Raw genomic sequence first — 70,160 nt, 5'->3', positions numbered from 1 at the left:
GCACAATGTGCCAGTATTCCTTTGGAAGAACTGAAATGAGATGATTCAGGTTATACTGAATATGTACACCATGTGTATGCACGTTACACACTTTTTAATAAGAGTGTTACTCTGTGATACTGTTGATTGTTCCTGTGGGAAAAAGCGGATCCTGAAATTTGTTTGTTTTGCAAATGCTCCTGAATTCTTCTGCTGTTTTATGACCCACATTGGGTTGAAACTATTTTGGTGTCTGAGACACTGTTTGAGTTATGTGTTCAAACTATAGTTTTGATATCTAGTATCACTGCCTGATACATTGCATCAACTTGATGTTATGAATCAACAACATCCCATAGTGGATCCAATGGATCTATTTTTACTGTAAATCCTATTATGATTATACTTCAATATGACTATTATGTAACCATTATTTGGCTTATGTGTTAAGGAATATTATTGATAGCATTCTAACTGTCGATAATTATTCAGTTGTAATGTTCAAAATGGATGTTTTCTGCATCTTCTAATTAATACCTTTTATAAAGGAATTGTGTTTTGTCAACTTAAGTCTTTGTTAAAAGAATCTAATTTCTTCATTGAGAAGAATGCCTTTGAACATATGAAAAATAAATGGAAAACTTCAAATGAAGTTTTGCAAAAGTAAACAACTTTGGTGTTTTTTCTATCTCTTTCTGTCAGCAGTAGTACTTTCCACAACACACTACATTAGGACTTCACACATTTACCCTCTCACACCTGAGGGTTTCTCAGTGCTTCACTCAACACTGCAGCCTCACTGTAGTTCCTTGCTCAAGGGAACAGCGGCAGTAGTGTTTTGAAGGAGGGCAGAAAGGTCTGATTCCTGTAGCAGACAGTGTGTGTCCAGCATCTATGTGTCTGGTCCAAGTGTCCTCTAGCAAGGCACTGAACTGCTGCCAGCTCACTCAGTTTAGTCGCTCTGTGTATGACAGCAGCTAAAAGATTAAAATGTAAATGTAAATCCTTCTGGTTAACACTTAAATTTTGCCAGTTTGTCAGAGAATTATAACTGCCCACTTCTCTAACATCTAGGCTTCCACTGCCCCAAGTCATCACGTTATCAATTTGAAAAACTAGTATAAATATATTAGGATTTTTGACCTAATCATACCTTAAAGTCAGCAATGCAACTTTAAGGTATGATTGACGCGGCGATGATGCGACTCACTAGAGAAATGAAGGAGGAAAGGAGGCAAAGGCCACTTAACTTCACATAGGTCTTTGGGAGAACGCTTTTATCCAAAACACCTTGAGTGGACACATTTTTAGTGTGAGTGGACCCAGTGGGAACTGAACCACTAACCCTGGCAATGTTAGTGTCACACTCTACCCGTCTCTACTCAAAATACTGCTATTGCCTGTTATTGCCTATGTTGTATGTTCTAACTGATAACTTTTGTGAATATAAAAACCTAGGTAGTAAATAATTACGTTCTTACAATCAAGCGGAAGGTTAATCAACATAAATGTGTGTTTTCACGTGTATTGATGTTTTCAGTGTACTTAGTGGACATTTGTCTTTTTTTAGTGTGATTCATCTTGATGGACTTAGCTGCTCATACTCTAAGCCTGATAAGCTGTAATGGTCAGAAACATAATTAATGCCATTCGAGAAATATTTTGACGTAACTGCAGGTGCATGTAGATTAGTTTCTTTGCTGTATTTGCTGCTGCAATGACCCAATTTCCCCAAAGGGATCATTAAAGTTTCATCTTATCTTATCTTATCTTATCTTATCATGTTTGTGCATAAGTGTAAAGGAAGTCCAAAACACCGGAGTATGAAAACACCGAGCACAAACATCGCGTCACCATGCCCCATTTCTGTTGTTGTGGCACTGACAGGCTGTCTAGTGCCTGAATTGTATCACGAGTGTTACAAAAAAGTCTTTCACAACTATTTGTCTTTGCAAAAGTTGTGGAGACTCTGTTATGCCTGGGAGTTTCTCAGGGTCTAGTTGGCTAGGCCAGATGGTCTGGCTGAGGGTGCCCCCCTTCCACCCCCTCCACCCCCCCCTACACACCCACCCCCCTTCAACAAGAGATCAAACACCGTAGCTAATGTGATGTGTAACAAGACACACTTCTATTGTTCCCGTCTAGGGGCCGATGAATAGGCCCAGAGTGTGGGAAACGGGAGATACCACACTCACAGAGAGATGGCTGACGGGAAGCCGCTCCGCTCTGCCACAGGTCCGACTTTCTGCCCAAGACTTTATGGCAGGAATTCAGCTCGCTCAGTCTGTCGGTGGGTGGGTGACTCGTCTTCACACACACTTGTAGACAAAGGCCCCCAGCAGCCACCCAAACTTTTTGAAGGGGGCCACAAATTCACACACACCACAATGCAACAGAGAGGATAGATAATAAAAACAGATATGGAAGTTACTTGGCAGTAACTGCATTTTCAGTGGAAGGAAATAACATGAATAAAGAGGGAGATATGTTTACCAAGGTATGATCTATGACACAATTTGATAAATCATAAACATATACTACAAATGAAAAGCGAGGAAAAAAACATGACAAATTTTGAATATGAAATATCTGATGGGGCATGTGTCTTCCTTCAAGTTTAATGTGGCTCCATCTCAGTCAAAACCTTACTGGAAGTGTAAAGCATCAAATCTGACTTCCAAAAATATCAGCAAGCCACTTAACAGTAACAAAACTCCCCAGATGGGCGTATCAAACGTTAAATCAAAAGAGTTAACGCAGACCAAAGCCAGGCAGTCTTGGCTCTTGTGCCAGTGTGTGAGGCCAGTTGACTTGATTTTTCCCAGATGGACCGGGACACAGAGTTTCTGTTTGTCCTGCAACAAAGGATCAATTAACATTCCCAGCGGAGCATTGAGGAGCGGCATGGCTTTTGTAGCTCATTTACCCTGATGTTGGGGACTGGTGGGAAAGCGGGGAGACGGGGCTACTCACACTGCGCCCACAAGGCCGGCTTCACATCTGGGACCGCAGAGGCACGCTGCCAGCCCGGCCATAATGCCATTAACTTGACACTAACTTGACACAGTTCATTTACAGAAAAGGGCCTGTAGACCCTCGAGGGAGGAGAGCCAAGAGCTGGAGTTAAAATGTTGGCTACACTATCGCAGTAGCCTACACAGTGTGTGACTAAAAACAACTATAATACAAATAAAATATGTGCATTCATATAGTTATACGTTTAACCCTATGTTAAAATCTTCAGGAAATATAAACATAAATGGAAAGTTTTGGACCTTAGCAAGATATTCATCACTTGTAAAAAGTGAGACTGATAACAAAATATTAAAACTTATAATACAAAATTATAAAAACGTACAAAATTGTAATACTTTTTAATCATCAAAGGTAAACTAAGTCCTGGGTTGACAAAATGATCATTTTACAGACTAATTCCTCTCTAGTTAGACATACTGCATGATGGACATCAGGTCATATTTTTCTCCAAAATGTTTTGTTTTGGAAGTGAACTCTTCAAATGTAGGACTACTGACATATTTTGACTGATCTGATAGGACTCAGTAGAATTAGGCTACACTATCTAAGTGTTACAGGTGTCAATCATGTTCGCCATGACAACAGCTTCCTCTAATTTTTTCCCCAGTCTCAAACACAACATGGTAGACACTGGCACTTCTGATGAAGCCAATTTGAGAGTACATTAATGGATAAGTAATATAAGCAATAATAAATAGGCCTAGCAATATCTATTATCCAGGCCCAATTAAACCCTGTCAGTTCCTATTATGTAGGCTGCATCATCAGGAAAATGCAGTTCTATGCTTCGGTTATTCCAACTATATTTATTTTTTGCAATTTTCTGACGTGTTAGTTTCTTTTTTCTGTTATTTATTTATTTATAGTAAGCCTGTGCATGTGCTGTGCTGTTATTGCAGAATATAGTCAGCACACTTGGACAGATCCCCTGTTTGTGAAGCAGTGAATTCATGTTGGTTTGACAAACCGCGTCCGCCCTACATTCCCATTAATAACCCAACAGTGTCAGCAGTGTCTCCAGCGGGCTGAGTTTTCCCACACTCAGTGTCCAGTCAGTGGGAAAGCCTGGATTATCGCCAGCCAGAGCGATGGCACAATGGCATAATGGCATAATAACCCGCCTGTCAGTCAGCGTGGAGAGCTGTGTGCCGGGAGCGGGACAGGAATGTGGAGGATGCTCGGCAGCAGCCGGAGCTGATCCCTCCCGAGACGCCACACTTCTCCAGTCTTCAAAGAAAACACACTTCTTCAGGCGGCGGTGTGTTTCTGGGCAGCTTCCCGCTGGCTCACCCGTGCTGCAAAAACTGTTTGGAGATCTGTTTCAAAATATGTTTCAACAGATTCCCCAAAATGTATTTATGCATGCACATTTTTGCCACTCGGATTATATTTCGAATGAATGTCATCTACTTGTGCAAACACATTTTTGTCCATTTGTTTTGTTCTGTATGCACGCATACTTAGGCTCCAGCTTAAAGCACAATACATTTATTTACATGGTGATATTACACGCTCATGTCCTTGATTGGTTTGAATCATTCTGAGAAACAACGAACTAAAGTAAGACTAAGTAAATTTCTTTTTTTTTTAAGTGAATGTGAGACAACAAGGATCGCAGGATGCATGCGTAAACACTTGTAACCATTTGTCGCCTCCGCACGGGTCTTTGATGTGATGTGCGCCTGCAGGAACATGCGCCACTTGTCGGCTTTCACACCTGAGTCACGAGTCACCAGCAGCCTTTGATAGGAGTGTTTTCCCTCACATTATAACAGTGTTTTCCCTCAGATTACTCCTGTCGGAAATACTATGAAGCCTACAGGCGTTAGGGGGACAGCGGACACCGATCACACTGTTCATGAAGCAACAGGTGGAAAGTGAAATGATGTTTGGCCTGTTGAACTTCTCATTAAGGCTCATTAAGCTGCATACATTTAAACTGCTTCTACCCTTCATCATTGTTTGAATCTGGTGTGGTTGACCTTGTACCTACTTCTGCCCTCCATCTTATTAAGAAAGAAAGAAATCTCTCCTTACATTTGGTTCTCATTCTAAACTTTATTATGAGCATATATGACCAAAATGCTCTGCAACTGCAAAGAGTCAATTAATCTTCTTTAAACTGCAGCCCTATTTATCCAAATGCTTCTGTGTTCTACACTGTTTTTGGGAGAAAAGTACGTTTCTTTGAAGAGAAAATGAAAGGCTTCCTGTTAAGCTATATTGTTTTATTGCTGTGTAGCATTTGGCCCCTTGAAACCTTTTATATCTCTCCTTAATTGCTGATGCCCCTGCTTTGAAGATTCTCACCTCTTGTGTGTGTCATTTGGTTAGACTTAGACATCTAGACCAGTCTAATTTTTTAGCTCAAATTGATTATCAGTCTATATGACAGAATCTGTGATGACCTCTGGGTAATGTGTTAATTACCTGTTGCTTATCTTGGGAAACATTCCATGCACAGACTACTTGCCCTCTGAGTTATTGATGTGTCTCCCATTGTTGTGCTGGGTGTCCCACTGCTCTCAGAGTGTGGGAACCCCAGCCTCGCCTCAGCCACATGGCTTTGTTATGCTAATCTGTCACTATAAAATGGGGAGCAGCTCCTCCAGCGGGATCAGAGCTCACACTGTCGTCCAGAAGGAGCAGGTCACTTCACCTCCACAGACATGGCTCCCTGCTCCACCAGCTACTCCTCCATGCACCACATCAGGATCCCTGAGAGAGACAACATCAAAGTGAGTATCAGCTGGGATTCAAGCGTTTTGCATCAGCTGCTACAAATATCTGATTTTGCTTGTATATTGATGATTTGAATCACAAACTTACCCGGCTGCCTCCTCTTCCACCAGTTAAGAAAACCCCTTGTGGAGAAAATGCGCAGAGATCGCATCAACAGCTGCATCGAGCAGCTCAAGCTCATCCTGGAGAAGGAGTTCCACAAGCAGGAGCCCAACGCCAAGCTGGAGAAAGCCGACATCCTGGAGATGACGGTGAGCTTCCTGAGGCAGCAGCTGCGGCCCGGCCTCTCTCAGAGGGACTACAGCCACGGCTACTCCCAGTGCTGGAGGGAGTCGGTGCAGTTCCTCTCCGTCGACTCCGTCTCTCCTCTGCAGGGCCTCCAGCAGCAGGAGCAGCAGAGAGCCGGCAGCTCCTCCCCAGGCTCCTCCGCCCTCAGGCCCACCGTGCTGCAGGACAGCAGCAGTAAAGGCCCGGTCTGGAGGCCTTGGTAGAGACTCTGACACACAGAAACTCCAAAACCCTGAGGGGACGACACTCTCCCTCACTACGTAGGAAATATGCATTTCCAACCTGCTCATTCTTGGTGGGTTTCCTTATTGTCTCATCACATTGATGGACAAGTAGCAATACTGAAAGCGAAGGCTCTCACTTTTTTTTTGAAGATGGTCCTGCCTCGACTTTGAATCACATCCGATATTTTGCTTCTCCTTTGCGTTTAAGAACTGGAACTTGATTTGGAGTGATGATCTTTTTGTGAAATCTTGGAGCTATTGTGAAATGATTGTTTACTCCAGTGGAGTTCATGTTTGGATTGCTTGATGTAACAGTATCTACTGTATTTTACTGACAGCTGCTTTTGAGAATATTTCTCTTCTGTTTCTGTTTTGAATTATCTATATGCCACATGTTTAAATTTATGGCTGATTGCTCATGTGTGTTTGTGTGTGTGTGTGTGTGGTCTGTGTTTGTGTGGTTGTGTGTGGTGTGTGTTTGTGTGGTTGTGTGTGTGTGTATGTGTGTGTGGGGTGGGGTGGGGGGCATGAGTGTGAGTGTGCATGTTCACATTTTTGAAATGGAATGTTGCTATTTCTGTGTTGCTATCACATTTACGCTCTTAAAACTTGTTTGTAACGTTTGTATGACAATTAATAATAAAAAGCTACAATCATTAAAACATCCTGCTGACTGCTTTCCCTTCATGATCCAGGAGAGAATAATATAGTGTTATAGAGCACTCCTAAAGCCTGTCTTTATAATGAATTGATGTTGCAAATAAAGAAAAAGTTCACAGGTTTAAGATGTACTCAACCATGAAATAGATACACTTACACTTTTTAGCTGATTTTCTTCATAAAACCCTGTTTTAGTTGTTTTTAGTTCATTTCTCATTGCATGTCATGTTATCAGTTTGGACAAGGTCATGTTTACACCTGTGAATTCCAACACAGACATTTTAACCTGTGATTCAAACCTTGCTTATTACGGAACTTGCTACCATTTATTCAAATTATTATTATTACCACTGAGGTCACTCTGTAAAAAAGGGAGAATATACGCATATGTGCACACACGTGGCCAACTGAGCATGCATTTGTTTCTTTGTGACCTCAGTGGTAATAATAATAATTTGAAAGGAAGACATTTGATAAGAATGGTTTGAGTGACAAGAGAAAAATGTCTGTGTTGGAATTCAAAGGTGTAAATATGAATATATTGTATATTAACCAAAAGTCTCGCTCAGATGACAGGCACTTCCTGGACCAAGCATCACACACACACACACACACACACACACACACACACACACACACACACACACACACACACATATTCCTTACATGCAGTTTACCATGTAAGTGTTTTAAGCTCATTCATGATTCTTTGTATTGCATAAGCATTATATGCATGAGTCACACAACATTTAGTGAAAAGTCAGAATATGTTTTTTATTGTAACTAATGAGGCCAAAGCAAAGATATCAAGATATCACTTCATATTTTGGGATTGAGAGAAACAAGATGATGTTCACCTGAATAGTACAATTATGGAATAATGAGTTATAAGCATGTATTTCTCATAGTTCTGCAGTACATGGTCATAGAGCACAGCACAAAGCTCTTATTCAAAATACATGGCATTCAGTTTTAGCAAGGCTGTGTATATAATGCACAGCGTACACAAATGACTGTCACACAGATGAACCACTGACGTTTGGTATTTGTCAAATACTTCCTTCCTTTATAAAAGGCAAATCAGTCACAACAGACATGATCAATAAACAACTCTAGTTTCCAATACAATTTGAAAGAAATGTATAAATTCACTAGACGACTTTGAACAGCTTCACATAATGAATACGTTTGATTACAAACATAGTGTAATATAATGGAACAAAACACAGATAATAATCCTCAATGTTAGGATTGAAGATTGCAGTATAATGTCACTCTAAAGAGCTTTTGTTGCACACTTGTGGTGAAAGATCTCCTTGTGATTAAGAGGATAGAATACCTAATACATATCTTCTCATCAATATGACGAAACAATAAAAACACTCAATTACTGAGCAGGTTGGAAATGCATATTTCCTACGTAGTGAGGGAGAGTGTCGTCCCCTCAGGGTTTTGGAGTTTCTGTGTGTCAGAGTCTCTACCAAGGCCTCCAGACCGGGCCTTTACTGCTGCTGTCCTGCAGCACGGTGGGCCTGAGGGCGGAGGAGCCTGGGGAGGAGCTGCCGGCTCTCTGCTGCTCCTGCTGCTGGAGGCCCTGCAGAGGAGAGACGGAGTCGACGGAGAGGAACTGCACCGACTCCCTCCAGCACTGGGAGTAGCCGTGGCCGTAGTCCCTCTGAGAGAGGCCGGGCCGCAGCTGCTGCCTCAGGAAGCTCACCGTCATCTCCAGGATGTCGGCTTTCTCCAGCTTGGCGTTGGGCTCCTGCTTGTGGAACTCCTTCTCCAGGATGAGCTTGAGCTGCTCGATGCAGCTGTTGATGCGATCTCTGCGCATTTTCTCCACAAGGGGTTTTCTTAACTGGGGGAAGAGGAGGCAGCCGGGTAAGTTTGTGATTCAAATCATCAATATACAAGCAAAATCAGAAATTTGTAGCAGCTGATGCAAAACGCTTGAATCCCAGCTGATACTCACTTTGATGTTGTCTCTCTCAGGGATCCTGATGTGGTGCATGGAGGAGTAGCTGGTGGAGCAGGGAGCCATGTCTGTGGAGGTGAAGTGACCTGCTCCTTCTGGACGACAGTGTGAGCTCTGATCCCGCTGGAGGAGCTGCTCCCCATTTTATAGTGACAGATTAGCATAACAAAGCCATGTGGCTGAGGCGAGGCTGGGGTTCCCACACTCTGAGAGCAGTGCACAACAATGGGAGACACATCAATAACTCAGAGGTGAACTGGCCACAGGCTGACCGGCGCAGATAAAACCCGTTTCAAGATATAGATCAGACTGAGAATAATATCCTGTCAATCTCTGATCAGTGGCTGTTCCTTATCTCTCCCACTCCAATTAAACCAAGGATTCAGAGAGCGGCTCCTGATGTGGATCAAATTAATATTTTAATAGAGGATTTCATTCTGCAGTGGCGTCCGGGGAAAAGCCATTAATTGTAAGAAGTGTGTTCTTAGAGATTTGATTCCCAAAGCACACTCATGAAAGATTATAGTGAAGTTATGCAAAAATACTATCATTTAGGACCAGGACATTACTTTGACTCACATTATAATAATTTGGATAATTAAACATTTTGCATGTTTTTCCTCTTCAGATTCTCTGCTCAAAATTTCCATTTTTTCATTTTTATCTTTGCTAGTACAAACTTACATTTGCCTTTATGTTTAGTTGCCTTCTAATATCACAATCACAAATTAAAGGTTTCATTTGAAATTAGATGATCACCCTTTGAAAAATGCCACACAGATTGTGATTACTGACATGACAATAACATTCATTATGGAATATCATTGAAGTTATTAGCAATAACTTCCACTCCACTGCACCTGCAGGAGCTCACGTGACTTTAACAGCCTCTAGAGGGCGCTTTGTTGAAGCCAGAGCAAGAAAAAAGTACCTTCTATAAACTATACACTTCTGCCTGTCCAGCTGAAAAGTGTAATGGGGTAAACATGATTCTGCAATCCACATTTTTTTTTTATTTGTTAGAAATTGAAGATCTTTGGGCATCTTGAGTGTCCTGAGGTCGTCTTTTGGAGTGAATTTTGACCATTTTGTTTTGAGCTGGAATCTTATTCTTTCCTACCACGTTACCTTAGTTTAAAACACATGAGTTGTCTTTGGGATTCCCCCCCAAAAATAACCTTATTCCCCTCCACAAGATCCCCTCCAGAGGGAAGTTGAGCAGAGCTGGTTAAGGCCTGTGGATTCAGCCGCATGTTTCAACATATTGAGTGATGAATATAAAGTTTCCAAAGTGAAATGGACATAGAGTATTGTGAAATGAAACTCCTGAAATCTTCCCCACTGGCCCTCATTGTGTTCCTTTGGGTGCCTGCAGTAAAACTCCCGCTTGTTCACCCATGGCACACTTCTATTGTTGACTGCAGGGTTTAAGCTGTGAGTGGACAGAGAGACTGTGGGAAAGCCAAGCTCGGACTCTACTCACACATCTACTGGTCAATAGGCTGACCTCCTGCCACAAAAGGCCCTTTCATCCCTGCTCTCAAACAACAGCCAACCGCAACCCTGTGTGACTGTGTGTGTGTGACTGTGTGTGTGTGAGTGTGAGTGTGCGTGTGTGTGTGAGAGTGTGTGAGTGTGTGTGTGCTTGCAGACAAAGGCAAAGCCAATTGTGCATTTATTTGATATGTGATGAGATATTACATCATGCTGCAATTATGAAACTTTTTTTTTTGGTGACCTCAGCAGTCGCCATCTGCCACTCAGTTGTGGAATCTCACTCCGACATTTCTGCACCAGAAAAATTCTTTACAAGATGTTTACTCTAATGTTAAAATCTTAAAATCATATTTTTCTAAAACAACTTGTTCAAAGAATTTTCTTGATTATTATCTTGATAATCTTGATCCTAGAGTGATCTCTTTTTTTTTTAGATACTGTCACAAAAAATTCTTGAAATGAGTGAAACTTCATCAGAAATTACCTCACCCCATTGGCAGATTTCTTCAATTGTTTTAGGATTCTAAAACATTATTGATTCTGGAATCAATATTAGTGTTACAGTCCCTGGCGCACATCACATCACTGTGATAGAAAATAAGCGCTCCTACAGCCACAGCACTCACAACTGTGGCTGAGTGCTGCCTCCTTGTTTTGTGTTTTGTCCTGTTTCTGTGTTTAGAATACATTTCAGGTGCTAATATTTATTTGAAGCGATATAAAATTTTGTTTTACATTGAATATTTTGGTTTATGCATGGATACAAGGAATATGTGCCTGAAGGCTGAAATGATAATCTGAGTTTTGTAAATGTGAAATACTGATGATTTTGACAACGCTGTTGATGGAATATGATTATGTAGCTTTCATTATTTGATGAATATGCTTAATAATGTAAAAAGGACTCATGCCTGTTCATTTGCTTGTCTGTTATATAACACACACACCAGTTTAGATCTGGATTGAATTTATGTAAGAGCAAAAAACTGGAAGCCAAAATATAACAAATAAGTAATAAAAAACATAGAGTCAAATATCTCCAAAGAGTATTGCTCTCTGACCCAGAGAGTCTGCCCTCTGACCCACATCACAGGAAGTGCCTTTAACAATTACCGTACATCGATATACATCAGCAACCTCAACCACGTTAATTATTTAAAGGAAAACCCAAATGGATCTACACTGAGCTGCATAGCCTCTGTTTTAACACATTCAGTCACCAGCGACCTGCCATGAAATTTAAGATGTGTAATTATTTGAAAACAAATTATCAGAGGATGACTGGAGGAGAAAGTTAACTTTTATTTTTCCATATTTATAGTGCAGCAGGCAGCCTAGTGGTTAGAAAGACTTTCCTTTGGTCTGTAGCCCTGACCTCTGACCTCTGACCTGCCTGGAGGAGGTCAGGTGAAAAGAGAACTTCCCTAGTGAGATCAATTTAATATCACATTATTTATATATTTGTTGTCAGAATTGTTTACAAACAATTCAAATGTGAACAAATAATTTACAGCATCAACATACAGTATATTTCATGTTTAGCTGCCATATAATATCAATCCATATAAGAGATCAGTCAGTTAGTCAGTCAGACAGACAGACAGACAGAAAGTCAGACAGACAGACAGAAAGACAGACAGACAGTCAGTCAGTCAGTCAGTCAGTCAGTCAGACAGACAGACAGACTGTCAGACAGTCACCAGATAGATATAAAAGTGTAAATCAAGCCAAAGTTGCTGCTCCTTTCATTTTACCTGCTACATTACAGCATTTCTTATGAGTTTTATCTATGTTTCATCAAATCAAATGTTTCTACACAACAGTGCTTCATTGTTTGCTCATGGTGTACATCTGAATACAGTTCTGGAAATGGGCAGTTGTGTTCATTTTCGGCCTGAGGACAATAATATAAATCTTGGGCAGGAAGTACCCACCGAGGAAGACCAGGACGCTGGACAGTATGGCGAGCACGTGGGCGGCCTGGGTTAACGGGCCTCTGCTGATGAGGTAGAGCGTGAAGAAGCTCATCCAGGAGATCATGTAGACCATGAGGCTGAACGTGACACACTTGGCCTCGTTGTAGTTGGCCGGAAGGTCTTTCCCCATGTAGCTGAAAGAGAAGCAGAGGGCGCTGAGCAGGGAGACATAAGCGAGCTCCAGCCAGGCGCCGAGGGAGAGGGTGTTACTGCACTCCAGCACAATGCTGTCCGAGTAGAAGCCAAGATCCTGGGACGGCTGGGGGGGGTTGAGGGCCACCCGGAGCACAGAAACGAGCAAGATGGTGGCAGACACCAGGAGAATAGTAAACTCCGGCCCGTGGTTCTTGGCCCACGTGTCGTAAGCCTGTGGCAGCTTGGACGACAGCTTAAAGATGCAGACGACCTGGAAAGCGCGCACCGATATACAGGCCAGGCACACACTGAAGCTGAAGATAAATAGGGGCTGCTTGAGGAGGCAGGCCGGCCGGGACGGTGGGCCAAAATGGCACAAAGAGCTAGCGGCGGCGGCGGTCAGGGCTGCCAGCATCAGGAGGCAGGTGCGGCCGCCGGCAGACTTGGCCACGGGCGTGTTCAGGTGGAGCAGGAGGATCAGCGCAGAGCCAGAGGTCATGAGGAGACACAGGGCCAGGAGGAAGAGCAGGGCCACAGAGAGGGGGGCGTCCCAGGCCAGCAGCAGGACGGTCCGGTTCAGACACTGCTCGCTGAGGGGGGGCGCCCACTCCTCACGCAGGCATGGCTGGCATGTGGTTGATCCTGAGGAGGAGGAAAGTAAAAAATAAAAGCTGGCTTGTGATTCGGTCCCATGTGACAGTGTTTGAATTTAACATTTTTGAGTTCCCCCCAAAATATATTTTATGGTCCTCGAGGAGAGAAGACAAACAACAGCATTGGTTAGAATTGGTATAATACATGAATCTGATATTTTTAGACACAATGAGGAGGGAGACCCATGAGCTTCATGATGTAGTCTCCTACCTCAGGATATTATATGAGCACTCGGCACCACCTGCTGGTCAACTTCACACACCACAGATGAAAACACTGCTGTGGATGGATCATGTGGCTCAAACCTGGTTATCACTTCTCTCTTCTAACTTTTAAAATAACAAAATTTGCAGTGACAATCAATTGTTAACTTGGTTAAGTTGTTAAATCCAATACAAATAAAGTTACTGCTATTACTACTAGTAATAATAAGTATCTATCAAGTATTACTACTAGTAAGAATAGCTACAGATGAATTGCCACAGAGATATATTCACTTCCAAAAAGGTGGCGCTGAAAATAAGAAACCAAGAGTGTTGTTGGACCAAAAAATTTTGAATTCATACTACCAATGATTACTTTATTGAATTTAGTCTCTATAATCTTTGCCTGTCATGGAGCAAATATCTAGGCAACAGAAATTAAAATACAATCTCAGTTTAAAGTCTCACCTCACCTAAGACTCACTTGCCCAACTGTCTTTTCACTTATTTTATATTTTTTTTAATGTTTTTTCAATCAGGACTCTGTTTTTATGTGTGTGTCTTAATTTTACCACTTTTGTTGAGGAACGTGGCAGCAGGACAGGCCAGGCAGTCGAAGCAGCACTTGTGCTGTCCCGTCTGCAGCTTCCTGTGTCCTGCAGGACAGTCTGGAGAGCAGATGGACAGAGGCGCCTGGAGGAACCGACGACCGGCAAGGTTACTCTCAAAATGAGATTAGTTACAGATTACGGATTAATGATTATCTGCGTAGGACTGTAATCAGCAACCTAATCCACTGGAATATTCAAACTCAGTTATGAATTCTGATTGTTTTCAATTAGTTTTGGCTCCAAAATTCATTAAATAGGTAGTTAAACAATTTATTCCCAAAGGAGGGATCTATTATCAGAATCAACTATTAATTGTAGATGTACAAAATTTTGTTAGCATCTATAATTTCAGAAGCCTTTTTGCATCAAGCAGGCTGCTGAATAATCCAACAAGTAGGCTAATCACCTTTTTCTTCAAAAGTATCTGTAATTCAATAATGGCATTTCTATGAGTTCTAGTTTCCATTTTAATGACACCAGTGCATATAATCTGTTACTCCTCAAACATGGTAACCCATACATGAGATACTGTATGTATGTATGAAGGATTAAATTACTTGGAATGAACTTGGAATGAATTACTTTAATGAACTTGGAACTGAAAGAAGGCTAAAGCTGATAATCAAATTAATGGTAAGTTAATTTGAACTGAGTGAGATCTCTAAAAATGCAGACTGTCTCTTAGTATGACATAATAGTGTAAACACTGAAATAATTCCTGGCTCTTACTGATCCTGAAGTTTCAGTGTCTGGCCACTCGATCTGAGCAGCGTCCACTATGAGCTGGGTGGGATCAGGAGTGAAGGAGCCCACGACTCTGAGAGACCAGTCTGTCCCCCTCCACACCCAGGTCACGATGTCATATCCTGTGGGCGGGTCTCCGTTCTTGTCGAAGTAGACGGACGTGTTCTCCAGAGTGAATCTCACCTGCCGGAGCCATGGCAGGAGCTGAAGGAGGGAGAAAAAGTAATTTCTGTATGTTTAACAGAGAACGGTTTGGCTAAAATATTTAGTCCTCTCTTAAAGGGGCATTAAGTAATTTAGAACATTTATCGACTTTTATCAGTGACCAGTAGGACTTGCAACAACATCAATAGGACTTTTCTCCTATAAGTTTTGTGATTTGTTAATTTGTTTTGTGAACTGCCGTTGTGTTTTGCACTTCAGGGCCACCGTATATTTAGCTGAAATGTCTTGAGGAATGTCTTGAAATGCCAAAACAGAGTATGGCCCAGAAAGTGAGTTTTGAAAGACAAACATTTCAGCACCTGGCAAAGTAATCATTGAGTGATTGATATACTGTAGATCAATAACCCTATCAACCCCCACAGGTAGATGGTCATTTTGTGCTATGGGACAGCAAAAATCTTACTTATTGCTTCTTTAAACAGAAAACAAACAAAAGTGGTATATAGTCAATTTGAATTCCATTTTTTTGAGGTAATAAATAGGTCTTTTAACTAACAATATTTTACATGTGCTCACCTGCCAGGGATGAACCGTCTTCTTGTGGCATTCTCCAGAATCACAGCCGAGCGCCTGGTGCAGGCCATGAGCCACAGCGTACACCGCCTTATACACATTGAAAGAAGAGGTGATATCATATTTCTCCAGAGAAAAGTTCTCCAGAGAAAAGCTGTACAGGTCTGTGCTCTGCAGACAGGCCGCACCCAGGTTCATGGCACCATCTGAGGATCCCTGGGTGTCACTCTGTTGCTTTGACACGTCAGCCGACTTTCTCTCAAACTCCTCAAAGCCGGATATGGCAGTATTTTTGATGGACACGCCCAGGACGGTGCCAATGGTGTGGATCCCAGGTATCCCGGATATCAGAGTGGCCACTGACCAATCCTCTGTCCCGATCCACACCTTACCTGTCACGTTCCTCTCAACGACAAAGGGGAAGAAGCCGCTGAGTTTGGACTTGCTGGAGAAAACGACAATGGTGTTGACTTTGGTCGTCAGTATGTTCTCCACCATGCTCCTCATGTACTGGTCTGTGTCGGCGGTGCGTTTGGGGATGACCCCCTGGTAGGCGATGCAGATGTCGTGCTGCGCCGCCTGCTGGGACAGGCTCTGCATCCCCTGCAGGCCGTAGGCGTTGTCGCTGCCCAAGAGAGCGATCCAGGTCCACTTGAAGCGAACCAGCAGCTGGATCATGGCTGCCACCTGGTTCTTGTCGCTGGGGATAGTGCGGAAGAAGGCCGGGTAGAGGATCTTGTTGCTCAGCATCTCGTTTGATGCCTCATAAGAGATCTAAAGGTTTTACCAGAGAGAAACGTGATGAATGACTCTGGGTTGTGTTAAATAACTCAAAAATATGTCTCAGAAAGCTTTGCCAGGAGAGAGAAAAGAAGCTAGAAAAGTTAGGAAATGAAAAATGGCAGGAAAAGGATAATGAAAAAATGGAGGAAGAAGAGCAATGAGACATTCTGTCAGCACAGAGAAATCTGAATTCCTTACAAATCATTTTGCACAAATCCATATAGAAATTTGAGATAGAAAGCTTTGAGTCAATTGCTATGTCAAGAAGCTGAATTGAACAGATACTACTACTACTACTACTAATAATAATAATAATATTTTATATATAGTGGCACCTTTCAAAACCAAGTTACAAAGTGCTTTACAACAAGAAAAATAGAGTTTAAAAAGTCAATAAAACATCATATGAGATCAAGGAAAACAGAAAAGAACACCATCTAAAAGACGGATTACAATGAAATGGAAAACAATAAATAAAAAGAAATAAAATAAGTTGAAATAGAATAAAATAAGTTAAAATAAATGCTAAGAGAAGGCCTTTACATAAAGTATGTTTTAAGAAGTGACATATACACTATATATACTATTATCTTCATGCTCATATGCAATGTGTTAGATTTCAAATGTTGTATTCCTTTTCAAAGTCAGAAATAAATCGTCTTCTTTCCCTCTGGTCAGTTAGAAACTTACCTGTGGCACCAGGTAGGCCCCTAGTAAAGCAGCAGGAGTGAATGATTTGCTGCTGCTGTCCGGCCCGATGACAGCCACGGCCCTTTGCTCCAGGTTGGAGTCTGGGTTCGGGTCTGTGTCTCCCTCTGTCTGGTGCTGCTGGCCCAGCAGGTCCAGGGTGGCCAGGACGCTGGCCGGGACCGAGCAGATGTCGTAGACCTGGTAGCCCAGCTTCACTCCTGGTAACAGAGGCTGGCGTCCGGTGGCGTTACTGTTGATTTCTTCCACAGCAAATCTCAAGGCTTGCATCAAGAAATAGCCATGTTTGTTTTTTCTGCCTCTGGATACGATAACATGAAAAAAGATTTAAGAAATATCAACTTTTACTCTAAAAAGGTGACAATAATTGGGTTGATTTTCAAGCCAGGTGTGGTGAGATGCAGTGGTGGAAAGAGTTCCTACTCAAGTAGAAGTATTACTTTTCTGATATTTTACTTAGGTAGAAGTAAAAGTACTGGTGTAAACATCTACTTAAGTAAAAGTAAAAAGTAGCTCATTTAAAATGTACTCAGAGTAAAAGTTACTGAGTAACTTTTTAGAAAAGAGAACTTTTTTAGATGTGATCTTTCCCATGCAATTCTAAAAAGATGAGAGGACAGAGTTCAAACTGGGTTCTTTTGATTGGAAAATTTGGAAGTTACAAAATAAAGTGCACAAAGCCAGATTACTCTTCTCTTCTTTGCTGACTGGCTGTTCACTGTGAATGGCTTCACAATTTGTCAGTTTACTCGTCGAGTTTCTGATGCTTATGGAGAGCAACAGAATTTATACTCTGTAATGGATGTGATTTAAATGTAGTGAAGTACAGCACTTAAACAACATAAAAATGTACTTCAGTAAAAGCAAAATGACTGACTTTCCAGTGCAGCCTACTCACTTATTGCAGGTTCCCAAGGCAGGCAGACCGGAGCCAGGTGCATCAGTGTAGTGGAGAGGAAAGAGTCCAGCGATGGAGAAGTCTCCCTGTAGCTGTAAACCCTTTCCCTCAGAGACGGAGTCCAGTTTCCCATCAGACAACAGCAGCATCAGCCCGACCAGGGACAGAAACCCAGCAGCACCACACATGTTCATACGTCCTCACCTCCACCTCAGACAGCTGGTGTGGAGCAATGAACAAGATCGGTTAAGGGGTGTACTGAAGGTGGGGAGAGATGGAGGGAGGGGAGAGAGGGCTGGGAAGGAAAGGAGGGTGGGGAAGGAAAGGAAGGTGGGGAAGGAAAGGAAGGTGGGGAAGGAAAGGAGATGCATCCAGTTTTGCATCTTTCCCGGGAGTCTTTGAGCGAAGCATATTTGCATGTAGGAATTTGCTTTTTTGACCGTAGAGTTTCCCTCCCATTAAAATGAATTGCATAAATGTAATAAGCCATGAAAAGGGAGACCGGTGTTTTTTCATTAATCTTTGACAAGTGACAGACAACTGTAAACCAGCTAGGGCGAAGCTAGGCGGTCTGTGGCTCGGTTGTGCAGATCTATTATTCATAAAGCTGTTGGTTCAGTTTATTTAGGGAGTTGACAGGTGTTTTTTAGGAAGTGCTTTAAAACAACTTGTCACCCTTTTCAGGGTTTAATAAAATCAAATCTATATATACTGGAAATACATTTTCCACCTAAAATTCATCAGTTAATGTCTCAAAAACACAGATGAGTGTGTCAACAAACAATAAGTATTTTGTGAGCAAAGGACTTCAGATGACTGAAAACTTTAATAGTTGCCCATAATGAACTTTACTTTGGCAGCAGTCATTATGAGTAGGTGTCAAATTTTCAGATGGTGATATCCTATTTTTGTACTGTTTTGTTAACAAACAGCATTCATTTCTTAAGATTAAAATTAATTAGTCAAAACATATAAATGGGTGCATTTTTCAAAACCACTGATACCATGTCATAACTTTACGTGAGTGTTCCACTATGTCTTTCCTTATTAAGATTGTATTTTGACAGATAAATTATGTTTAATTACATTAGCTTGGGTCTAGATGTAAATCTTATATGGTGCATAAGGTCAAATGTAGGCATACTTTTATGCAGAAACCTCATGGTTCTGGATGGCAGTAGAGAAGAGTAATAAGCACTTTCACTCAAGTGCTGTGTTTGTGTTAAGTATGTATTTATGTAATTATTATAGTTATGTATTTCTACATGAGTATTGCATTTGCTGCCAAATATCGTACTGTTTCCCCTTCATTTATCTTACACCTACAGTTACTAGTCAACCTTAAGAAAATGGTTTTGTTGGTAAAATATGGTCAGTTCATAAAAAATTTGCTTTTTTTCTTTTCTTTTACTTTTGCCATTCATCTTGAAGAGGAAGCAATCAATGTGAGAATAAGTGGATCCCTGAATACTTAAGGCTTCTAGCTTTCTAGCACTGAAATGGGAAGACATTTGATTGAATATGAAATTCTGTTGTTACTAAAGTATTTAATATAAAACACTTCAGTATTTTTACTTACGATGCATTTTGAATTGAGGACATTCACTGGAATACTATTTGATGAAGTTATGTACTACTATTACTTCAGCAGAGAAGTTTTGTACATCTTCCTCCACTGTTGTTTGGTGAACTGTAGGCTAATGGGGATGAGCACCATTTCCTAATTTCACAAAAAGGTGAAAGCTAAGTAAACAGAGGATGTGGTGGTAAAATCAGGTTTCCCACCCAATACAGGTGTGGCTGGATTTGCCTTTTGGTTGATATTTGAGGCTCATTTCGTACCGTCTGTGTAAACACACCTGCTGTACTGACACGCAATTTGCCTGATCGTCACCTGTGTGCAGGACTAAGAGACTCAAACCCTTTGTTTTGACAGCAATAATGTGCATTTTGTCAACCACAGTATTATGGAGGCAAATGGCCATGTAAAGTATTGCTTGGTGGAATATTTCCATGTCAGAACAAACACTAAGATTTCAGTGAAAATATTTGCATTAAGCAGGGTTTCTCAATATCACAGGGCAAAGATGCCGAAGCTTTTCTGATCATCTCTGGTCAAATGTAAGGAACATAGACAGCTGATTTAATTACTGCTTACTTGACCTTACAGAAAATATTCACAAAGCAACAGTGTAGGAATAAACATAGCCTACATCTTTCTTAAAAAGATCATTTTTGTTTATTTTTCATGAGTAACAGTGTAATGGTGTAAAACAATCAGTCAGTGAATCTGCAAGGATCTCCTTCCTGAATGCAACAGGGAGGAAAATCATGAAAAAATCTTTGTTACTTACTTTGTTTCTTAGATGAATCAATACTGTAGATATTATGAAAATAAAAGATGAACAATAAGGAAAACTTCAAGGACAACTTCCACATGCAGTTTCCATTGAAGAAACGCATGCTGTGTACCATCAGTGTTGACTGAGCACCATAATAACAATATGAGGTTTCAAAACCATTTTTGGATTCAGCATATCATCCCAATTACAGAAAAGAAAAATACCAACTCCTGGGTATTTTTATGGTCCACATGCAGAGCAACATCAGATACACTGACTGCACAAACACTGCTTACATACAGTGATACATACCGACATACAGTACAAATACACACAAAACACAGAGTGACATGTGAGTGTATTATATATAAATGAAAGACCATGTTTGCTAGAAATCCTTATTGTCCCCTTAACTTTATGGTTGTTACATTTTTAAACTGTATTACAATATGCTTTCAATTCAGTTTTAAAGACATTAAAAGATGGTTTGCTTGCTGACCATTTTGTTTTATGAATCAGGTATCTTCCAAATAAAATAAGGAGATTATAAAACAGATTTTATTGTCCATGTTGATTCATTATGAAAATAGAATAGAATGTCCTTTTTGTAAATTGTCCCCACTCCAAAATTCACTAACATAATGACATTTCCAAAATAAATGTTCAATTGTTTCAGGGCAAGAATTACAAAATACACATTTGTCATCAAAGTCAACTTTGAATCTTTTTAAACTGGAGGGGTTATGACCGTTCTGATGAAAAAAAGGTTGCCTGGCTCTGCCTACGTCATCATTGTGCGACGCACATGCTGAGGTGAAAGTGCAAGCTGCCATCTTCGAAGAGATCTTTCTGATTAGTTAGGCAAGCAAACAAAAATTGTGAGTTTCATGATAACTCTTTTGCAGTTTTGTCCGATCTACCAGCATACCGAATAGATATTTGAACATTTATCATAGAGAGTCGGTTTCTTTACACCCGGTTAGCGTGCTAGCTCAGAGCTGGACCGGTCTGCTGATGGCTGCCTAGCTTGGCTAGCTAGCTCTGGCTGTAAACAAACACTATTGACAGTGTCGGCTGTTGCTGGCAAACAACCTAAAAAGTCTACAGCTTTGTTACTCCATCAACAGATCTTCTCTGTAACCCAGTCCGTGGAAGAGCTCGGTGGACCGGGCGGTTTGAGACAGTTTCACGCTCTGCACGCTGCATGCCTAACCGGGCTAGCTAGCGACACAACTTCAGTTTTGATGACATTGCGAGTTTCTCCAAACTAGCTCAAAGCTCAGTTGGTTAGTCTCCAGTCGGTTTGGGGTTAGTCGGGTCACAGGCACACCGTCCACGGCCATGTCGTCCTTCTCCGAGTCGGCTCTGGAGAAGAAGCTGTCGGAGCTCAGTAACTCCCAGCAGAGCGTCCAGACTCTCTCTCTCTGGATCATCCACCACAGAAAACACTCCGCTCTCATCGTCAAAGTCTGGCACAGAGAGCTGAAGAAAGGTGAGAAGAGCTTTTCATCATGTTGACTTGTGGTCTGAGACTGTTCTGCTTGTTATAAAGTCACCACCGTCCTTAGTAGTGTTATGTTGTGCTGCTGCACATTATCAAACCTCATTACTGGTGTTATGTGACGTTCAGATTTATGGGTGATGCTTCTGGAAACTATAGTGAAGAAAATGTTATCAATTACTGTTTATTACTACAACTATTAAAGGAAAACATTATCTTAAAACACTTTTAACAGCTACTTTCAGCAGTACACATCAGGTTTTTGTCTCAGTGCCTCAGAATCAAAGAGCATGGGCTTCTTTCTAGACTCACCATTTTATACTGAAGTTCAACAATCACACAGGGAGAAATGCATCATAGAAGAGGCAGAGAGACCAATTTCTCCACCCACAGTAGCCTCAATAGACCAGAATGCAATGCAGCCACAAGACATGTTGACTTGTACAAGGAGCGAGACTCTTCTCTTTTTCTCCTCTCGAAAACCTCTCTTTCTGTTGTCGCTATATTGCTCTCTGCACCTGCTGTTATAGCTGAATGCAACAAGTTCAGGCTCATGGGGGTTGTTGAAAGGTATTCTGGGAAATGTAGGGAATCACTAACTGCAGTAGAAGGCAGGTTGAAGGAACTGGGTACGCCAAGAAAGTAAATTACAACACTCCATCACAAAATAAGTCCTGGAACGCACTGAACATCACAAATTGATGATATCCCGAGAGTGTAGGAGCATCTTAGGGTGAATTTTTCCTTTCAAGTCTTGAAATGCGGTGTCTTAAATAGATATGAAACTAACTGCTGTTATATTCTTGATGTGTCCTTCAGCCAAAAGCAACAGGAAGCTGACGTTCCTCTATCTGGCCAACGATGTTATCCAGAACAGCAAGAAGAAAGGACCGGAGTTCACCAAAGACTTTGAGTCTGTCCTAGTTGATGCCTGTTCTCATGTTGCCAGGTAGGTGGGAATGTGATGCTGCCGCTGTATGCTTTCAGACAGCTGGAAATGTTGGTCAGTGTGTATGAGTGTGTGTGTTTGTGAATGGGGGGTGGGGTGGGAACACATGTGCATAAGTGCCACCCTTACTACTAGAGTCTATGTGAGAAATAGCGGCATTTACTGTATCTCCAGATTGTTCAGTCCTTTATAGAAACCTGCATTCCTCCTTTTTATTTCATGCTGATTACAAAGCAAATTACTTATGGGGATAATCATGTTTTAAAGGAATAGTTCACCCCAAAATAAAAAATTCGGTCATTTTCTACTCACTCCCATGTCAGTCGAAACTCCACTGAAGTTCGTTAGCGCCCGTAGTTCCTTCTCAGCCTTCTCCCAAACCATTGAAGTTTCCATCAATTTACACACAGTGCAATTGTTTGTCCACAAAACACTTGGATTATGCTGTTTGGAAAAAGTTTTGAATATTTTATGCTTTTTTTGGAACTGTAAAAAGATATCTGTTCCTTATTCCTCTCCTCCCTCTCCCTCTCCCTCTCCCTCTCCTCTCCCTCCCTCTCCTCTCCCTCTCCTGTCCTCTCCTCTCCTCTCCACCCCTCTCCCTCTCCTCTACCTCTCCTCTCCTCTCTTCTCCACTCCTCTCCCTCTCCTCTCCTCTCCTCTCCCTCTCCCTCTCCCTCTCCCTCTCCTCTCCCTCTCCTCTCCTCTCCTCTCCTCTCCTCTCCTCTCCTCTCCCTCTCCACTCCTCTCCTCTCCTCTCCACCCCTCTCCCTCTCCTCTCCTCTCCCTCTCCCTCTCCCTCTCCTCTCCTCTCCTCTCCTCTCCTCTCCTCTCCCTCTCCTCTGCTCTCCTCTCCTCTCCTCTCCTTTCCTCTCCTCTCCTCTCCCTCTCCCTCTCCCTCCTCTCCTCTACTCTACTGTGTCCCAGGGAAGCAGATGAGAGCTGTAAGAAGCACATGGAGAGGCTGCTGAACATCTGGAAGGAGAGGAGCCTCTACAGAAACGACTTCATTCAGCAGCTCAAACTGGCCATTGAAGACTCCAACAGCCCCAAGCCTGCAGGTTGGTTTACAGCCGGAGAGCCTGCTGTTTGTTAGACCTAGACCTGCTACAAATACGTGTATCATAAAGCCATGAACTGTCTTAAACTCACTCTTTTGGTTGTGTGCTAGCCACCAACATCAAAGACTCTGGTGAATTACCTGCCATATTATTTTTCATTAGAACTGGCCGTACAGCTTGATAGTAACTAGGTGGATTGTTAACGGACAGAAAATTTAGTCAGTATTATTTTTATCTGAATGGAGAAAGGACCAAAACTTGTCTTCTGTGCCTTTGGCCCTTGTGCTCCCTGATGTTTGCTTGTAATTCTGGTGATGTAGAAATTTAAGCTTATTCACCTGTTGAACTCATTTTAAGTTGCCCCGAGGAAGAGTGCCAGTTAAATGCTTAAATGTAATGTAAACTGTTATGTAAATGTATTTCTGATCCATATTACACATTATAGTGGAAAAACCCAAGAGATTGTAATAGTGGTAGTTGCCGTGTTGTAGGCAACTTTGACTGGTGGTCACTTGATTTGAAACTTTATTTTTTTTCTGTATTTTATAGCTGGTGAGTGGTGACTTAATTGGCATCCTACTATAACGTAACTTGTCTTATGATTCTGAACTCAAATAAATTTGGGGAAATTTTAGGAAAATGTATATTTTTTCAGAATAACAACCTAAAAGTTTTGTGGAATTTCCCTTTAATACTCTGGCCAAAACAAAGTCAAATAATTCAAGTCAAAATTATTGGTATTGTGAACTAGTCTTTTGTGCTGTTGACCTATCTATAGTTTAATATGGATGACCTGTCATTTACTGATGTTATACATGTTTTTCTGTTCTGTGGTGTCTAAACTTGACTCTGCAGAAGAGAAGAGACCTGTGAAACGAACCTATCAGAAGGTCCAGGAAGAGGAAGAGGATGAAGATGACGACTACAGAAGCCACTCCTCGCCTCGCAACTCAGACGCCTCCGCAACTCTGCTGGTAGGAGGCTGACATTTGGTTTGAACGGCTTAAAATGTTGAAAAATGATCTCTCGCAATCAGTAAAACTGCACTAGGCAACTTTGCACATCGGGGGTTACAAATGGCAGCGGGAGGTAACTGTTTGAACTTCAATACCTAGAAATCACGTAACGTGACGTCAGTAAACGCACGGCTGGTCTGTGATCGCTTCATACCAAGGGATACCACAGGGACAAGAGAGGCAAAAGATCTACTGGTGAGTCCAACTTCCTCTGGACAGAGCGCTGCTCACTGCTGTGTAGGAGACAGTTTGTGTTTCAGTCTTCAGTTTCGATTCGTCCCTTCATGTGGACGGAGAACGCTCTGTTCTATTGCAGGCCAGCTTTTTGATTTAGGCTGACGAGACAGGTGTATTTTTTTTTTCACATAAAAATCTTGCCTAGTGCAGCTTTAATGTTAAAATATTGCTTGCTTTTCTTGCATCTGACTCTTTTCCAACTCTCCATTCTTTCCCCACTTCCTCCTCCCCCCTTCTCTCTTCACACACTTTTCCCTCCCCAATTCATTTTCTCCCACCTCCCATCCCTATTTCCCAATCTCTTGTTGCTCCCTCTATCCCCTCACCCACCCATCGACACACACACACACACACACGCACACACACACCCTCTCCAGACAGAGGAGCTGGTGAAGGCCCTGCAGGACCTGGAGAACGCTGCGTCGGGCGATGCAGCCGTCCGTCAGAAGATCGCCTCGCTGCCGCAGGAGGTTCAGGACGTTTCCCTGCTGGAGAAGATCACCGGTAAGACCTGACAGTCTTTTTGGACTATTTTGCTGGGTTATTGTTTTTTTATGTGGAATTGCTGGAATATTTTGAAATTCCTCACATGGCTCTCTTGCAACCATTAAGCCAACATCATTCTAGATTTTTATTGAAATGGGTCGTGGCAGCAGCAAATGTAATAGGGTTCAACAGGGGGGGAAAAAATAGAGTATAAGAATAAGTATATGTATAAGTATAAGAATATGCACAAATGGAATCTAAAATAAAACTGTAAAGAATAATAAAAACAGTAAAACAATAAAGAAATAAAATAGAATGTAAATAATTGTAGTTACATATATTACAGTTATATGTATGTAAGATGGTAACAATTTAAACACATTAAGATTTAGGATTACTAAATTAGAAATATGTGCGGTATAAAAATGAGTATGCATAAACATAACAATATATAAATAAAGATAGGAAAAGTATCATTATATACACATTATGAAATAGTGGGAACCATTATGAATATTGAAAATCATTATTTGCAGAACATAAGAATGAGAGGTATGTGAAACCGGAGGAAGCGAGTATGTGAATGTACAGCAGTATATACAGTATGTATTCACATTAACAAGTCTACAAGTTCCCTGCCTTTTACAGCAGTGAATTGAATTGAATGAACTGATATTCCCCCTCTGCCCCATTCAGACAAGGAGGCGGCAGACAAGCTGTCGAAGACGGTGGACGAGGCCTGTCTGCTGCTGGCGGAGTATAATGGCCGCCTGGCCGCGGAGCTGGAGGACAGGAGGCAGCTGGCGCGCATGCTGACCGAATACATCAGCAGCCAGAAGGAGGCGCTCAGCGAGAGGGAGAAGAAACTAGAGGCAAGACACTTCATACACAAACATAACACAGTCAACAGTGTGAGGACTGGGACAAAGATCACTGTCTCAATGCTCTTGGCTGTGTGTCTGAATATGTTTGTTTGTGTTTAGTTTGTTGCTCACTAATTCATAAACAGTGTGAAATATCCTGAAGGTTGTATGCTAATATCCCAAACTCAGGCTACGTTTACACTGCAGCTGAAAGTGTCCCAGTTCAGATTTTTTCCCTCTCATGGGACACAAATCTGCTGTTTTCTAGTCAGTGTGAACAACAAAAACCTTTTTTTCAATTCCACTCTGGAACACATGGATTTGTGGTACAAAATAGTATCCTTTAGATTTGAACACTCAATTCAGAATTTGTCAGCGTTGCCAAGACAAAAAGTAAATCTTACATCATTTACCGAAGACAGTTGTCATAACTTTGGTGTTGGCATGGAGGACGTTTCATTCATTTCAGTCAAAACTCCAAGGTACTTACTGTAACCAAATATGTTTGAAAACATGCGGGAGAAGCGTAGGGACGAAAATGGATGTGACATCTTTTGTTAGTGCGTGTCATTTCATATTGGTATGGGTAATGGGTTTTACATCCTAGAATAGATATGAACAGTCATCTAAAAAAAATCTGATATGAGCAGCAACTTGCAATTGAGCTTGAAGGCCTGCACTGAACGAAGCCCATGTGGCTCATATTCGACTAATTTGTGGGATTAATTTATTTATTGGTTTATTTTTTTCAGGGACAATGCACATCAATAAACAGTCAAACTGTAAATGAGCCAGAGTTAGCCAGAAAGGCTAGTTTTCATCTGCTGTCCTTGGCCAGATGTTTAAAAGGCAGCCTAAAGTTTCAAATAAGATAGAATTAAAATGCATAATTGTTGGCTGCTCAGGGCAAAGAGACTAAAAGTTAGAAAGGGTTTTAAATTATTGGTTTAAATCTTGTCTAACACCAGTTTCTATTGCATTTGGCCCCTCTGTAAACAACTGTGGCAATAACGATTTAATAGCCAACTAGAAGGGCACTCAGAGAGCGCAGAACTCCGCCAAGGTTCATGCTATTATTGCTTGTTCGTGAATCGGATCCGGATCCGCTCCAAAATTTAATGGGTTCTTCCTTGGCCCATGCTACACCCTCCCACAAAGTTTCATGAAAATCGGGCCAGTAGTTTTTCCGTAATCCTGCTAACAAACAAACAGACAAACAAACAAACAAACGGCACTGAAAACATAACCTCCTTGGCGGAGGTAATAAACTAACTAGTCTAATCCCAGTGCTTTGTCTTCTTAACTGTCTTCTTAACTGTGCTTCACAGGAGTACAAGCAGAAGCTGGCGAGAGTGACCCAGGTGAGGAAAGAGCTCAAGTCCCACATCCAGAGTCTGCCGGACCTCTCCCTGCTGCCCAACGTGACGGGAGGCCTGGCCCCCCTCCCCTCGGCCGGCGACCTCTTCTCCACCGACTGAGAGCCAAACTCTCCCCGCGTTTACTCCCCGAAACCCGCTGCGGTGTCCCCGACCGGGGGAGCACACGCTGTCGGACCCTCCCTAACCCCCCCCACAGACTAGCCAGCCACCTTTGCTAACTCCAAACCTGCAGGGCGAGAGAGAGGGAGGAAGGGACGATGGAGGTTTTGGTGAAATCAAAATGCTCTGCGGGGGAAAAAAAACAAGAGACTCTTTCATCCCGCTCTCGTTCGATTGTCAAAGATTCTACTCCACCAGCTTGGAACAAGTTTGCTTCCTGTTTGTTTTTATTCTCAATTTTTTATGCTGGGGATGTCAATGATTTGGGAGGGAGGGAGGGAGGGGGGGCGGTGGGGCAAAGATGCTAAGCTAATACAGACATAAATGTTGGTTGTCAGGGAGTGTCAATCGAAGCATGTCTTTCTGTATGGTCTATTTTGGTGCTGATCGAGGATGGTCGGCTGCTGGCTCTCACACTGCTAATAGGATTGTGAAGAGTGTGTACCATTCATTACTTTTATTTCATTGGTTTTCAGTTGGTGGCTTTTTATTGACACATAGTCAACTAGATGGTCTTGATGTGTGTGTATTTAGAGAAGATATGGGAGAAGAAGGGGGCGGGGGGGTTAATGTGCATTTTTTTTTTTTTTTTTTGGACGTTTCATGAATGTTCATAGTCAACAACTGTTACTCAACACACTCATTTCGGCAACAATTCCCAGGAGTCTGTGATTAAACATGTTTTGTGGTAAAATCCTGACAACAGGCCATGCACAGTTGATGGAACAGTTTTCAACAGCCAATAATTTCCTCTCATTTAGCGTCACAGCTCCCATCTGCAGCCATTTTACAGCATCCGTTTTGTGTCCCTCTTAGCAAGCATTCAATTTGATTCATTTCCAGACAAACAATGTTGCAATCCATATCTTTTAAGCAGTTGGTTTCCATGCTGACTTTGGATATTGAAGGTCAAATTTACATTCATGAAGTTAGCGTGTTCTAGTAATTTTCTCTATAAATCTCTATAAATCTCTATAAAAGCACAGATCCCGAAAATCACAAAAAAAAAATGCGATTTTCACATTTGCTTTTCAAAACATGGCCTGGTCTTTACTTTTTAAATGTGTAAAACCTCCGCTTCATATCTTCAGTTGTAGTTTGTTCTCAAGAGTATATTCTGAGAAGGCAGTAAGGTGAGAAAAACTGAAGAAATCATCAAAGCTGTTTGAGTTTTAGTCCGTGTGTGTCCAGTGTTGAATTGTTTTACTAAAAAACACAGCTTCAGCTCTGCAGTCCCTTTCTCAGGTGTCCATTCACAGAGTAACTGTCATAGTTTTTTATAAATAGCCGACAATCCACATTACAGTTCCTTTAGTTTGGATCGTAGGGTCAGCAGGAGTAAGATTCCCAAAGCAATTTGTAGGCAAAATGGTTTGTGATGTAGTTTTTCTGTCAAGGCCACAAGAGAATATTGTTTGGAGAATTCATATTTGATTTTCAAGTGTCTGTGTACAGAAACAAAAGTCATTTATTGAAATATTCTATGATACAAGGCTTGAGAGATGTATAGCGAGACAAACTACTTATGCTGCGAAAGCTTTTGGAACCGACCGTGGATCCATCTGCTGGTGAGAACAAATGTCTGCCGATGTTACAGAACAGACAGAGGTAAAGGTTAGTCATAACTCATCTGCTGTAGACCTGCGACACCACAGGCCCGGGGGAAAACACTGCTGCAAATCCTTTCAAAAAAAACTTTCTGTGATTTGATTGATCTTGCCTAAAAAATCCTCATAGAATAGTCAAAAATAGTGCGGAGCTTGGCTGCTTCAGTACAGTGTTCTTAAACTATAGGTGGGAACCCAAAACGAGTCTTGGTGGGTTCTCATATGATCTGATAAAATATGATAAAAGATCTAGTAGGTTATAATGAGCCTGGCTGTCAGGGCTAAGCTAAATGTATTCACTTTATAATTTAGTCTGAGTTTAAGAACGTTTAAGAGTAGAGAAATTTCTACGTTTCCCCTTTAAACTCCACTTTACCTTTCATTTTGACTTAGGGCTGGGCGATATGGTTGAAATCAATATCATGATAATCATAAGGATGTCCATATATATCACAATATTGCTCACGTATGCAAGATCACGTTAAATACATCAAATTAATGTTCATCCCATTGAACTGAATGGTAATGTTAGGTGTGATGGGTCAAACAAAACTGACAATATTCCTTAAAATGTTTCATACCTCATTTTGTCCGAGTTTTTAAATCAAATTTGCTTGTTATTTAGACAGCAGAATTATGTCATATTCATAGTCATATTATTCCACTTAAAGACGATAAACGATAATATTGAATTATCGCCCAGCCCTGCTTTGACTCACAAGTGTCACTCAAAAATGAATGAAATGGGAAACAAGGTTTTAAAACAACCAGAACGGGGAAAGCAGCTGTCCAGCTCCAGGCCAGATGTTAAAATTATTATTATTATGAGGAAGGATTTCAGCGACGTTTTGACCCAGGCTTGCTTTACTGTAGATGTTAGTTAGATCTTTTCTTACCTACTTACTGTGTGGCATGTGTTTCTCTCTGCAGAATCATACTGTACTACCAGGGCTCTACCAGTAGTGGTAGTTTTTTTTTTTTTTTTTCTGTAATGAAAGTGATTCGGTGGATGCCAATAAAATGGAACCATTTGAACAAATACCTGCATCTTTCATTGAGTCATTGTAAAGCGCAGTCTGTAAGATAACTATACAGACAGAATACACATACAGCAGTTATATAGACTATTAGATGTGTTGCTTGTTGGAGAAAGTAATTAGTATTTTTCTGTGAAACTAGGACTTTTATTCAGTTGTTAAACAGCGTTCACACAAAAATAACTTCTTTTACTACACAAACACAAAATATAAAAACAAAAATAACTCATTTTGTACTTATGCTGCATGATCAAATACTGGAATTGAACACAGTGACACTACCAAGACTAAATCTCCCGGTTCATTAATGTCACTGATTAAATTTAAGGCAGGTAATCAGTAATCAATGTGCAAGATTATGTTTTGAAAGTAGTCTTCCCATCTCCGATATGAGTATTACCCATTGTAGTCCAATGGAACAAAGATGAATGTTAGTTAGTGCTGTGATGCTTTTGGGAGTCCTGGCTCCAGTAACGCACGTCACTCCTTCACCACGACGGTGATGAAGCCCTTGATGTTCCTCAGTTTGTCGCTGTCAAAGTTCACCAGGAGCACAGTGGAGCCGCTGCTGGTCGGAGTGAACTCGACAGCGGCCTCGGCTTCCTGTTTGGGACCCACATCTCCAATCCTGGAAGAAGAAGAATATGAAACAGAGATGAGTTTGAACTGTTATGTTAACTCTTGTGCATCGTTCGATTTTTATTCATATGTATGTATGCTGCTTTGAAGAAAACATTTCAGTTAGTACACATGCGTTGGTAATCATAAATGCCATAATACTCCTTAAGATTTTCTTTACTGTGATTATGTGTACTTTGGTGCTTTGGTGGTATGGATGTGCCTCATAGCTGCATCAACATCATGCACATAATTACAGTACAGAAACACCATCCTGTGCATTAAGCCAGTGGTTCTTAAACTGGGGGTTGGGACCCCCTAGGGGGGTGCAAGATCATTTTAGAGAGTTGTGGGATGTTTTACTGAATAGGATAGGAAAAAACATATTTCGACTATACAAATTTATGTTTAATTTTTCTGATTTTTCTCAGATTTTTGAAATACTGAATAGTTTTCAGCCTCAAGGCCTCCTCTGATAATCATATAAAACAACCTGAAAAGGGAGAATCATCTTTGGTTGAACTGTTCACCACGAGTAGGGAGTGAGTGAGTAGGCATTGTTTCATTTTAGGGGGTTACGAGCCAAAAAGTTTAGGAAAACGTATAGGAAAGAGAGGAGAAAGAGTTGCCACAAACTTAATGAGAGTCATAGAGAAGCGCTAAGAAGCCATAATCCACTCTAAATCAACTCCTATATCCTGCATCTACAGCTGGGCTGAGCTGACGTACTGCAGTGTGACAGGCTTGCCCTGCGTGAGGCCGACTCCCTCGCAGGTGAAGCTGCAGTCCTGCAGCGGCTCTGGCAGCGGGTTCAGCAGGCTCAGCTCTGCCTTCACTGGCTGGTTCACTGTGGCTTCTCCCACCAGCTGCACAGAGGTCATTTGGTATTTAGATAATCAGGTTTCATCATGTTTGACATAATATGAAGAAAAAATGAAGAAAATTACAACCAGACTCATATATTGATTTGAGATATGGACTAATTATAATGGGTTACAATCAAACCTGGGTCAAGTAATATTCACAATACAATGAGTGCCACAAGGTTTACACAATGACAGTAAAGCGGTATTTCCTAATTTCCTAATTTCCTTAATTTAGCACACCTTTCTGTGATTGGTAATCTACCTGACCCTATATGAATTGTCTTGATGTGGTAAACCCCACCCATCTGGTTCTCCAAACAGGTTAACACAAATTATTTGCAATTCCAGTTTGATCCAGATCTGGTTAACAAAGAGAAGGGCAGACAGACTGACTGACAGACAGGTAGTGAGTTATACTGTATCCATTTATACTGTAAGATTTTTCAATCTATTCCTCCTGTAGGTGGCGCAACAATGCAGCTGTTTAACCCAGACCCGGTTAAAAGTTTTCAAAAGTTTTCAATCTTATTTAATGAAAAAAAGTCTAATTTGCTTCAAGGTTATGAGGTTGTTATTCAAATTCTGCCACGGCAGCAACAATCCAGAAGTGTAATTTCTTTACCTCTTCATAGTTACAATATGAACCTATTGTATAATATAACCCAAAGGCTCTGCTGCTACAAACTGATTCATTCTGGCTTCTCCCAAAAATCTAACAATAGAGAGCTTTCATCACATCACATTTATCATCACATTTATTGCTCATGGACAGGTTTCATCCATCCATCCATCCATCCAATCCATCCATCCATCCATCCATCCGTACCTTGATCTCTATATCTGGCTCATCCAGTACAATGATCTTCTCGGCCTTGTGGAAGTCTACGGTCTGCTTGTCGATGGTGACGGCTGACAGCTGGATCAGCCTATCAGAGGAGATCACTGATCCATAGTTGTTATACTTCACTCTGAGGGAGAGGCGCCTCTCTGAAGAACAACACAAAACATACTGTTTTATTATCAATTCATTAATTTTCAATGGAATTTCAGCTTTATTAGAGAGTGTACAGTGGAGCGGGACAGGAAAGTTGGGAGAGGGACTGAGAGAATATGATTTTTGTCAAAAACCATGTTGAACCCACCAACGTTGTGAGGAAGTGGTAGGCTATAAGCTTACATCTTTCTTAGAGATGCTGCTGCTTCCTTATAAACTTTAATCTTTGCTCAGGCACAGATGATGAAGATTGTGTTCATTGGCTGACAATGGAAAGACGATTTTATGACATTATGTCCCCAGGAAATGAACTCCCATTACTTCTACTTCCTGGAAAACAGAGTATCTTTAATGGTGACCTCATGCTGCACCAGTAGGCATTCCAACCAATGACATCATCACAGATTTCTAAACAGTCCCGCCCCTCTGCCCCTTCCCATCAAATAAAACTGCCTTTCTCTCCCTGGCTGATATTCCATTGGTTTACACTTTTGAATGATCCCTCACTGCGTTTTGTCCCGGCCCAACATCCTGTTTCAACAGGAAATACATGAAAATCCAGGAAGTAAAGATGCCATTTCATGGGGTCTTTAGATCAGCTGCTCACATAGTGTGAAACCAGCACAGGTTATTGTTTGCAGTCGGAGTGAAGCTGCTGAACCAACCTTCCCCAGAAGGCACCTCCACTTTTTTGGAAGTGAACCCGCAGTTCTCTCCTTGTCTCCCGTTGTAGCCGACGGCTCTGGCGAACAGCATGAAGGTGCAGGTCTTGGTCTCCACGCAGTTGTTGGTGAGGAGAGCGTACACCTCGAAGTCTGAGCCCACGATCATCTCATCGGCCAGCTTGATCTGAAATGAGAATCTGAGCTTTCAGTCTCTTATTCACAGAATATTCAGTAATCAAAAAGATAAAAAAAAAAAAAAAAAAACATTAAATAAACTCCCAAAAGCTGAATGATGATTCTATTGATGATGACACCATGATCATAGGAATAACACACCTGAATTCTGCTGTAAATTGGATTTTTCACAGTCACAAAAAATGAAAAATGACTTTTTCACCTTGTTAGCTGGTTTTCCATGTCATAATATAGACCCATTTAACAATAAATGCCAAAAAAATTCAAAATTTGTATTTTGTTGTAATGTTAATGCTAGAAAACAGTGTATAACGGTGACCTCATGCTGTACCAGTAGGCGTAATTAAAAATTTCAACCGATAAAACCATCACAGATTTTTTAACAATACCCCCCCACTCACCTCTCCCATCAAATACAACTGCCTCTCTCTCCTTAACTGATATCCCATTGGTTTACACTTTTGAATGAAATTGATTCTCTAAAAATGCTGTTTCATTGTGACTTTAGCTTAAAACTTAAAGCAACATAAACACAGTATTTTCCCACTTTAGGATTAATAAAGTTTCTATGTAACTGTCTATCTAAGAATGGTATAAAACCTTGAGGCGGAGACCCGGCTCCTCTCCCTTCTGCTGTAGTTTGTTGTGGTGCTGGGCCTTCTCAAACACCTGCCTCTCCTCCTTTGAACCTGAAACCATCGGGACATAAGATAAGTTCAATTTTTGTTCCTAAACTGGGACAAACAGCAAACTGTAATCCTTTAGATTTGAATGTACCAATGTGTAGTATATGCATCTTTTGTGATTACATCTTTTCAATGGAAATAACTGAGATAATCTGTGAGTTTCTCCCACTTTATAAGATCTGGACTGTAATGTTTTTGGACATAGCTGATCTTGAGCGGTCCACTGCTACAGTCAATAATGCTCACATAAACACTAAACAATAGGACCAATGTTATCAATTATTTCAAACTCTGGGTGATTATTAATTCCTGGTATTCTCGCTTAATGACTATGTTTTGATTACCTATTTTTATTTTGTATTTATTGCTTGCTGTATTCATGCTGTATATTGTTCATTTATTCATTTATTGTTTTCAAACATTCACCTTGTTTTTCTTTTTTTAAATTACATGCTCCATTATCCTGCTCTTCTTTATAAAAATGCAATAAATAATTGTTCAAAGACAATAAAAAAAATCTGTGAGTTTGTGTCTGTATCCATGCATGTGTGCATGTGTGAGTGTGAGTATGTGTGTGTGTGTGTGTGTGTGTGTGTGTGTGTGTACAGTACAGTACTCTGTCTACACATGCGGCTCTGCAGTACCTTCAGGATACTTGTACTGGTGTGTGATGTCGTGTCTTTCATCCAGGCCCACAGCTTTGGTGCTGATGCAGCTTCCAACAGACTTGGTGGAGCCACTGAACTTGACAAACTCTCCAGTTGACAGACGCACCAATTCCACAACATCAGCGTTAACCTGACTCCACACAACATGAGGAAAATCAACATGAAGCAGAAGTGTTGTAACAACCTCATCACACTGAACCAAGAGTAACTACAGAGTAAAATCTGTGTAATATTGAGGTATCAAGCCTGGCTTTACTTGGTCATACAGTTACCATAGTGTTATCTAGTACTTTCATACTAGGTACTGGGTAACAACACTGTAACAGCCTCATCTTTCTTCTGAACTAGAATATGGAAGTTGCATTTAAGAGAGATGGAAAGGACCGATAAGCTAATGTTTCCAAAGTGCTACATAGTAATTATTCAGTAATGATTGCACAACTTACTACATTAATGTAGTACTGTTATAATGCTAATACTCTCGGGTAATATTGCTAATTATACAGACTGGCATTTAACCAAGAAATTACACATTATAATTACAAATAGTTACTCATTATTACTAGAAATTATCAGTTACTTTCTGATAATTTTATGTACTTACACACTTATTACCCTGTGATTTGTGTAAAGTGCCACCAATGAAACCTCTAACTTGGGCCCTCGAGTCCAGAGACATGGATAAATATGAACTATTTTAGCGTTTTTTCTTTAAAATGTTACATGGAGCTCAAGAAAAAACTCACCTCAGCAAAAACAAAGGGAGCGTCATACTTCTTAGTCAGCTCTCCTTCCCTGATGGCTTTCAGTGGGACCGGCCCACAGCAGAAAACACCTGCAGCATCACACATGGATCAGACAGAGAGAGAGAGAGAGAGAGAGAGAGAGAGAGAGAGAGAGAGAGAGAGAGAGAGAGAGAGAGAGAGAGAGAGAGAGAGAGACTGGGTTCAGTTCTTTTTTGGTGAATGGTGGTGTACAGCTTTTCTTCATTGGCATTCTGCCCTGTTTGAGACAATGCTGGTGATTCACTTACACTTGAATGAACACATTCAACTAAAGTGCCAGGGAAATGGACAGGCTCAAGCCATTTTAGGACCCTAACTTTGCTTTTGAAGTCACAATATATTCAAAATATACAGCCTGCAGACCTCCATTCAGGACCTGCTCTGTTGGAACAAAATCCAACTCCCACTTGTTTCTGCTTTAAATGGTTTTGGAGAAACTTCCACCCTGCTGTTCCCGCCAGCGGGACCATCATTACAAACACGGTACTGTAAGCAGCCAAGCTTTGTTCAAACCCACAAAACTTTATTTTTTAATTCTAGTCAAGATCCCATGGTTTCCCTATGATACCAAATATGGCATGCTGAATTACAGGGAAATATGTGTAAATTGATGCACAAGACTTCTAAATTTTTTTCATTTGCTGTAATAGTGCAGCCATATAAAATGTCATCTTGTATTTGAATATTTCACTCAATACTACTGAACTACTTACTTTGAAGCTACTTAAGGTGAAATTTAATGGGAAAGTCTAAGGTGCAAGTGGAAGTTCACCTTCACTCTTCTCCTGCGGGGTTGGGTCGCTGGCTTGCCATCCATCAAACCCCGACCCCAGATCAGGACGAGTCATCCAGTTGTCCACCCAAACATGGAAGTTCCTGGCACAAATGGTGTATATGGGATAATGCAGAGGTTCAACATGAGCATTTTACTTCAAAATATGAAAAAATATAGAAAAAAATGTACATCATATCACACTGATTAGCTGTATTCTATGTATGTGTGTATGTGTGTGTGTGGCTGAAAGGGTATTTTATTTACGTGGAGTGTATTTTATATATGTGTACTGTATGTCCTTATCTGTTTATTGTCACTATTTTTGTCTTTTAATGTGAAGCGCATTGAGCTTACCTGTGTATGAAATGTGCTACAGTACAAATAAAATTGACTTGACAGATGCATGAGACGTGAGAGTGAGAGAGGATATGTTGTTGCTGTGGAGAGAGAGAGAGAGAGTGTGTGTACATGCGTGTGTGTGTGTGTGTGTGTGTGTGAGAGAGAGAGAGAGAGAGAGAGAGAGAGACTCACCATATCGAATCCCCCCCAGAGATTCTTTCCCCGTCTTCATCATAATGTTTCTCTATCAGCAGGTTGGCGTTGGTGTCATGAGCCGACCCAAAATTAGTAACCACTCGACACGGGACACCCAGAGCACGAGACACTGGGCGGGAGAGAGGGGAGGGTCACACTTCATCACACCGGGGATTCAAACACACACTTGAGATAGCTGGTGTCGTGAAAGATAAACAATAAAGATATCAAATAAAAAGTGTCAGACAGGGGCAGCTTCAAAGTCTGAGAGATTAGATTCTAATTTTAGGGTCTTGATACAGAGGTAGGGTCGATAGTAGTGGAGGCTGTAAGTGGGATGAACTAGAAAACATTGGAATCAGAAAACAGTTTCTCACACTTTAGTTTTTTTGTTTGCACCATATATACACTACCAGTCAAAAGTTTGGACACACCTGATTGAATGTACTATATTTTTCATTATCTTAAAGCCATTGATCTAAAGGCTTATGTTTAAATGCTTGAAATTTGTTTTTTAGACAAATATAAATAGTGAAGTTGATCCTATGTATGAATTTCTTTCCAAAGCCTTTGCCTTTCCATCAAGGCAAAGGGCGGCTACTTTAAAGAATTTTAGTTATTTTAGTTATTAAAGTTATTTTAGTTAAAATGTAAGTTTTGATTTGTTTAACACTTTTTTGGTCACTGCATAATTCCATTTGTGTTATTTCATAGTTTTGATGTCTTTAATATTATTCTAAAATGTGGTAAATGTGGAAAATAGTAAAAAAAAAGAAAAATGTGTTGTGTCCAAACTCGTCAAAAGTCAAACTAGACACTTATTACCCTGTAATTTGTGTAAAGTGCCACCCATGGGCGTAGGAAGCAGAGTGATGCCTCTTCACTTGATCTGCTGGAGCAGAGCAGTCAGCAGGGCCCAATAAACTGTCATTATGAAGCAATTCCAGGTAATCAAGAAGCAAGATGTCCAAACAGCACTACTGGTCAGATGCTGATAACATGGGCGTAGGCAGCCCATCAACTAGTCAAAAGTATCCTATAAATATTTGTATCTTTATCTGTTTTTAATTGTTAGGCTATTTCATTCTTTATTTTTATGTATTATTAACATCATTTTATCTTTTATTTTATTTCATTCTATTAATTTTCAATGTGAAGCGCATTGCACTGCATTTGTTTGCATAAAATGTGCAATATAAATAAAGCTTGATTGATTGAACAATACTGTTTTTTGCTTTTACATTGACTGGAGATGCATGATGGCCTCCAATGGTTTATTTTGTCTTTTCAATCTTAACACACACTGTATGAAAAGCTTTACACACACTGTATAAACTGCTTTTAACTGCTTTTAGCATTACAGTAATTGAATGAATGAATGAATGAATGAATGACAAAGAGAATGCAACATGTGAATGACATATCTCAATAAAACACAATCACTCGCACACACCAACCTGTGTATTCAGCAGCCCAGCTCAAAGAAAGACCCAGAATGAATGAACGAGTGAATGAATGAATGAATGAATGAACGAATGCATGGATGAATGAATAGAAGTGCACAAACACACAAACAAATGAATGACTGACTGAGTGAACGGACAATCAATCAATCAAACCAACCAGTGAGCTGCATACTGCGCACCCACCTGTGCATTCAACAGCAGCGAACACCCAGCACTGTCCGTACCGCACCGGGCCGCTCTCTTTCCACTGCCGCAGGACGTCTCCACTGCCGATCCACCGACTCGGATGAACCCCGCCCGAAAAATCAGACCACGACCCCACCAACACCCCGCTGTCATCATTACTGTTGATCTGTGGCCAGAGACAGGGGCAGAAAAGGGAGAAAGAGAGAGTAAAGAGAAAGGGAAATCAATATAATAACATGGTAGATAGTTCATTCCCATCTGTCCCATCAACACACCTGTTATTGTTTCTGCAGTTTTTATTGCATCCATCCAAAATGGAATCTGCAGGCTCTTAAAATGTTCATTTTTCATGTTTTTATCAAGTTACATTTATTTCTAGAGTGCTTTTAACAAATGGGTTTGTGGCAATGTGGCAAAAATAAAGGATGCAAATACAGATAAAAGCAAGGATAATTATAATTCTAATAGCCTACTAATACTAATACTAATAAGGATAAAAGAAGAGATAGAATAAGTACACTGCAAGCTCCAAGAAAAGGCTCCAGACCCTGTGTGTTTGCGTGTGTAAACAAAGAAGTATGAATGGAGTTTAAAGTTAAAGTAGTTAAAGTTAAAGTAATAATCTGCAACATTTTTATATAAATGAATGTTTGTTTTGCTACTCTCTATTGCCGTTTGGTACAACACAATAGTGATTCAAGCAGAGTAACATGTTTGTGATTTCTCCTTTGCGTGAGCACTTCCCATATATATATATGTTCTATCTATTTTTGAAGTACATACCTTTCAGACAGCCTATATATAGTGCACATTCCTGTTATGATGATCAAAGTTGACTGGGAATGGCCCTGGAAATATCATAGTGACAGCTACAGTATCATGACACCCAGTATCACTACACTCAGTTTCCTGTATGAAATAGCCCTGGAAATCTAATTTATCGTATATAGTGGCAGCTATCTTGACTTGAGTTTTCTTTCTTACGGCAGTCTTTGCCATCTGCTTGGAATCAGTCAATCAATAAAAACTGAAACCTCTTTCTTCAACTGCAACTTCACTTGTTCCTATCACAAAAGTTGCCGGGGGAATTGAAGGGAAAGTTACGAGGGAAGGAAAGAGAACGATAAAACATTCAGAATAAAGAGGAGCAGACATGAAGAGAAGGAGCACCATGGTAATCTCCGTCGGCACGGCTAAAATGGCCTTTCACAGGCTGGTTAAATGGCTAATGAGATTTCACAGTCTCCCTCCCTCCCTCCATTCATCCTTTCTCCCATCACAGGCCGGACGCAGACCTACCATGGCGCTCAGCACCCGGGTCACATAGATGGGGTTTCTCCTGGCAGAGCAGTCCTGGTCAGCGTCAGACACAAATTTAGGATTATCGTCCAGGATCTTGAGGCAGATATCCAGAACTCCAGGCTCAAACTGTAGACGGACACACAAACAGAGGAGAGGGAGATATTTGAGGAGATTTGTGGAGGATTTGTGTCAGTTTTATTTCAATTCAGTCCATGACAATGTGATTGAGTGAAATTTAAGGGTTGAAATCTTTTTTAGAGGTGTTTTTTGTTTCAGTGAGGTAAAAACATTCAAAACCTCTAGGAACAGAATAATTCAATCATCAATTGTGTACAGCTTACTGAATGTGGTATTGAATAGATGTAAATGAATGAGATTTTTACCTGGCCAAAGTTCCAAGGAGACCCTTTGATTCGTTTATGCGTGCCTCTGTAGACCAGCCCATGTTGAGCTAAAACATATTCCTGCCTCTTCCCCTCACTCCGCATATAAACAGCATCTCCTGTGAGACAGTACAGACAAAGCACCGATTAATTTAGACCAACGTGACATATTATATTTTAACATCTCACATCCGATGTTTTGATGTTGGCATGTTGAACGTTCTGGTGCAAAGGATGGCACCTGTGGATATTTTGTCATTTGTTATTTTTGTGTGCTCATTTATTTTGGTTTAGTTCGTTTAATTTAAATGATTTTAATTGAGTTTAGTTTAGGTTTAGTTCCACAAATGATAAAAACACTAGAAAAAAAATAAAGGAGAAAAGAAATACAAGCTGCAGATGAAGCAAACCCCCCCCCCCAAAAAAAAAAACCCTGAGGGGATTCAAACTATAAGATGAATAGATAAATAGAAACTTTTTAATGTACTCACTGGGGCACCAAGCATTAAAAAGCAGGATGAACTCCCCTAAGCTGGTCTTGTTCCCCTCCTGGTCCAGAGTCAGAGAGTAGACTCCTATGGGGGCATTGGGGCAGGAACTGATAGACACAGACACTGTGTTTCCAGAGGGACCATTAGTGGCGGATGCGCTCCACTCAGTGTCCACTGTGGAGTCGCTCAGACCAAAGGAAACCTTGGTATCTGATTCTTTCCTGGGTAACGGACCTGGAGGGAGACAGACAGACAGGAACACAAAATATTAAAAAAATATAAATACATACAGAGACACACAAATCCACATACACACTCGGGTGATGCACTCCAAAATCTCTCTCTTTCTCTCTCTGTCTTTCTGTCTCTCTGTCTCTCTCTCTCTCTCTCTCACACACACACACACACACACACACACACACACACACACACATTTGAATCTACTCTGTGGAAGACACAACAGCAGTACCTGTCTCGACTGTGAGTGTGAAGCTCGTTTTCTCAAGTGTGAACTGCTGGCCGCCAGGTTTCAGGTGTAAAGTGACGCTGAAGGGCTGCCCCCTTCTGACAATCAAGCGCTCCTCTCCATTCAGCTCTGTGTGATGGCTGCTGTTGTTGCTCTTGATCTCTAGATCACAACGCTCGATTTCCAAGACTGTGGACAGATAGATATATAGATAAGATAGATAGAAAATCAATGACTGTTCACTTTTAAATCACTTTTCTCACTTACTTATCCCTTTAAAAGCACATGCATCACATATATTGCTTAAAATAGACTAAAACTAGAATTATTTGTCAAGTTTATTTATATAGCTCTTTATCACAAGCATGTCTGAAAGGGCTTTATATACCATATCATATACATATCAAAAATATTTGTCTTGATAATTGATGTTATATTGATGACTTTATCAAAATTTGATCCTGCTCATATTGTAGTGCTTCACAGATGATAAATCACAAGAAATAATTTGCAAAACATTCGCCAACGGGGATACTGTATCACTCTGCACCTAAAATAAGTTATAGATCTGAGTTATCTAATGTCATCCTCCATTCCTGCTCATCACATTTCACACTCCACTATCAATCCTGACACTTGATCAAAGAAGAAAGTCTGACTCTATTATGTTTCACAGAGGGGAAACCAGATAGAAACTGCATCTGTATTTCTAGATAATTCATGAAATCAACTCCTGTCCTACAATGTGAGACAGAAAAGTTTTTCCTTTTACCTTGAGTCATGTCTGCAGTGAAGTTCCTGTCCCTCGACTTCTGTATGTAAAGTGAACCTCAGCTGCAGTCGGTGCGTATTGGTTAATAACCCTGCTATGTAACCGCCAGTGAGGGATATTTGTAGCATGTGAAACCTGAGCAGGATGCCCCCGTCTTTCTGTCAGTCCGCCCATCAGTAACGCTGTTTTTAGTCATGAAGGGCAGACAGACAAACAGCACCCTTCCTCTTTTTTCTTTATTTGGACTGTTGCCATTAAAGCTGTCAGGTTGTGAAAGGATTACATTCCTAAAAAGCACATTTCCATTTAAAAAAAAAACCAAAACCTTAGTTTTGCTCAATATACCAAAACAAACCAACTCATAATATCATCTAAAGTGTTACTATTTTGCAAGAATAGGTCTTTAGTTAGCAAATACATTTCTGTATAATCTCTTTGAATTTTACTTTGTACCAATATTCATTTTCAAGAATAGGTGTCACATGATGGGTATAATTTTGGAATGAAACCTCTATAGTGTCAACAGAGTAGCAGCTTTAGATAACAAACCTAACAAAATAACTTAAAGCCATAATGACATGTTTCATGAAGATGTGAGTGCTTCACAGCAAGAATATTTCTCTGTTAATAGAAAAATAAAACTGACAACAAAAATAGATGTCATAAATCATTTATGCCATTTTTGTAGTTGCAACATATATTACTGTGTGATTCAACATAAACAAACAGTTACAATTCAAAAGCAATCAAAAGATGAACAAATTACATTTCATAATGTAACTTTTTAGCGCTTTACACTGACAATGCAACTCAGCATTTTTTTTTTTTAACAAAGCAGCAGAACATTTTTCACACATTATTTTCAGGGTGGCATGATGGGAGTTTGGTGACTTTTCTCACACAATTGCTTTCACTTTGACTGCAACTTCTCTTTTGAAACTGCCACTTCATTTGGCTCACAAACTGAACAATAAACTGATAAACTGAACAATACTGTATACAGTATAGGTTGAACAGATGGGTTTATGGAATTATCAATGTCATAAAATTTCACCATTAATTTAATCATTAAAACCTTGAGGCTGTCACACAATTAGATAGGGCCGCTGTAATGCCAAGCACACACACACACACACACACACACACACACACACACACACACACACCACTTCATCCCCCGAAACATAACAACAAAAGAAATGACACTGATAAAACTGAAATAAAAATAAGATTTCTCCATTGTGCAGTGGTCTTGCCACTAAACTGAACCCTGCACACTATATGGTAATGATTACAAGTTTTGCAATTTATGTCTTCAGCTGTCTTGCAGAGGCATGAATGTATCTGTGGAATAAGGAAGTATTGCAATTTTGCTGAAGCAACATCACACACTGTCTGGTGTCACATCCTCATGTTATTCATAGTGTTTCTGACTCTGCTGGTTTGCAGAAGGTGGAGATGGCCAGTCAAACCTTAAACAGTCAAAAGTTTAAAAAGTCAAAAAGTCAAACTTTTCAGTTCTCTCTAAAAAAAAAAACTACAGCACTGACCCTGCATTGCAATCACTGCACAAGAGAATGAGTGAACACATGAAAGAAAGAAAAAGCAAGAAAAAAAGCAATCAAGCAAAAATGAAAGAAAGAAAAAAAATGTGGAACTGGCTTGCCATATGTGAACGTAAGTAAGTAGTAAGTAAGTAAGAAAGTAAAACCAAAAACTGGCATCACGGCCTCAACTTCTCAAGATCCTGCTAAGATTTGGATGCTGTTGCACAGGCAATAAAATAAAAGAGCTTACAAAAGAATTATACTTTTCATTACAATCATTTGTAAAGAAAACATAAAAATACAAAACATTGAAATAAACGGTATCCTAAAATGGTATCCTACTATTAATGGTCATTTTTCACGATGGTGAAGCTGGTAAATTGATCAGTTTGGAACCAATGGTGGACCCTAAATAATGAGTGGTTTCCCTATCTGTTAGCATGCAGCGGTTGTGAGTCTCCCTTGGTAAAGACCTTTTCAAATCCAGGTGTGAAAACCCACTTTTTTTTTTTTCCAATGTAAATGGGCCTTACAGGTGGCTAGTGGTCTCCCCCTTACTATAAATTATTTAAATACAGGACTACTGTAAAAATCTGACAACCAGACAGATAAATGCAAATGTTTCCCAAGACAACAGTAGTATAAAAATGGCCCAAAAGAAGAAAATAAATAGAAATACATTATAGTAGATACAATAATCTCTTATTTGATCCCTGCGTATCAATAATTGTACAGGAGGCACAGCACAGAGGATCTAATAAACATGTTTATACAATAAGATTTTCCTTTGACCTTGATATAACATCCTGTGTGTTGAGGCGTCTCATTGCAGCAGAACCACACACACCACGTTGCTCATCACTTACTGTTTATACGGGGGTGGGGGGGTTATTCCAAGGAACAATATGCTCATACACTCATTAACAACATGTAGGCAACTGTGACAGAATAGGACTGTTTACCATATAAATTACACAATCATGTGGATCGTTTTTCTGAACAGCAGTGACAAAAAGTACAACTCTGCCTTTTTTTTTGGAGAGTAAAGAAGTGGTTTAAGTGGTTTTTTACCAACCTTTGCTGTCAGTAACAGTTTGTGCACTAACACATCAATTTGCTTCTCTGCATTTTCAGCTGCTGATGTTCAAGATATCAAACAAAAGTTTTTTTTTCCACATGAAAGTTTGTAATCAATAGTAGCTACAGCAGCTGACTCAATTACATGTTAAAGGATGGTTGAGGATTGAGGACAAAGGCACCTATAGGCTATTGTGTATTTTTGGGTTGATGTTACATGTCATCGTCTATTGTGTGCTACTGAATGAAGAGTAAATAAGCATCAAAACAATGTCTTTGTTTGTTGCTAAAAACACAACCAGGCTGCTGAAGTGCACATCTTTCACTGCACCTGTGCATCAGTTGACCACATCACCCATCTATCTCTCCATGTAGTGTCTCTTCTTCTCTCCATCCTTTGCCTAACAAGCAAGAGAGATTTTATCAAGGAAGAACAGGATGTATCGATCAATCAGTGATCAAGACAATCCTATTCATTTCCAGCTGGCAGTTCACTGGCAGTTGATGATTGAGGCCTGATCTCAACAAACTGAACCGCAATGGTTTGATTCAAACAACGAGGCCCTCTGATCAGACAATATCAATCGCCTCATGCCTAGTGTAGCTTTTCATTTAAATGAGTTTGAGTCTGGTCTGGTCAGGACCAGGTTCATCCATCCCTCCATTTTTCAGGAGCTGCAGGGCGACCAGTCCAGAAGACGTCAGACAGGACTGGACTCAGTGGACCAATGACCTGAAACAACATTAATCACACATTTTTTTAAATGATATAAATACAGTATAGATCCTAAAATAGTGTATTACAATATAGAATAGATACAGGTGCGCTTCCTCACAAAAGGCTATTTTGTAGCTGGGTGCTGGACTTCAATGATCAAAGTTCAAGTTGAAAAAAAAAAAGCAGCACACCAATATTATAATGAAAAAAAGTAATAAAAAGACGTCACCTCATTTTCACCAATTTATGTTTTTGGCCATGACTGTATTACAATAGATGCATAATAATAAGTAACTGCCTGGCCATAGTGACATGGACAGTAAAGAGCATTATAAGTGTGCTTACCTTCAGCAGGGAATCCATAGATTAAACTTCTGTTGATTTTCCAATGACAATGTCATTGTCCTATGATACAAAACATACCATATATCACACAAATATACAATAATACTTCAACAAAGTGCTAAAAAACCTTAATAAAAAATACTTCATAAAAAAAAAACTCTGATTCTACGAATGCTACTTATTCCTATTGAAGGTTAATTAGCTGACTGTGATATGCGATCTCACGGTCTCGCGGCTACTCGCGGTCAGAAACACAAGTGAAATACACTCTGGTTCACGGGAAAAAACACACCCAAGAGGCGGCTACTCGCGGTCCGAAAGACAAGTGAAATACACTCTGGTTCACGGGAAAAAAACACACCCAAGTCACGGCTTCTCGCGGTCAGAAACACAAGTGAAATACACTCTGGTTCATGGGAAAAAACACACCCAAGTCGCGGCTTCTCGCGGTCAGAAAGACCGGTGAAATACACTCTGGTTCAGGGGAAAAAACACACCCAAGAGGTGGCTTCTTGCGGTCAGAAACACCGGTGAAATACACTCTGGTTCACGGGAAAAAACACATCCAAGAGGTGGCTACTCGCGGTCAGAAACACAAGTGAAATACACTCTGGTTCATGGGAAAAAACACACCCAAGTCGCGGCTTCTCGCGGTCAGAAAGACCGGTGAAATACACTCTGGTTCAGGGGAAAAAACACACCCAAGAGGTGGCTTCTTGCGGTCAGAAACACCGGTGAAATACACTCTGGTTCACGGGAAAAAAACACACCCAAGTCGCGGCTACTCGCGGTCAGAAACACCGGTGAAATACACTCTGGTTCACAAAAAAAAAAACACACAATAGGCGTAGGCTATCAGTCGCTTGCTTTGAGCCCCGCTGCTGCACAAAGCGCTGTCCGCTTGTTTATTCAAAGTTTATTAATATTGAACGTGTCGCGTGTCCAAATGGCACCAAATCCGACACTGCACGTCCTTGGGTCCCCAGCAATACACCTGCCAAGTGTGAAGTAGATCGGACGAACGGTTGTCGAGATATGCGAAGGACACACACACACACACGCGTGCACACACACACACACACACACACTAAGACTCTTCTCATTGACTAACGGTTTGGTCGGCTATTAGGGGGCAGCCCTACTAAATGACATAATGTAATATAATGAAGTGAATTTGATTCGATTTTATTTGATTGATTTGGGAAAATTGTTGCTGTGCCGAAACTTGATTTCACGTCTTCAGTGTACAATTAGAACAGGGATTTTTAAAGTTTTTGGGACCCAAATGAGAAATTTAACCTTTTATCTTGGGGGTAAGGCCCATTTAAACATGTACAGCTTCTGTCAAAAGTAATCATTACATATAATTGACTAGTTCACATCTTTAGACCGGACCTTCGCCTGTACCTGAGCATTAGCCAGGCCCTGTGGTTTGGGGACGATACTCGGTCTCTCCCTGGTGAACGCCGGCGAGCCGTTCCTCCTCAGGCTCGGCGTTCGGCACAGCGATGGGCGGGGCTTGGAACTCTGGGATAAGAACGAGGAGGAGGAGTCGACGACCTCTCCGCCAATGGCAGAGAGGCAGCTGTGGTCCGAGCTGCTGAAGAGGCTGATGCATTCTCCAGACGATTCGGTGCTGTCCACTGAGGTACAAACACACACCAAGAAAATGTGAGAAACAATTGGAGTGATTGATTAGGGAGGAGGGGTTGATAAATTGGTTCATGATTGAAAAAGTAAAAACTTAACATCCCTCAAAGCTACAGAGGAATGTGGATTTATATGTCAGGTTGAATTATAGTGATATAATACCGCCTCCAGGTGGGAAATAAACACTCAGAATTACATTTCCCTATTAGTGATGATATCAGAGAAAGATTTAATATCCTCATATTCAGTAGTTGTACTCCTACAAGCTCAAAATCATTAAGTAAATATGTTCATTTCATTTTATCAGGTTTTTCAGTCCAAATGAAGTGAAATATTTTGCATTCATAGAGTTTGAAGAATGATTCATCAGTGCTGGAGAAGGACATAAGCAAATATGTAAACAAAGAATTTCACCTCTCAACAGGACTTTGGCTCTCAGAAATGAATAGATATGAACCGCTGGAGAAAATTACATATATTTTAAGCAAGAAATATGACTGCTTTCTGAAAATTTGGCAGCCTTACATTGACTACACTGAAACCTTGCCTTTGTCAACAATGGAAAGGTGTAATACAGATATGATAAAGTTATTCTGTCCAAATGATCTCTCATGAAATTGGTCTAAATGTCTCTACTTTTTTCTGTTTTATGTTTGCTTATAAGTTTGTATGTTCTAATTCCGAGGGCTTGGAGCCAAAGGGGCTTAAGTGTGCTATAGTAGATTTTACAGGAGAGCCAAAACAAATTTTGATCAAACTTGGATCAGCTGCCGTTACCACACACTAAGCACAATATCTTAACTTTTTGTGTCATCAGATTGAGCATTACCATAAAAACAATACTGCTACAGTTTAAGTTGAATTATATTTGTTAACTTTTTTAAAAATGGCAAAAGAGTGAAATACGCCTTTTTGGCACAAACATTGTCCCAATACAGTCATGCAGAATATGGGCGTATGTAAGTAAACAATTGTAAAACACATTCATTTTAATACAAATCTAGCAATTACACTTCAATCAACACTGAAATATAAAACAAGATCAGAATGAATATCTTCATCTTGAAGTAATGCTCAGCAACTTTCACCAAGGCCTTTAAAATTGTAGCTACATGGAACATATCAAATTGATTGATACATTTTTTCTGTTAAAAACTTTTAATAAACTTTTTTAATAAACCTCTGTAGACATAAGAAACTAATTTGATTCTAAACTACTACTTTTTTTTTCTTTTGCTAGTATAATACATTTTTGAATGTGTCCCAGGACACATCACTTATTGATGTGTCCTGGGACACATTCAAAGACCTGTAAAACTCCTCATAACATTGAGGAATAACTTCAGCTAGCTCATCTTGACCAGTTCACACTCCTAACATTATAAAATAACATTTTGAATCTATAGGCCTAAGTATTTCATGGGAATATTAACATATTTACATTCATCTAATATTGAACTAGAATATGATTTAGGATATGAATAGGATACTAAAAATGATGTGATCATGCTGCCATGCTAGCGTTACTTACGTCAGCATGAATTTTGAGTTGACCTAAGTGCTGTTAGGATCCTCTACCCACAATGCTTGTTCAGTGTCAAAAGTGGGGTTTTGCTTGGTGTCAAAAGGGCGTAAGTGCAGTTACGCCCTTTTGGCAGCAAACAAAACCCTACTTTTACTGTTATGGTGTTCAGTTTTTGTTTAATTAAAACGTATGGGTCATGATTTCAGTTGTGTCCTTTTGGCACTGAAAAGATCTCACTGAGACCTTTCAATTGATATATAATACTCATATTCGCCCAAAATTCGCCCCTTTGGCTCCAAGCCCTCGCTATATTCTTAAAAAACAAAAAATAAAATATATAAAAAACAAAAAAAGTATGTAAACTGTGGTATTAATAAAGAGTTAACTAAGCTAGTATAGAGTAGGGAAAATTTAAACTATCTTCTGAGAATAAAAAGTAAAAATAACAAAAAAATAAATAAAAATAAACTCACTCAGAAGATGGCGGCCCGGTTTCCACGGTTCACAGTTACGATGAAGATGATGCTGATGAAGGTGATGATTGTTGAGCTCGTTGTCGGCCACGGCCTCAGGGGAGGAGCAGACGGCGTGGCCGCTCTCCGCCCCCTGCGACTGGTTGCCAGGATAGCCAACGGGGGGCAGGGAGCCCCGGCCGGAGGAGGAAGACGATTGGCTGAGGGTGGTGGAGGCGGTGCTGCCGGAGCCAATGGAGTGCGGCCGCGGGTATTCTAAACCCCTGTGTGAACAACACGCCACAGGGACTGACAACACACATGGATAGACGTCATCAATAAGAAAATGAATGTGCTGCATGATGTCAGCATGATAACACAGGCATGGTTGTTATTGTAAGAATACTTTTGTAGTTGAATTGAGTTAGTTAAAGGAGTTTAAAGAGTATGATGTCACCACCTGTTGTAGAAGGTGACATCACCTGGCACCAAAGATCAGCCAATAGCAGATGGCACTTTCAGTAGCATGCTTTTTGCCATTAGATGTCAGGCTTTACACAGATTTGGGTTTGGGGTTTAGTTACTTTTTAGTTTAGTTTAGTTCATTTAGTTTAGTTTAGTTTAACTGTTTCGTTTCAATTCAATTCATTTTGTTCAGTTCAGCTCAGTTCTGTTTAGTTCAGTCCTGTTTAGTTTAGTTTAGTTTAGATTATTCTAATTTAGTGATGTATCTACATATGTACTGTATGTATCCAGTGCACCAGGTAGTTAAAATATATATCTTCAATTAAGTTTGCTTCATTGCTCTTAGCAACTCATTTGTATTGTGACAAACATGACCTGTTTGCAGAAGCAATTTGAATCAAAGGTTAAAGGTCATGTGGCCATGTGAGGTGCTGTTGACCATGTGTCAGTATGTGACAAAGTAAGATGTCAGTATGTCTCTACACTGATACTACTACCTGCAAATTGATTGTACTGGACGAATAAAGCGATTCTGAAACTGGTGCTGAAGTTCTTAAACTTTTTCACCCAAGGGCCCGGTGTGAGGAGAACATCCCAAACGTCTTCAACTATGGATTCCAACCCATAGTTTAAGAAACTGTGGTGTAGTGTTCAGTGTTCTGTGTAGGACTGCTTACTTCTCCCAGGCAGGACACAGTTGACGGCTCGGTCACAGATGGCAGCTTCACTGGACTGAATGTCCATGAAAGGTTTCCTGCCCATTCCCATGAACACTCTCTCCTGCATACGCAGCTCTGGAATATAGTTAGTTTAGTTTTAGTTTACTTTATTTATATAGCACTTCTCAAAACAGCAGTCACAAAGTGCTTCACAGTTGATAATAAAAATGCATAATAGTACACAGAATGAAAACAGCAAGTAAAAATCGAGGGTTTGGAGCGCTATGTGTTTTGTCTTGCTTGTACCCCTTATCTTCATCTAATTATGTATTACATCATCGCTATCATCGCTATCATCATTCTTATTATAAGCACTTTGTAAACTCTAAGTGCTATATAAATAAGGTATATTATTATCATTAATATTATTATTACCTCTGCTGTGTGTGGCCTGTTCCCACAGGATCCTCTCCAGGTCGGTGGTCCAGGCTTTCTTCACCTCCATGCTGGAGGCCTTCAGGGTGTAAGTGTCCTCGCTCTTCCTCCTGCGGAACCAGATCTCAAAACACAGACCGCTCACACTGGAGTTATGGGTCATCCCGATGTCGCACGTCTGGAGGGAGAACACAAAGAGACACAGAGAAATGAAGGAGTCCCTAATTTTTAACGTTTGAGTTTAATTTCACTGCAGGAAAATATAATATGTGGTTATGACAGCTCACTCATTTCTGCAGTTTAAACTAGGCAACTTTGCTCATTGGCGGCTCTAAAAGGCAGCAAGAGGTAACTGTTTCAAAACTTTGAACTTCAATTCCCCAGTGTAAGTGGTGATTTTCAGTGAGCAAATTAATATTTAAATTAACAATTCTGCAGGAAAAGGTTTGCATTTGTTGGGTATTTTATTCTCTATTGATATAAAGCACTTTGAGCTGCATGTTGTGTATGAAAGGTGTAATGAAGGTTATTATTATTACTATTACAGCTTTGAACATGACTCAGCCAATCAGGACTGAGGACTGGAACTACCCGTTTTATAAAGCGCCGAACTTCAACAGAGAAAGATGGATTATGGAGGTTTTATGTACTTTGATGTATTAATTGAAATATAAAAAAAATACCTGTGTCATTGCTTGTATATCATGAAAGCTGAAATGAAGGTAGAATAAGGACCTGTGTACAGACCTTGAAAGACTGTTTGTAGACATAAACATCGTTGCCAATTTCAGTCCTCTTGGTCTTGCTGAAGAGGACGAGACTTTCAAAGAGAAAGATGCGACGGACGCACTTCTTCTTCCTGAAGAAAACTGTGAACTCATCCTGGCGAATCAGCTGACCCTGCTCCTTTAAATTCACCTGGGAGAGGAGAGGAGAGGAGAGGAGAGAAGAAGAGAGGAAAGAAAACGAGAGGAGAAAAGGAGATGAGATGAGAGGAGACAAGAGGAGAGGAGAGGAGAGGAAAGAAAACGAGAGGAGAAAAGGAGATGAGAGGAGAGGAGAGGAGACAAGAGGAGAGGAGAGGAGAGGAGAGGAGAGGAGAGGAGAGGAGAGGAAAGAAAACGAGAGGAGAAAAGGAGATGAGAGGAGAGGAGAGGAGACAAGAGGAGAGGAGAGGAGAGGAGAGGATTTGCATGCATCTGTCATCAGAAAATTAGTCATCACTGACCCAAAAAGCTACAAATGCTGAATCATAAATTGTTGAAACTTGATCTTCTCTTTTCATTTATCTACTGTGTTTCAACTATCTGTTATCTACCATTCTAATATCTTACATCACAGTCCTGGATGGCGTCCATGGTGAGGAGATCGTTGCCGTGACGCATCTGAAACCGAACCAGGTCTGCAGCCGCCTGGATCTCAGCCTTCTCCCTCTCCCTCTCGCTGCTCGTCACGTCAGGCACAACACACACACCCGGGCCACACACACTTTGTGCGCACACACTTGACCCACGCATTGCATCCTGGACGATGTCTTTTGCCCTGTAGGATCCAGCCAGGGTGAGCATGTCCTGCAGCAGCAGGCTGTACTTGCTGATCCTCTGGATGGGCCTCAGCAGGTAGGAGGAGAGGTCCATCATGTCCCCGAGCTCCTGCTGCTTCCTCTGGGAGGAGAAACAAAGTGGGCCTGGGTTAGTGGCTGGATTCATTCAAAGGGAATAGCTAGCTCCCCTTGTCTGCAAAAATTATGAGATGCTTCCCCCTGGTAGCTGTGCAGGTCAGGCAAAATGTGAACTACAGTCTGCCAAAAAGACTGACAGACCCTGTTGTGCAGCATGACATTCATTTATATGAATATGAATGTGTCAGGTGCTGAGCTGAGCAGAGAATCTGTGAAAAGATAATATAGAGGAATATCTTGTGCACTGTAAACACAAAGAAAAAATGAAGTATTAAACACAATACGAAAGCTCTATTAACCAGAGAAAGACAGAAAATATAAATAAACTGACCTTGAAGATGTCATGGCGACGGTGCAGGATCAGGGCGTCTGACTGAGGCTTGTTCTTGCTGTAGAGCGCATACAAACCAAAACTCTCCATCTGTGTAAAGGACACAATTAAAACTTTCAACCATTTCTACCCACTTGTGTTGCACCAACAATACCTGATCTGCGTTATTGATTTCTTATGATGATATAAATATAATCCGGTTACATGTCTATTTCTACTATCTACTATCTCTATCTACTCTCATCTGAAGAAGTTATATGGCACTAGTTCAGGCTCCTTTCGCATAATTGCAATGGATTACAATTCGATTCTTTGTCATCATTTTATAGTTATCTATTGCTGTTTAACCTACTTAAAATCTATCTCTTCCTACTCATGTGTCACAATATCTAATGGATTTCAGTTACACTTTTAAGAGAGATCACTGTCATCTTATTACATGTAATATTTTACTCACCAGTTCTGCGTAAAAGAAAATAACAGGTGATTGTAATAAATTAACAGGTGATTATAATCAAATGACAGCCACAGCCAATGAGCTGTATATATTGTAAAGCCCCATACTGGTAGGAAATGCATGTGACATCATTTGAATACTATGAATCCTTTGACCCAACCCATACCTACACAGGGAAAAGGCAGTATGACATTTCAGGCTCCCTCCGCTGTAATAAAATAACTTTTTTAATGAATTATAGTTACACAGTCTTTGTCATCATATTACAATAATTCCACTGCAGGTACTCCTTGCTCCCAAACCCGGCTCTCTTCATCCGTACTGACTCACATGTCTGAGGAAGCAGCGGGCCACCATGGCGGGTTCCCTCTGGCAGGCCTCCAGCTCCGGCAGGAAGTAGTGGCTGTGGAAGTCGTAGAGTTTCTCCAGGTTGCCGAAGATGACGCCTCGCTTGCCCCTGAGGTCCTGGGGGATGTCGGGCCTTTCCAGCAGGGGGTGGTAGTGGGTCAGGATGTAACCCAGCGAGCGGACGTACTCCCTCTCCGTGAACACCAGCTCCTCCAGCACACGCTGCAGCCTCCTGGCAACATAAACAGGACAAATACGTCAATTTAAAACATGGATTCACAGGAAGTTGCTTAGTATACATACAGACAAATTTTAATGATGCATTTCATGATATATAGATAATAGTATTTGCAAATAATTCTTTGCATTTGTTCCTCCTTTGCCCACCTGATGAGTGGGGTTTACTGCAGCAGGACAGTTCAGACAGTATTAGGTAAGTTACTAATCTTTAAAATACTTGTAAACTTTCCAGCACTCATTGTCCTCTGTGGCAAATCCCACCCATCTAGCACCTAAGAGGGCTAAAACAAACCATAATAATTGTTTGCAAATACTATTTGACCCTGCTTTTCTATCATGCATCAAGAAATAGGTCAAGCAGAATATGAAAAAAAGAACATAATTCCACAATTTCAGTCGATAAAGCAGCAGCAGACAGGCATTTTACTCTAGGCATTAACTACCTGCACAATTATAGAAAAGAGGCATGCAGAGTAAAGTGAATAGAACAGAATAGAATAGAATAGAATTTATCAGATGAAACGATACCTGTGGTACTTCATTGTAAGCTTAGAGACAGAAAGAGAAAGAGTGTGTGAAAAAGAGTGCATGAAATCTCATTAAGACTCACAAGACTACAGAGGTAAAATTAAAAGCACATCATTGGATTTTCGCCTCCTCAATCAGTCAACTGACAAGGAATTATAATGATGACCTTTTTTATTCTTTTTATTCAGTAATGCAAGATCCAGTATGAACCAAAACTCATAGCGAACTTACAGGGCGTTGCTGGCGCTCTCCTGTGGACTTGCCAGACAAAACGTCCCCTCGTATCTCCTGATGGGCAGGCTTGAGTGTTTGCAGCTTGACGTCCCATCAGCCCCTGCTGCCCCCTCGTCTCCCATGCAGGACTCGTCTGAGCAGAAACTCCCATGGCGGGAGATCTGGAACCTCTGAGCCTCCTGCAGGATCCGACAAGATGGCTGACCGTGGTGGGAGCAGGATGACGGGGGTCGGACTGGCGGCTCCGGCAGAGTGGACGGCCCCGCTGGTGCCGGTGTTGCTGCAGCTGTGGAGCACGAGTCCTCGCTCACCGACCGCCGCCCTCCCAGGCCTCGTCCCCATGGAAACCACTGGCAGCCGACGGTGTGGGATTGAGAGAGAGCGGCAGCGTCTCTCTCGCTCCTCGCTCTGCTGGCCATCTCTCTCCTCCTTGCCTCTCTTTCCACTCTCCTTGTTGATCTGTTAAGAGAAGATACATAGATGATACATATGTTACATAGGGCCTGGCTACCTGAATGGGTTGCAACAAACAAAATGAAAAAAAAAAAGCTGGTCAAATTCTAAAATTGGTTTGCTTTTCCAACTTGAGTTACTTATATCAGGCATAGTTTTTCAGCAGCACCAGCAAAGGTTCAAACAGATTCAAGTTGTCAGTTGAAACGCTGAGTTACTTTGCAACTACAATGTCTACTACAGGGTTCCCACACTCATTTGGACACCAAATTCAAGAACTTTTAAGGTCTTAGTTGGTGAAATTCAAGGACTCTAAATTGGCATGTTTTGGGACATGACACTGGTCAAAATTAGACACCATAGAGGCCTGATATTTTGCTCCTGATCTTGTCAAGTCAAGAAATCCTGGTGAAATCATTCATTTTAAAACTGCTGCTGTATCAGTGCAAATCTCCACAGGGATTTCCTCAGGATGTGAAGTGTTGACACTAAGACGGGGAGAGGTCCAGAGAGAAATCAAGTACTTTCAAGGCCATCCATTCATTTTCAAAAAACCTTTTAGGGCTTATTTTATTTTTCTCAAATCCACAAACTTTTCAAGGAACCCTGCTACAATGCCAGCCCCCCTTCCCCAGGACTCACTGGAAACCAAACAGTAAACTAAATTGGGTAAATCCTAGTTGAGTGAAGTGAACGAACTAAGTAACACTGAAGTAACATTACCTGTGAGGGGAGTCTGGAGTGACCTTTGACCCCTTGTTGGTTCTAGCATCATTGCCATCATCAGGTTTGGCGACGACGTTATAGCAGGTTACAGATGTTGCGTTAGCGCTGCTGCTGTCCAGGATCGGCCTTCTCTTTCCTATGTCCACTGCTCCTGAGACGATGCCCTCCCACTGCGGGTGTCGCGGCCCAGGTGTTGACTGCAGCGCCACATTCTGACCACTGGGTGGCACTGTCTGAACATCAGCGCCCACCTCATCGACATACTGGCGTTCACACCAGGCGCTAGTGTGCGGCTGTTGATGGTAAACCTCATCTAGATCTTGCATCCTCTCCTGAAGCTGCTGCCTGGCTTCCTGACACTTTAGCCAGGCTACGTTCCAGACCAGCATCCCCCTGGAGCTCCGCAGGGCGCCGGCCTGGGCCTTCACCTCCTGGAATCGCTCTGGGCTGAACTGGAGGAACCTGTCCTGGTAAGTCTGGAGGATGGCGGTGTCATCGCCTGGCAGTAAAACATTAGTGGTGGTGGTTGGGCCAGAGGTATTTTGCTTTTGGTGTTGCGTTGACTGAGTGTTAGCTTGATCGAGAGGGGTTGTATTCTGGCCAGGATGATAGTATTGGTCTTGTGTTGTGTTGATGTTTGTTTGACTCTGATCCAGGTATTCTTTGCATTCTCTGGCCAGAGCTGTAGCCTATTTGGAGATAAAGAGGTGGAGGTCAGAAACAGTTTTCTTTTCTGGGGCAGTGCACGTTTTTCTTTTACATCATTTTACAATTAGGCTATATAACTGCTTACCTATTCCTTTCTAAACTTCCCAAAGTGGTATTGATGAAAGAGTAAGATGAAGTTCCAAAAAACTAAAACAACAAAACTAATGACCAGTCAATCAAACAATTAAACGGACAAATGAGCAAATACGACTGAATCAGCCAAGACCAGTGTTTCTTAAACACTGGGCCAGATGTTTGTTTCTAGTGGGTGAGAGCAGCAGAGACCAGGGAGAATTACCCAACTACCCAAATTGGATCCTGGTCTGAAAAGTTAACTTGACTGACACCAACCTGCTCACAGAAGTCAGACACGCTGACTATGATCTGCAGCTCCCGGCCACAAGCCTCCGCCCTGGACAGGAAGTCCTCCAGGCCGGACTTGAAGGTGCAGACAAGGGTCCTGAAGACCTCGGTCTCTGGGTAAGACAGTCCGCCTCCCTGGAGCCTCTCTGCCTCTGACACCAAAGACATGGCATGGTGCTGACGGTCCTGGGGGAGAGAGAGAGAGAGAGACAGAGAGATAATGAGTGAGACAGGTGGACAGACAAAAAAACACAAATACACAGAAAGACAGCCACAAACAAACACAGACTCACATTGGCCTCAATAAGGAAAGCAGTGAAGCTGTTGAGCGTCTGTTCCACTGCGTCGCTTGAGTCCTCCACTGTTTCAGCCTCCAGCAGGTGGCGCTCTCCCTCCGCATCAAACCACTCCTGGATCTGCAGTGATGAAAGATATGAAACAATATTATGTACAGTAAGAGACTGTACTTACTCAATGATGTACTACACATATGCAAGAATGGACAGTCATGCTAAAGTTTTTATATTTCTTCACATTATTGAAAGTGATTTTTTACACTGCATCACTTTCTAAATTCCCTGATTCATGCGCAAAAAGACAATCAGTGATTCTGTGATGAATCAAATATTTCTTTCCCTTTCCATTTTCCTTTACTTTGAATATCCATTCACTTATTAAATGACTTGAGTGAATAGCATTTTATTTACCCCCAACCATTCAAATATAGTCAATTATAAACATTGGTGTTCCTGACCCTAAGGACTGTAATGCCCATTCAAAACTTATGGAAGGATTTTGAAAGTAAGGCTTTTTCTTGACTCCTGGAAAGGCATTTATCTGATGAACAGCAGGGATAAACTTGTTCCACATTTGTAGAAAAAGCTAATAATGCACCTGCATGAAGTGTCCCTCCATCTCTCTGAGTCGCAGCAGGTACTCCAGGTGTTCCAGTGACATGTTGGACCTCTGAACCAGGACATGAGCCTGCTCCTCCACATGGTTGTACAGACTGGTCACAGAGTCCACTGCATCACTGCATAGTAAAGGGACAGATTAGTGGGTAAGTACAGTAAATAAGGGATAATATGCAAGATGGTGTTTGTGGAATGATTTGAATGGAAGACGCAGAGGCCCAAGTGACAAAGCACATCGCTTGTGTGATGCAGAAAGTAACTCAACTACAGAGAACTGGGACACCAATAGTGATTGAGGATTATTATTGTGCTGTGTTGCTGCTTTTGTATGTCTTTGTCGCCATCTTGTGGACTTCCCATGAGCATAAGGCAGGCAAAGAGCAGTGTCAATCTCCTACTCAATGTTTAAGCCGTACAAATGCATTAATTTAGAGTGGGGATCAAACCGTTGCATCAGAGGTGTCCAGTTTAACTGTCCATTCATTAAACTAAATTAATGAACACCCAACCAAGTAAATAAAGTAATCTGGTTTTAGTTTGACGCATGTAAACATCATAACTAGGTTAGAATAACCTGTGTAAGCTCATACTCTGATTTTGAGAAAACCGGTTAAGAGCATAATTATGGAGACGAGGTTCAACTCTTGCTCAGAGTATAAAAATAGAATCTTTTTTTTATTTGATTAAAAACATGACATTTTGGCTGCCAAAAGCCTTCACTCTCAGTAAGAGTCACGCCTCATCTCCATGATTATGAGCTTTGGATTTTTGTGGTCACACCTTGACTCAGGCTGGAGGTTGCTCTCTCTTACACACACAAACCCAGTTAAGATGCCTGGCTCGCTCACATATTAAACAGCTTACTGTGGCATGCCAACATCTTACTCCTTCAATTTTGGTTTTCACCCATGGGTACGTTTTGATGTCAACAACAAACATGGTGGCACGCAGTACTTACTATTACTAATACTATTGAGATCATAATTTCTTTCCCATGCATTAGAAGTAACGCGACTATTGTCAAATAGCGAGGAGGTAGCCACATTTTTTCATACTTTATTGCTGGTGGACTGTTTAAACTACGGACAGGACACCACAGGTTGACAGGAATATTCTGTTTATTGGTTTATTCATGGCAACAGAGATATTCAATTGCAGGGCATCGAAGGTTCATGTAAACAGCTCAACCCGAATAAAACCTTAACCACAGTATGGCCGACAGCCTGTTATTCCGTGCATGTAAACGCAGTCTGTGACAGCAGGGCCATTTTGCTCAAAGTTTACCTGAGGTCCTCACAGTGGGGGTATTTGAGGTCGCTCTCTTTCCTCAGCCTGGCCAGGATGGACCCGCCCTCCCTCTGTAGACTGACCAATCGGCTGTCCTCCAGAACGTCCCTCATCAGAGTTCTCTGGTCCATCATGCACTGCTGGACAGTCTGTTGCACAAAAAGACAACATTTCAAGGCCAGCAAATTGTAACTCTTTTATGTAAACTTTTGTATAAACAACCTGAGCTGGTATTTTGGTATGAAGATCATCTTTGCACTTGGGAAAATGAGCATGCTTGGCTATAGTTTTCCACACACCTTCACCAATACTTACAGGTACAGAAGAACAATGGTAAGAGTGACAATTTGCCAAGAACAACACCAGTAACTATATTTTGTAGCACTAATAATGACATAAGAAAGCAGGCAAAGTACAATGTTGAGGTACCTGTACAGTGTCAATCCTCTGGGGCTCCTCTAACTTACTGATGGCTCTCAGTAGCAGGTTGGACGCCTCATGTAGATCTGACACAAACGGGAAGAGTTTCTACAGAACGAAAGACATGGATATGAACTGGTAAATTCAGTATTTGTTGGAGAGAGAGAGAGAGAGAAAACTTCCCAAAATGGCTTCCATAAGGCGAGTGTCTCACCTGGTGCAGCTCCAGCCAATCACAGCGGCTGTGAGATAGTGTTCCGTCCAGGTAGGAGGTCAGCTGACTCGCCTCCACTAGCTTGTACAAGGCTTTCATTGAGGTCACCACTTCAGTCTGCTTCCAGGTAACAAATGGCAAAGTAACATCAGCAAGTTTCCTCAACCACAACACTAAATGGCAGTATGAACTACAGAGTGACTCTTCTATGATTCAGATACTAAAAAGATATTATCCTTTCCATAACCACTTCTGTCTGGTATGGATTGCCTTTACTGTAAATACTGCTGCTATGTTATTAACTTTTAAAATCCTGGCTCTACAAGATGTATGGTGACTGTAACATTCATTTTAATATATTTGATGTGCTGAAATAAACTGGAAACATAAAGGTACAATAAGTAAGATTTGTACTGTCCCATAGCACAAAATGACCATAGTATAATTGTGTGTTCATGTGCTATTGGATATATTAGAAAAACAAATTTCCTACTTGCGAATTTCACATGAATGCCCTCCAAAGTCAGATGATTAAGTTGGAAACTCTGAGAAAGTTTTGCTAGTTTGCAAGTTATGACGCAATGGTGACCTTTAACCTTCTCAACAAGTCGAAAAATAAAGTTTTGTGTCAGTCAACAGTAAGAAAACACATTGATGCTCCTTTATTTCAAGTTTGAAGTTACCCAGAATAACCCAACATTTGTTTGAATGAAGTTCGTCAAATTTACTTGTTAAGCTGTAGGACATCTGTGTTACTGTTTGTCTTCTTGGTTTGATTTTCCGACAAAACAGCACATGAATACAACGCTGTTTACGAGCCGACGTGGAAGTTCTGGATGTCTGACTTTGCCACCAGCACATGAACGCACAATATCTGTGGGGGGTCAAGTCAAAACTCACTTTCTGGCCTGTACTCAGTTTTACAAACAAAAACTCCCCATCCATTGAGATTTCCAAAACCCATAATTAAACAGTGGCGTTTCTCCAAATACTGAACATGCACTGTCTGCAGCCAACGCCTCCCTAACGAGTGAAAAGTCTGACCTGGACCCCAGGACAGCTCTCAGGCCGATGGCTCTCCTTGTCCACCACCAGCACCAGACTGTTTATCACCTGGGGAGTCTGTTCCTGGAACACAACAACATGGACTACACTTGGCTACTGTAATATCTCCATACATCTTTAATTTTGCCTGTTTTTGAATTTTATTGACCACTATTATAATCTTTGTTAAGAGTCAAAAATATATGGGCATCAAAAGAAAACTCAACCACTTTTTTATTGTATTTTATCAAAGTTAATGGAGTGGGTATCAAAATTAGAATACTGTATAACACAAACAAACATGACATATATTATGGAGTCATTTGTTGAATAAAACATCTTAAAAACTGGTACCTTAGCAGAAAAAATAATATCACTTTTATACCGTTCGCTTTCAATTCACTCAATTCAAAATGTAAATTGAAACTACAATTTACCTACTAATGATAAAATTCTCAATATTGTATTTCTAGACTTAGCTTATTATAGCTACAGATATCTACAGATATGAGAAGATTTCTAAATGAGAGCATTTGAAATGATAAAATTTTAAGGAAGTTTCTTTTAATTGAATTTAAACAGACACACCAGAACCCATCAGCGGTCTAATGAAACAACAACTGAAGGACAGCTGGATGTGGTCTCTACGCTCCGGAGCAGATACATTATTCAGCACTTGGCATTTTCACTCATCAGCTCATCGTCCGTGGGCAGCGCCGCTCCGCAGCTCTCCAGCCAGGCAGAAACAACCATAAACAATTCAGTCTGAACTGCTGCAGTCGTGCTACTGCAGGGAAGTTTGTGTCTTTCTTACCTGAAGTGTCATCAAGGCCTTATAGAGCTGCGGTTGAGGAGCGGTCCTCCTTGCATCAAATATGAGCGTCATCCCTGATTCTCTAATTTCTCTCCTAGATACAGTGAGGAAAAAGACAAAATAGTACATAATGGTGGACGACAGTTTAATAAAAAGTACCACACACTTGAAACCCACAGTACAATGAGACAATAAAACACTTAAATACCACAAAGATGCCTCCCTGAATGCCTCTAAATATCCTATGAAGTTTGTTTGTTTGACTGATTAGTTGATTGATTCATTCGTTGCTTGATTGACAGATTCAGACAGTGCACAGGATAAGACGGAGATGACGGGATGTACCTGGTGATGGAGTGGAAGTAGAGCAGCATGTGGAAAAGCTCCTGGCTGGTTACAGCTGATCTCCATCCCTGGTGTTCTCCATAGACCTCAACTACGGCCCTGCCCGTCCGGTCTCTGCCACCTGAAGGGGTTGGAGAGACCAGATATCAGGGAAAATCAAATTATTAAAAGTGATTATGTGTGAGGATCTCCAATAGAGCCCCTATGTTATGGAACAACCTGCCCGAGGAGCTAAGGCTATAGCTAAATCAATGTTTTGGGTAAGGCAAGGCAAGCTTTATTTATATAGCACATTTCATACACAAGTCAAATTCAATGTGATTCACATAAAACACAAAAAATACATAATTTGTCAGGTAAAATGACATTATCAACTCATAAAATGACATTAAAAAGAAAGAAAAATATAAGATAGGTAGGTAAGGATCTCTTCTTACAACCCATTCTTATAAAATAGTTTTTGTAATAACTAGTTATTAGTTTCTTAATTCTTTGTTCTTCTGTTTATTATTGACTAATCCGTTATTGGCAAATTTTGATGTAATCTCTTTTTTGTTTTTATGTTGTGCTCTGTAAAGCACTTTGTGAACTCTGTAAAAAAAACAAAAACAGCTGCCATATAAATAAAGTTGTTTGTTATTATTATGATTACTATGATTATTCTTATTGATTCCCAAACAAAATGTAGTGAGTACCTGTGAGAAATGCCAGTCCCAGGTAGAGGGGGTGGGTTCTGGGGTCCGGGGATCCCAGCGGGAGGTGGTCCGGTCTGGGGCGAGCAGAGCCAGGATGGGGCTTCCTGTGGGTCTCCGCTGCTGCAGGAGGATCGCTCTCTCTCTGGTTCTCTGTCTGATGGCCATTTCTACTGGGTATGGAAGGGTTACCAGGCTGTGCTCCATCTATAGACAAGGGAAACATTTTTGGGGTAGGGAAGCTGATGAACACTGATTTTCTTTCGGCGGTAGACAACAAAATAAACAACAGCAGACAATAACATTAGAAACATTAACCTCAATAATAACTCTATACCTTTGATGACCATCTTCCTCCTGTTGATCTTGGGTGACACCAGTCCAAAGGCTGTGGTGTTTTTACATTTGACCACATGCAGCCTGGGAACCATCTCCAAAGTACAGGAGTCCGTACTTTCTCTTCTCCTGACGTTTTGCCCCTGGACGATGACCAGCTCACACTTCTCTGAGGTGTCCACCACCGCTGTGGACAGAGAGGAGCATCTTCCATCCGACTGAATGGATTCTCGTCTGTTTTGCGGTACTCCAAGAGACTTAGAAAGGTTCAGCTGCATCGCTGTGGAGTCAGTTCTGTTTTGGAGTCTTTCAAGAGGCTTAATGATGCTCACGTTCATCCCTGAAGTTTCACTTGAATAAAACGGTAATCCACGTTGTTTGGAGTTCGCATCTGCCTGTTTAGAATCATTTGAGCTAAAAACTCCACAGGATTTAGTAGTGTTTACTCTTGTTCCTGCACCTAAATTCGTCCCATTCACACTGTATAAATTGCCATAGGGTTTGGCAGAGAGTGTGTCCCTCGGTTCCCTAAATGGCACAGTGTTCCTTTCAGCTGTCTGCTCCAGCAGTCCATATTTTAAAGCATTTGTATCCCTGTAATCCATACAGGGGGCTGTTTTTGTATCTCCTGGTTTCCAACATGGAACAGTGTTCTTTTCTCCAGACTCCTTGCAGACAGCTCCACTGACAGGGGAGGCTGACTGGTTTTGCATCCCAGGATCACAGCACGTTCCTTGGGCATGACACCACGGATCCCCCCTGTCAGCCTCCGGCGGCCTCCATCTCTCATCACACTGTGAGTAATCGCCGTCCTCCTCCACCACGGCTAACATATTCCCTCTGTCCTTCTCCCGGCCAAAGGCGACAGGGTTTTGTATGGCAGCCTGGTAGGACTCCCTGTATCGACACCTCAGCTCCTGCGCTCTGGAAACCTTCCCGCCCTGTCTCCTCCTCATGCACGGGGTACAGGGTTTCTCGGCGAAGCGGACGGTGCGGACACAGTGAGAGGGTTCATGGGAGTCGCGGTGAGGGTTGTGGGGCTGGGAATGGTGAAGAGCGGATGGAGGTCCAGTTTCCCCAGGCATGTTAGGCCTAAAAGACATAACAGCCCCTGATCTAGGATGGGCGTGTGCTTGTGGTTTTGTGGGTGATTGTACATGTACTTGCGATTGTGTTTGAGGTGGCATCTGTGCGCTCGGGTGCACTTGTGTTTGCATGTGTGTCTCTGTTTGCGCTTGCATTTGTGCATGCAGTTGCATTTGTGCTTGTGTGTAGCGTTGCATTTGTGCTTGGATTTGCGTGCGTGGTTGCATCTGCACTTGTAATTGTTGTTGTTGTTCTTCTGTTAGTGCCTGAGCTCCACCAAAAAGCATCGCTGCTTGCAGTATGTCAATATAATCCCCTTCTGCAACTTTAATACTACAAACTTGGTCTGCTGCCCTACTTGTATCTTTCAGGCTTGTATTTTTATGTTTATCTTGCCCTGAAGCTATATTTGCAAAAACACCTTCACTTTTATCTGCAGATGTATTTGTATCTCCACCAATACTTGCAGGAGCACATATACCTGAACCTGTGCTCGGACTTTTAGCTGTATATATACCTGTCCCAGTACAGCGGCTGTCCCAAGTATTAGGGGACACCCAGCCTATAGGCTTAGGCTCAGGCTCAGTCTCATTCACTTTAACCGGCCTAGATGAAGCAGCAGTGCTAGTATCCACCAGGCGGAGCGACACAGCGATGCCGTGCTTCGCCGGACATATCCTGGTCTCCACAGAGAACGCAGAGGGATGAGCAGAAGACTTCGAAGCTGAATTCTGTCTGGTCAGAGAAGATTGTGTTGATGCAGATTCCCTTGGAGGAGAAAGAGGAAGTGGAAGATTTGAAGGAGAATTCAGAGCAGCAGCAGTAGGAAAATCAGGAAGAGGAGGAGGAAGAGGAAGAGGAGGTGATAAAAGAGGATATGAAGGAGGAACAGAGGCCATACTATTCCCAGCAAACTGTGGCACGTCCACAAACTCAGGCACGGCCACCCGTTCCCATGGTAACCTCACCACACCCTGCTCGGTGGCGAGCAGGCATTGGCTGAGAGGGGTTGCATGGCGGCCCTGGTTGATCTCCTCTAGCCAATCACAGCTGAATATGCAAGGATAGGAAGTTTCAGGGATGGGGGTCTCCTCGACTACTTCCACCCTAAGCCCCTCCTCTTCCAGGAGGCTGCAGACCACAATGCGAGCTGATTGGTCACAGAACGGCGCCACCTGGAGGTAAAAGTCACCAGGCTGAAGTATCAGGGGGTTGATGGGAGCGAGGTGGATGACGACTTGGTCACGCAAACACAGAGGCCAGCCTTCACAGTGGAAGACTACATCTGAGTACTGGGCCTAAAGTGGAACAGGGACAGGACAGGGTTTCATTAGAAATATGATAAAAATGTATTTAATACAGCTTTGTTCCATATATGGTGTCGTTGCTGTCAGGTGAAAACCGTGTATCTCCAAAATGTCAACTGTTCAGGAACTAAGAAAAATAGCCTTGTTTTCAGCTTGACCACCATGACTTTTAGAGTTTATCCAGTGGGGTTTTGAGAAAGTTTACTAAACCCAAGATGCAGTAAACTTTTCTCAACCCATAGAGGAACCTGGAATCTTTAAATTTAAGTGAAAACAACAATATGCAAATGTAGTGTGAGTTCGACTGAAACTGTACAAGACGGCGGCTTACACATGCAGCCTGCTGCACACTGTCTAGGATGTGCTTGGCTGGAACCAGGAAGTCCAGCAGGCACCGGAGGGCGTCTCCTTGGTAACGGCTGTCGATGATTTGGAAGAGCTGGCTGAGAACAGTGGGGGCGGTGGCCTCGAAGGGCGGGTAGAGGGCCGACAGCAGCTTCTGGATCGAGCCCTCCAGAGAATCAGGGTTCTGAAAACACAAAGGAGAAAGAAAACAGGATTTAGAAAAGTGTTCTTCCTTTATGCCTTCCCTCTAACTCACCACTGATAACATCCCCACCGTACCTACTACATTGTGGGCAGGCCATGTACTGTGTTTGATTTGCACATGCGCACTACTTGTCATTTAAGCCAGTCAGAGTAGGTGAAAGCAGGATTACATGGTGTTTGTTTTCACTAGTCAGTAACTTCTCTGTCTCTTTATGTTTATGTCTCTAATATTATTCCTTCACCTCGAACTGGCTGAGGCCTCAGACCTTTGGGCATCCAGAGGCCACATTAGCAACTACTGGTTTAGACCATGAAGTACTGTGGCACATCCACAACCTCAGGCCTGGCCACCCGTTTCACACCTCACCACACCCCGCTCAGTGGTGAGCAGACAGGCTGAGAGCGGTCCCACGGCCCCTGGCTGATCTCTCAGAAATTAATATGCACACAAACGTGCACAGAATTAAAGGTGCAATAATTAAGACTTTTACTGTCCCACAAAATAACCATATTATATCTGTGGAGTTTCGCAAGACATTTCGTTCTCAAGCAAAAAAAAGAGCATGACCAAGCATTATTATTATTACAGTAGTTTTCATTGTGATATAATATCTATTAACAAGATGTTTCTGTTGAATCTCTGCTTTAATTAGCTAGCTTACTGGTCTATAATGTGACTTTACAGGCCACCGTAAGCAGTGCCAGAAACCTGTCGATGCTGCTGCAACTCCTTGGTCACTGAGAAAGGTCAATAAAAGAGATAAAAGAGAGAGTCATAGATTATTTAATGCCCCTTTAATGAAATGCTACCATAGTCTTGTGGAACAAACAGGAAGCCTGAAATCAAAACACTTTCATCCCACTGCTCTCTCACTGTAAACTACACAGGTCTTGTCCTCAACCTCATGACCCGCTGAGAGAATAGCTAAACAAACGCAAACACTCTGCTCACCATTAAACATAAAGCCAGTCAGCCTGACAGCAAACATCCAAGTAAACAGAGTGTGTGGTGGCTGGTCTCAAGGCTAGCTAGGCTCCTGCTGGTTTATGGTTTCACATTCCCTTTGACCTGAACTCGCGGCCCGCCACCCACTTTTAGGCCCTGCTTTATTTAGCCCGGCAAAGGCCACGGCAGCAGACCTGGGGGTTAATGTATGCACGCGCATGGCTGAGGCTCTGCGGTGGAGATATACGGCAGGAAGAGTGAATGTAGGGTCGGAGCATGAATGAGGCGGCCTTGGTTCAGGTATGTGTTCAATGTCGATTTATGAGAACAGAACTGTGTCAGCGTACCCGGAAAGAAACACCAACGCTACATGTAACTCTTTCTCAGTTTAAAGTCTTCCTGTCCTGGGACTAATAATTATTTTAGATGAATCTAGATGAAGACAACAGCAGGAAAACATAGGAAAATTATGTCAGTTACTGTCATCATTACGGACCAACTAAGGTAAATTTCCATGTTACATCATATTCCAGGAATTTTTATCGACATTCTCATTGAGATTATTTTGAATGAATCATTCCTCAGAACTCGATGGTTCCCAGCTGTAGAGATGAAGAAGGACATGCAGGGATGTCGGAAAAAGGGAGAAGGGTGTATCAGGGTGTGATGATGAATTATGTCTCCTCAGACAATCATTGGCTCACTGCCTCTCCAACTGTGCTGTCTGTTTTGCATCTGTTTCTCCGCACCTTTCAGAGGAAAAAATGCAGTCCTTTTTTGTCTTTGGAAGAGCCTCAAGATTTGCAGGATCTGTTCTACAGTATAAAACATTTTTCTTTCTTATTCAGCATATTCTGTCCCTGTGTCTTTGTTGTCTCTCTGCATCTGTCTCTGCCTGTAATCCCTTTTTCTCCCCAGCTACATTTCTCATCCCCGTGCTCTCTGTCTCATCCCCTTACATTACCGTCTAAAGTTTAAACACTTGACTCTGGGCCAGTTCGCGGCCCCCACAGTTCCAGAAACTTCACTGTGACTCAGAGCCTTCCGGTCAGTCCTGCCACACCTCACTGGGACGCAGCACAGCGGTGATCATGATAATGAGGAGGAGGAGGAGGAGGAGGGGGGGGGGGGGGGGGAAGGTGATGATAGCAGCGGCGGTGGTGGTGTTTGTCGAAATGATGAGGGAGAGAAGGAGACAGAGACGCACAGGAGGAGGACGACGACGATGGTCGGCTCATAAGCCTTTTGAAACCACATTTTGAAACCACATTATGCAAGCACATTCAGTTCACAGCTCATGAATTCTGGATTAAAGTTTCGCTCACCCGGGAGACAATAACCACCTGCTTCATCAACTCTTAAATAACGTCAGCGACAGGCAGGTTGTGTTGTGTTCTCAGTTGTCGGTGTGGGGAGGTCGAGGGTCGGGCCGCAGCTCAGAAATTCCAAGAATTTAAATGACTGTGACCTTAAGAAGCCAAATAAATAGTAATGTTGGGTTGGGTCCTCCGGCAGTGGAGATACACGCTAAACGAATAAATATGCAAAGGCTAGGAAAGCGAGGCAAGTTTGGGGCGCACAAGAAGAGAGTGAAATTTAATCTTCCATGTAGCAGAAGGGCATTAACATGGCTGGTGATGTGAGTCAGCATGGCTATGTACGTTGCAAGGATGTGTGTGTGTGTGTGCGCGTGCTTTTTAATGTGTGTTTATCTGTGTGTGCATCTTCAGTATGTAGTGTATGAGTGTGTCTGTCTCTCTGCCCAGAATACGCAGGCTGACATTCTGCTGCAGTGGATTCACACGGCTGTATATAAACACACAGATCTCTCTCACTCAGCCACTGAAATAAATGACTACGCTCACATTACTGTAGATAGGATGTCCCACTGCGGGAGCCGAGGACAGTTTAAATGTCTCTGTCCAATATCATTACCAAACAGAAATAGGCGCCGCGCATTCCAGATCTCAAGCAGGTTCCTGCCTGGACAAGAAGAAAATATATAATGAAAAAAGAAGAGCGTGGATGTTTACTTTTTAAAGCCTTCATGGTGGATATGTATCCCCTAACACCACAAACGGATGTTTTGAGCCATGATATTCCATGGTATGTTTTCATCTGTCTTATTCTGTGCCAATAATCATTACTTCAAGTCAGCGATGGAAACTACTAGCCTTTTAGCCCATGTTTCTTATTTTTCAACTGAGGCTGATCTTTCACACTTGCCCCACTAGTCCACTAGTGATGGTAATAGATGTAGACAAACCATTTCCCTGGGAAGATGAAAACATTTACAGTGTCATTTTAAGAGAGAAACCTAATCAAGAAATCCTTGTTCATTAAGAGTTTAGAAGGGAAGGAAGTAGGAAAGTCGATAAACTGGAAAAAATGTCTTGATGCAGCTGTAATCAGCAGAGATATTTGGTTTGAGATCACTGCTACTGTACACTCATTTTGAGCACAGCCATTCAAATTTATGTCTCTACTTCTCATCATTTATCTACTAAACTACTTCCCTTCAGTTTGTGACCAAGCGTCCAGTGGAGCATCCTCACAAATATTCAATTTCCTTAATGTTTTGTATACAAAATGCCTGAGAAATTATGCGGAGTACAATAACCGCAACTGATGCGATTTGGCTAAACATCAAAGCCTCGGAAGACACTGATACAGCTTCAAAATAAGCATGAAAAGAATCCATTTCCTGTGTTTATGTCTGTGGTTTTTCATCTTAAGTAAACTGATTCCATTCAGGATTAGAAAAATCTCGTCAAAATGGTTTGCGTCCAGCCCACACAAATACCAACAAAGAAGAGCTTCTTACAGGAGGGATGCAACCAGAGCTCATCCATATTACTCCACTATTTATAATTCTGCCAGGATTTGAAAATGATTTATTCATAACACATCTATGAATCAGTGGT

General features: G+C 41.5%; 4 protein-coding genes and 2 pseudogenes across 5 annotated transcripts in view; 2 read left to right on the top strand and 4 right to left on the bottom strand.

Annotated features, from left to right (window-relative positions):
• The first annotated feature begins 5,586 nt into the window (after positions 1 to 5,586).
• On the top strand, positions 5,587 to 6,248 carry LOC139930472 (transcription factor HES-5-like; annotated as a pseudogene).
• Positions 6,249 to 8,406: 2,158 nt separating this feature from the next.
• On the bottom strand, positions 8,407 to 9,068 carry LOC139930468 (transcription factor HES-5-like; annotated as a pseudogene).
• A 2,802-nt stretch (positions 9,069 to 11,870) lies between these two features.
• Positions 11,871 to 18,039, bottom strand: tas1r1 (taste receptor, type 1, member 1). The gene is made up of 6 exons (XM_071923650.2): positions 17,852 to 18,039; positions 16,936 to 17,254; positions 15,466 to 16,236; positions 14,710 to 14,928; positions 13,942 to 14,062; positions 11,871 to 13,154 (listed from the first exon to the last, which is right to left on the bottom strand). Exons 1-6 carry the CDS (start codon positions 18,037 to 18,039, stop codon positions 12,229 to 12,231), a joined length of 2,544 nt encoding a protein of 847 aa, XP_071779751.2. The 3' UTR covers positions 11,871 to 12,228.
• A 2,993-nt stretch (positions 18,040 to 21,032) lies between these two features.
• Positions 21,033 to 28,090, top strand: rprd1b (regulation of nuclear pre-mRNA domain containing 1B). Of its 2 annotated transcripts, XM_071923655.2 has the most exons (8): positions 21,033 to 21,685; positions 22,514 to 22,643; positions 23,571 to 23,704; positions 24,560 to 24,678; positions 24,820 to 24,915; positions 25,335 to 25,461; positions 26,140 to 26,315; positions 27,635 to 28,090. In XM_071923655.2, exons 1-8 carry the CDS (start codon positions 21,535 to 21,537, stop codon positions 27,782 to 27,784), a joined length of 1,083 nt encoding a protein of 360 aa, XP_071779756.1. In that variant the 5' UTR covers positions 21,033 to 21,534; the 3' UTR covers positions 27,785 to 28,090. The 2 variants fall into 2 exon arrangements, with proteins under 2 accessions (XP_071779756.1, XP_071779757.1); XM_071923656.2 differs by lacking the exon at positions 24,820 to 24,915.
• A 2,481-nt stretch (positions 28,091 to 30,571) lies between these two features.
• Positions 30,572 to 42,427, bottom strand: LOC139930443 (protein-glutamine gamma-glutamyltransferase 2-like). The gene is made up of 15 exons (XM_071923645.2): positions 42,341 to 42,427; positions 41,572 to 41,757; positions 41,103 to 41,336; positions 40,612 to 40,730; positions 40,226 to 40,354; positions 38,924 to 39,092; positions 37,272 to 37,404; positions 36,738 to 36,841; positions 35,927 to 36,015; positions 35,157 to 35,310; positions 34,427 to 34,515; positions 33,632 to 33,815; positions 32,799 to 32,959; positions 31,836 to 31,972; positions 30,572 to 31,116 (listed from the first exon to the last, which is right to left on the bottom strand). The coding sequence occupies exons 1-15, from the start codon at positions 42,348 to 42,350 to the stop codon at positions 30,969 to 30,971; spliced, it is 2,046 nt and encodes a 681-aa protein (XP_071779746.2). The 5' UTR covers positions 42,351 to 42,427; the 3' UTR covers positions 30,572 to 30,968.
• Positions 42,428 to 49,802: 7,375 nt separating this feature from the next.
• The window catches only part of LOC139930447 (pleckstrin homology domain-containing family G member 4B-like), a gene marked incomplete at its 3' end in the record, with an annotated part of 40,739 nt that continues 20,381 nt past the window's right edge, over positions 49,803 to 70,160 (bottom strand). Inside the window, exons 3-28 of the mRNA XM_078288069.1 lie at positions 66,658 to 66,716; positions 66,073 to 66,270; positions 65,350 to 65,732; positions 65,041 to 65,169; positions 63,989 to 64,440; positions 63,350 to 63,535; positions 63,016 to 63,219; positions 62,321 to 62,441; positions 61,976 to 62,069; positions 61,162 to 61,245; positions 60,118 to 60,234; positions 59,913 to 60,011; positions 59,481 to 59,632; positions 58,177 to 58,315; positions 57,576 to 57,698; positions 57,271 to 57,468; positions 56,358 to 56,900; positions 54,799 to 54,818; positions 54,013 to 54,262; positions 53,226 to 53,315; positions 52,743 to 52,877; positions 52,548 to 52,637; positions 51,961 to 52,131; positions 51,214 to 51,391; positions 50,797 to 50,913; positions 49,803 to 49,963 (exon numbers count right to left, since the gene is read on the bottom strand). Coding sequence (XP_078144195.1) covers positions 49,803 to 49,963; positions 50,797 to 50,913; positions 51,214 to 51,391; positions 51,961 to 52,131; positions 52,548 to 52,637; positions 52,743 to 52,877; positions 53,226 to 53,315; positions 54,013 to 54,262; positions 54,799 to 54,818; positions 56,358 to 56,900; positions 57,271 to 57,468; positions 57,576 to 57,698; positions 58,177 to 58,315; positions 59,481 to 59,632; positions 59,913 to 60,011; positions 60,118 to 60,234; positions 61,162 to 61,245; positions 61,976 to 62,069; positions 62,321 to 62,441; positions 63,016 to 63,219; positions 63,350 to 63,535; positions 63,989 to 64,440; positions 65,041 to 65,169; positions 65,350 to 65,732; positions 66,073 to 66,270; positions 66,658 to 66,716 — 4,493 coding nt within the window. The remainder of the gene's footprint in view (positions 49,964 to 50,796; positions 50,914 to 51,213; positions 51,392 to 51,960; positions 52,132 to 52,547; positions 52,638 to 52,742; positions 52,878 to 53,225; positions 53,316 to 54,012; positions 54,263 to 54,798; positions 54,819 to 56,357; positions 56,901 to 57,270; positions 57,469 to 57,575; positions 57,699 to 58,176; positions 58,316 to 59,480; positions 59,633 to 59,912; positions 60,012 to 60,117; positions 60,235 to 61,161; positions 61,246 to 61,975; positions 62,070 to 62,320; positions 62,442 to 63,015; positions 63,220 to 63,349; positions 63,536 to 63,988; positions 64,441 to 65,040; positions 65,170 to 65,349; positions 65,733 to 66,072; positions 66,271 to 66,657; positions 66,717 to 70,160) is intronic.

This window comes from Centroberyx gerrardi, chromosome 14, assembly GCF_048128805.1.
Source record: "Centroberyx gerrardi isolate f3 chromosome 14, fCenGer3.hap1.cur.20231027, whole genome shotgun sequence".
Taxonomy (NCBI): domain Eukaryota; kingdom Metazoa; phylum Chordata; class Actinopteri; order Beryciformes; family Berycidae; genus Centroberyx; species Centroberyx gerrardi.
Note: the sequence above shows the minus strand (reverse complement) of the source record. Positions and strands in the feature narration are given on the sequence as shown.

What these genes read in the sequence shown, in the direction of transcription:
- tas1r1 (XM_071923650.2), bottom strand. Translation starts at nt 18,039, where the DNA reads ATGTGTGGTGCTGCTGGGTTTCTGTCCCTGGTCGGGCTGATGCTGCTG. An exon ending in AGACGGTTCATCCCTGGCAG is followed by an intron (nt 14,929 to 15,465) that starts GTGAGCACATGT and finishes TCCCTCCTTCAG; the next exon opens with CTCCTGCCATGGCTCCGGCA. An exon ending in CACGTTCCTCAACAAAAGTG is followed by an intron (nt 13,155 to 13,941) that starts GTAAAATTAAGA and finishes CCTCCTCCTCAG; the next exon opens with GATCAACCACATGCCAGCCA.
- rprd1b (XM_071923655.2), top strand. Translation starts at nt 21,535, where the DNA reads ATGTCGTCCTTCTCCGAGTCGGCTCTGGAGAAGAAGCTGTCGGAGCTC. An exon ending in GCACAGAGAGCTGAAGAAAG is followed by an intron (nt 21,686 to 22,513) that starts GTGAGAAGAGCT and finishes TGTGTCCTTCAG; the next exon opens with CCAAAAGCAACAGGAAGCTG. An exon ending in GAGAGGCAAAAGATCTACTG is followed by an intron (nt 24,916 to 25,334) that starts GTGAGTCCAACT and finishes CACCCTCTCCAG; the next exon opens with ACAGAGGAGCTGGTGAAGGC.
- LOC139930443 (XM_071923645.2), bottom strand. An exon ending in AGCCGGGTCTCCGCCTCAAG is followed by an intron (nt 33,816 to 34,426) that starts GTTTTATACCAT and finishes TTCTCATTTCAG; the next exon opens with ATCAAGCTGGCCGATGAGAT. An exon ending in GGCAAGCCTGTCACACTGCA is followed by an intron (nt 31,117 to 31,835) that starts GTACGTCAGCTC and finishes TTCTTCTTCCAG; the next exon opens with GATTGGAGATGTGGGTCCCA.